The sequence below is a fragment of the Myotis nattereri genome (genome assembly GCF_964212035.1).
Source record: "Myotis nattereri genome assembly, chromosome: 9".
NCBI lineage: Eukaryota > Metazoa > Chordata > Mammalia > Chiroptera > Vespertilionidae > Myotis > Myotis nattereri.
The window spans coordinates 62,587,157-62,659,245 of record NC_138084.1 but is presented as its reverse complement, the minus strand read 5'-3'; the positions used below and the strand labels follow the sequence as shown (position 1 = coordinate 62,659,245).

Below are 72,089 nucleotides of genomic sequence, written 5' to 3'. Positions count from 1 at the left end.
AATAAGAATTTGAATTTGTTGTCTTATGATTGTGGAAACCTTTAGGAAATAATCATAATTACAGCCTCTATTCAATTAGAAGATTTTCTAAACAAAACAAAAGATGCTTCAGATGGTGGTATCTGATTGCCAAAGTAAACATTACATTTTAGAGCTATGGTCTTCATGCATGAGAGCCTGTTCTTAATGTCAAAATGTTTGACTGACTAATAACTGTGGTTTTCTTGGACACCGAATTACACATAATAACTAAGTCATTATTAATATAGTAACCTTTTAAAAGTTTTACGTGGATCAACAATACCTACATATACTTGAAAAAGTGTATGTGCATATGAGTGTATGTGAGAGAAAAGAGTATCTATTCAATCTGTAGTTTACACTTGATCCATCTAGAAATTCTCTGAATATTTCTTCCTGCTTCTTCCCAGGTGTCTGAAGACACACACTGAGCCACTTTTCAGGAGAATGTAGTCCAAGTTGAAAAATCTAATCTTTAGTGTCAATTCCAAAAAAAATCATTAGGACATTAGCTGAAAAGTCATTATATAATAACATACTCTGCTTACTACAGTATTTAAATACTCAAACGTTGCACAACATCTTTTGGTTTGTCTTTATCACACCTCTCCGATAGATACTAGTTACCCTCATTTTCTAAATGTGGATATGAGATTCAGGGAGGTTAAGAGATCTGCTTCAGGCTTTCAGAAAAGAGAGCTGAACATTCCAGATCCCCTGACTGGCAGTTTCTGGTCTGATACACGAGACAGCACTGCCCCTGCCAGGCAGCTGAAGGAACACAGGGAGGAATGTTAGTACGCTGAGAGCTTGCCTTTTGACAGTGGGTTTGTGCTTGTGACTCTATCGGGATGGTAATATTGATCTCTTACTGGGGCTGGGCATTTAAGAGTGTAGATAAAAGAAAAGTAAATTGCATTCAGAAGAAGATGGTATTTGGGAGAGACGGCCTAAAGATCAACATTGTCAGATACTTGTTATAGAGCTATGAAAAAGCACAAGGAACAAAACTGATATTATACAAATAATCCACCTGTTTTGGGCTGAACTGTGTCCCATTAAAATTCATATGTTGAAGTCCTGACCCCCCAAAACTTCAGAATGTGAGGATATTTGCAAACAGGGCCTCTAAAGAGGTGATTAAGTTAAAACAAAGCCTTCAGGGTGAATCTTCATCCAATCTGACTGAGATCCTTATAAAGAAGAGGGCATTTGGACACACTGTGCATACACAGAGGGACAGCCATGTAAAGAGGCAGCAAGAGAATGGCCATCTGCCCACAATGGAGAGAGGCCTCTGAGGGCAGCTAACCTGCCAGCACCTTCATCTTAAACCTCCAGAACTGTGAGAAAATAAGGTTCTATTGTTGAAGCCACCCAGTCTGAGGTATTTTATTACAGCAGCCCTCCCAGACTAAGACACTACCCATTTTATTCATTAACCCAGAAAAGTGAAGGAATGTGCCTAAGGCCACCTACTGGTGCTGTACTTCTGGGGTCATTTCCTGGGCCACCCACTGGTAGCTGCCAGTGCCTCACCCCTAGCCTCCTGGGATTCACCTCTGCACAGTAGAGCTGACACCTAAGGTTCTGTGTCAGGGCTTGCAGGTTCAGTCTCAGCCGGCACGTAGAACACGCACAAAGAGCCAAAGAGTTCATGCTCTGGGAAGGGCTTGCAATAACTAATGGGTAAGGACTTGTTGGGTAAACACTCCAGCTTCTTCACTCCTGGGTTGAGATAAAGAATGAAGCTTCCTTATATACTATCCTCCCTAATTTTCTAGTGGAGTTAAGCTCCAATTGTCCACAGAAATAGCTGGCTTGGTAATGCACACCTCAAGGGAGTTCCTGCCCTTTCTGTTAGACTTTTTCACGTCCCTACCCATTATTTCTAGGATTATCTCCCAAATTATCTACTTGCACTCCAATCCTTGCTTAAGGTCCACTTCTGGAAAAACCCAAACCAAAATACGTTCTCTGGCCTAAATCATCACTCCTATGGATCGACTCAAGATCAGGCAGCAGGGAATTCCAAAGAGCCCTGAACAGCCCCTAATGCCTCTGCTAAGCAAAGTCCTCTACTGATCAGCAGATATTCTTCTCAACGATGTAATGGTTCTGACATTTAAGTTATCTTTCAAGGTATGTTTTTTCTGCAATTTTCTCTGTGTTGACCTTTCCCTTTTATTCAATAAATATGTGCATATTTGTCCTTTCTCTTCAAAAAATTAACCCTTCCTTCCCTCAACAGCCTCCTCTAATTTGCTGAAGTCACTGAAACTTCTCTGGCAAAAAAAAAAAAAAAGACCCAATAAACACACTGCCAAATCTAACAGAGAATTTTAATGTTTACCTTATATGGAAGCTTTAATGAAGTCTAATTATTTTGAGGTGTTTTCTTTTTATTGCTCAGGGTTTTCGACATCCTTTCTCACTTCAATATCAGAAATTATTCTCCTCTATTTCCTTAGAGCATTAAGATTGGGTTTTTACACTTAGATTCTATTTCTAGTTGAAATTTATTTTGTTTATGGCATAAAGGTCTTCATATACAGGAGGAAGTTGCACATTCACTTCTGAAACACTTCCACCCCAGCTTCTTTGAATGTTCTTTCATCTGACTCACCTTCTAATTTTTCGTCACTCAATCATGTCTGCGTTTTGTGCTCTTCTGCCTACCCTGGGAATTCCTCTAAGGCCTGATCCGCAGTCCACTCTACTGTTCACATAAAATTCTCCTTTTTGACAATCTATTCCCAGTTTTATACTTATTCTCTTCTTTTGTATTTCTACACTGTCTGTTGTACAGGTACCTTAAAATCAACAAATTCAAAAGTAAGACATTTTTTCCCAGCCCACCTATGAAGCTTCCTATTTCTTCAATATTCTATTCTAGTCTGATTAATTGACTATTATTTACCCAGTTACACATGTCAAAAATCCAAGGTAGTCTTACACTATTCATTCTTGCTTCAAATCACACCTTAATAATCAAGTTCTGATTACCTTAATTCGCTAATATTTATGATATCACTCTCCTTTACCCCCCTCACCATCTTGACTAGTCTGGTCAATGTATTCACAATATTTTGCCTACATCATTTAGATGCTTTCTGGTTTCAGTTCTGTAGTTCCCAAACCCATGCTCCTGACTGCCTCCAGAGTGATGCAATGGTAGGAGAAATAGCTACTGCTCCCGATATTTCAAGTTCTTATTCCAGGATGCACAAAAATAAAACCCTCCAGCCTTTACAGACCTCTTACAGTTGAGTAGGGCCACATGACTTCTTTGGGCCGTGGTTCTATGCAGAGAAGTGATTATTTCCAGGTGAAGGTGATAAAAAAAGTCCATGTATGAATTTCCAGTCTATAATCACCTGAATTATCAACCAAAAAGTTTGGTAAACACCTGTTAGCCAGGGTTCCTCAGTGAATATTTAGGTGTGAATGCACAGTTCCTCCAGCCACAAAGATTTAGGGATTAATTTGTTAGCTTGGCTTAATAGCCTACCAAGACTGGTAGAATATCTTAAACAAAATTGTGGTCATGTCACTCTCCTACAGAAAATCCTGAAATAGTTTCCTGAGTATTCTTGAAGTATGGTCTAAACACCTTACTTAACAAAAGGACTTTCAAATGTGTCCTCTGCTCAGCCTCTTCACTTATGCTCAGTACCTTCATTCTATATACTAATATACTGAGTGCATTTAAAAAAATTTTTTTTAAAACCTTACTCAAGCACTCAAGGATACATTTTTTTATTGATTTTAGAGAGAGGAAAAGAGAGAGGGACATCAAAACATGAATTGGTTTCCTCCCATATATATCCTGACTAAGGATCAAACCCACAACCTGGGTATATGCCCTGACTGGGAATCAAACATGTCACCTATCTGTGTACAGGATGACACTCCAACCAGCTGAGCCACACCAGCCAGGGCCTGATTGCTTATTTTTTTATATCCATACAATTTATGCTTCCACACTTTTGTCTATACTATTAGCTCTATCTTGAGTTCTCAGTCTTCTATTTAATTGAATAACTTTTATTCAAACTTTAAATTTCCATTCAGGGTCAGTATCTCCAAGGTTTTTCAAACTTCAGGCTGATTACAAACTTCCCCAGAGAATGTTTGATATTTATCTCTTTTTTTTTTAATCTTCAGATTCTCGCACACTGAATAGGCACTCAATTGATGTTTCTGGAACTCATCTCACAAAATCATTTCAAGGCAATTATAAATGTAACTAGAGGCCCGGCGCATGAAATTCGTGCGTGGGTAGGGTCCCTAGGCCTGGCCTGCAATCATGGCCATCTTCCCCAGCTGCCTGCAGCCAGCCTACCCCCCACAACCACCCACCCCTGGTTCCCTGTTCGCCATCAGGTGATCGGTGCCTGACAGCCAGGGGAAGGGACCAAGAGGGCGGCTGATCCCACTGCTCGCCGGCCCTGTCCCCACCGCCACCCCTGCCCCTGACACTGGTGGCCATCAGGCGATTGAAGCCTGCCTGCCAGGGAAAGGGACCAAGAGGTGGTCAGTGTGCCTCATAGTGACTGGTCCAGTGGTCATTCTGCCATTAGGGTCAATTTGCATATTACCCTTTTATTATATAGGATATTTAATCATTTGCCTTAGCCAGTTTGGCTCAATGGATAGAGCGTTGGCCTGCGGACTGAAGGGTCCTGAGTTTGATTCTGGTCAAAGGCACGTGCCTGGGTTGTGGGCTCGATCCCCAGTGTGGGGCATTCAGGAGGCAGCCGATCAATGATTCTCTCTCAGTATTGATGTTTCTATCTCTCCCTTTCTCTCTGAAATCAATATATTTTAAAAAAATATTTAATCATTTAATGAGACCCATTTTCTCCACAAGGACAAAGTACATTATTTTTTATTCATAAATATATTTAATTGATCAGATTTTTAAATAAAATATAGTTAATAACAATAACCTTTCCCAGTATATTTATGCCATTCATTTATTTAACCATCCATTAATTCAATACACATCAGAAAGAAAAAGATAATCTTTAATGAACCTTAAAAACCATTGGGAAAAATTTAGTGTCTTGGTCCAAGCAACCATAGCTATTTCTTGCAGTGATTTCTTTATTTGTTCCCCGTTTCTACCTTTGCCCTCTTATAGGTTATCTTCCAAGCAGCAGCCATGGTTATCCTTTTAAAAAAATGATCATGTCTCTCCTCAGTTAAAAAACTGTTCAATGGTTTTGCATTTTATTGGAAGCAAAATCCAATATCTTTATTATATTGCATCATACTACACATGATTTTAACTTGCTGCCTTTCTGATCTCATCTCTTTCCATCTCTCCCTTGCTCACTCTTATCCAGCAATATCCTTTCTTTGAAATCCCTCAAACATACTATTATGGACTGAATTGTGTCCCCTCCAAAATTCATATGTTGAAGGCTTAACTAATTAAGGCTCAAAGAGGTCATACAAGCAGGCCCTTAATCCAATAAGACTTGTGTCCTTATAATAAATAGATACAATGGGATGTGTACTCAGGAGAAATCAAACCTACCAACACCTTGATCTTAGACTTCTAGCCTCTAGAATTATGAGAACATAAATTTTTGCATTTAAGCCACCCAGTCAATGGTATATTTTTATGGCAGCCGTAACTAACTTACACACATAACAGGGACACTGACACCTTTATAGTTACTCTTCCTTCTGTCTAGAACAATCTTATTCAAAGTATCTGCAGGGCTTTCTATTTTGTTGTTGATCTTTGTTCAAATATGAACTTATCATATGGATGTTCGCTGACAAACATCTATAAAAGTATATCCCTACCATTCTCTATGTCCTTTTGCCTGTTATATTGTTTTATAGATCTCATTTCCACTTTATACATACTTATTTGTTTATTGTTACTCTTCTCCTACTAGAATGTAAGGTCATTTCCCACTAGAATATGATGCTTCTCTATGATAGTAGCATTGTATCTTTTTTCACTACTGTATCTTTAGGCCTTAAAGCAAATTCTTGCATATGATAGGAACTAAATAAACATATGTTAAAAGGAAGAATGATGCATGAATTAATTAGCTAATAAGACTTCTTTGTCAGAGATTTTAACTTAATGAAGGGGATAATTGCATAATGACAGTGAAAATTTCTTTTATGAATATCTTACGTGGATATAAGCCAAGTATTATGATGGTAAAGAATAATAACAGGCCCTAACCAGTTTAGCTCAGTGGATAGAACGTTGGCCTGTGGACTCAAGGGTCCCAGGTTTGATTCCGGCCAAGGGCATGTACCTTGGTTGTGGGCACATACCCAGTAGGGCGTGTACAGGAGGCAGCTGATCAATGCTTGTCTCTCATTGATGTTTCTAACTCTCTATCCCTCTCCCTTTATCTCTGTAAAAAAATCAATAAAATATATATTTTTTAAAAAGAATAATAATAGTATATTCTAACTAGCAGGTCTAGCTACCAACACCATGGGTATAAAATGGGAACAATTTCCTCTCACTTAGTTCTTTTCTTTCTTGCAATCTAACTACAATTGTATCTCATTTTGCATAATTTCCCATTATATTACTGATGTGCTTTTGGATTATGCTATGATAATTTTACTCTGTAAATTTAATCTCCTATGCCCTTAATTATTAGAATGGGAGGAAACATTTCCTCTTTCAAAGTTGTCTATCATGCTCAGTTACAATGTTTAGCTTCTAAATATATGATACATAGAACCATGGCATTTTAGACCTAAAGAGATCTTAGGCACGCTCTCATTTCACTAAGAAATTCTCTTTCTATATCAAGCATCATGATAAGGGCCTTATATACAAACATTTCAATTATTAATCTTCATGACAACTATATAGTACCACTAGAGGCCCAGTGCACAGGAGGGTCCCCTCAGCCCAGTCTGCACCCTCTTCAATCCGGGACCCCTCGGGGGATGTCCGACCGCCGGTTTAGGCCCGATCCCTGAACCAGCAGTCGTAATCCCTCTCACAATCCTGGACCGCTGGCTCCTAATCGCTCACCTGCCTGCCTGCCTGGTCTCATCTAACTGCCTCTGAGTGCCAACCTAATCGCCCCTAACTTCCCCCCCTGCCAACCTGGTCGCCGCACACAGCCTGCTTGTTCAGTTGTTTGGTTGTCCCTCACTAAACCCCCTGTCGGCCTGGTCATAGGCATCCATTTTGTGAGGGTGTGAGGGTTAATTTGCATATTACCTCTTTATTATATAGGATGTGAATCCTTCCAGAATTTCTCCTTTTAGGTTACCAAAACAAGATACAAAGAAACAAGAGGTTTCATGTAATGCGTTTTATTTTAGGTGTATTTTTCTGCACCACCACAGACGTAGTTTTACAGTGGCCCAGAGTCATGGTAACTGTCTTATCAGCTTGGCTGCTATAACAGAATACCATAGATTGAGTGACTTATAAACAACATTTATTTCTCATGGTTCTGGAAGCTGGGAAGTCCAAGATCAGGGCACCAGCAGATCCAGTGTCTAGTGAGAGCTCTCTTCCTGACTAGTAGAAGGCTCCTGCTTGTTGTACCCTCACATGGCAGAGAGCAGAGAGAGGAAAAGCTCTCATGTCTCTTGTTATAAGAGTACTATTTCCTTTCATGAGGGCTCCATCTTCATGACCTAATTACTCCTAAATGCCCCACCTCCAATTGGAGTTAGGATTTGAACATATTAATAAGGAGGGGGGGAGGGAGGCGGGGAGAGCAGGACACAAAAATTTGGTCTATAACAGCAACTCTCGAACTTAATGCCAAAATTTAATTCCCCTGCATTCGCCTACGGAGTTGATTTTTTTTCTCTACTTGTTACCAGAGTTCTTAGAATCGACACATCCCCTCTCTACATATTCCACTATCCCAAGACACTGCTGATACTAGGGGTATGAAACAGGGGGCGCTGGACTAGAGCAGACACCGAACTCCTTACCTGGGGTACAGCACAGCCCACCTGTCTCCCCCACTCCCTTCCTGAGGGACGTGTGCAGTTTCTCTAGCTGTTTACCTTTGGTATCTCCTTCAACCTTCTCATTAGGTATTTTTGGTTTAATATAGCCCCATCCTACTTGGCTACACATTTTTTCTAAATATTATATATTGTTTATTCCACCAGCTTCCAATTCTGTTTTTAAAAAAAAATACCTGAGACTCTGAGGAGTATCCCAAATCACCCAGTTCTTTACTTGGCAGATTTTTTGACTCTGTGCCTGACTCCATACTCATTTCTCTGTCTGAGATTAGAGACAGAAGCTACATTGAAGCTCAGGTTCCTTGGATGCCAAATCAGTGAAAAGAGTTTCATCCACCCTCAAATGATTCACAACAAACTAAACAAAGAATTATGTTCACCCATCCTAGCCAACTGATGTTAATTTCACAAGGTTCTAAGCATTATTGGCCATAACTAAAAATAGAGCAAATGAATAAACCTCTTTTCCTTTCTGACTTCGTGAAAGGACTGTATTTTAAATTGTTGATATGTCCGTTTCTAAATCTGACTTTAGCAATCAATCACAAGTTGGTATATGTTAAAATATGAGAAGATTTTTTTTTTGTAAAAACAAAAACACACAAGATAATGGAAAATTTGACATTGTTATTTTATTCATGTATTTTTCCCGGATCATTTTCTAAAAAATATTGGATTTTTCTATTAAAAAAGATTATGAATGAGACTTTTTAAATTAAAGTGATCTATTTATAATCATCCCGGTATCTAATTTATCATAAAGCTATATTGCTATTTCAAAGTAACATTGAAAACATCATTTTATCTGCTCTGCCATCACCCTGCTTGGAGTTCTCATTATGTTCTATGGAAGCCATCAGGATTGCAGCTATTGCAGAAGCCAGATATATATATATATATATATATATATATATATATATATATATATATAGTTTTATATATATATAGTTTTATATATATATAGTTATAGTTATATATATATGTGTGTATATATATGTGTATATATATGTATGTATGTATATATATATATATATATATATATATATATATATATATAGTTATCACTAATCCTGATACAAGCTTATCCAAACCATTACTTAATTTATAAAGTCTTGACATTATGTATTTGCAATGCATATTGAAAGATCAAGTATAATCACACATGAGGCAGTTTCTCAGAATGAAAAGGTGCACAGCCAAGAGATTTGGAATGACTAATGAATATCATTTATACTTCATTCCAAGGTGAGCTCTTTACCAATTCCCCATTTAAATGCAAAAAGATAGTGACAGTTCAAAAGCTTATCAACTATAGAATGAATAAATTGTGACATATTTGTATAATGAAACAAATATACAAACAAGCTCCATGCACAACAGAGATGAATATCACAAACATGATGCTGAGTGAAGGATGCGTGACAGAAAGTTATTCTGCAAGACTCCAACTCTCTAGGTTTGGATGCTGGTCACCTTGATGGAGGGGGAAGAACTAGGCGATGGAAAGAAGAGGCCTCCTGGGGTGGTATGAAGTTCTAGTTTTTGTTATGGGTACCAGTTACCCAGGTGTGTCCTTTTCAGGAGTTGTATTCTTATCATCTGGGTAGGTGCTTTAAGTTTTAATTGAAAGAGCTTACAAAAGTCACTGGCTGCTCTAAACTTAACAAAGAACCTGTTTGATCACATTATTTTTTAAATTTAGGGAGTCCAATTAATTAATCATCCAAATCAGAATACATTTGAGAGTGAATGAGAATGCTATGAATAATTACAAGAGGACCAGCCTAAGCAAACCAGGACATGTGGTTGTCTTATTAAACAGCCTGAATGGTTCTTTCTTTAATTCTGACGTAATTATTTATGAACATGACTTGCCAACATGTTTCTTACTTATTGTAAGCTTTTTGAGGCCAGAGGTGTGGTCGTAGCTACTCTAAATGCCCCAGAATAGCTAGAAGAGTAAAATTGATGGTATCAATGTAACAATTTGAAACAACAATGTTTGCTCCATTAAGATCAAAGCCTTTGATTCACTTTATATGCTTTTCCAGCTCCATTTCAGTTTTCAAATATCTGTTGTGTGACTTTCTTTAATGACAAAACCTCCAGGAGATTTCAGAGAAGGAAGAGAATGACCAAAAGGCCTCATGAAGGCGGTGAAGCTTGAGTGAGGCCTTGATGGTAGGAAGGAATCTGAATAGAGAGATGGGTGAATTAGGACAGGACAGGGTTCATCTGATGGAAATGCAATGTGAGTCACAAATACAAGCCACATGTATATTTTCAAGTTTTAATAGCCACATCTTTAAAAAAGAAAAAAACAACGGTGAAATTAAAAAAAAAAAAGATCAAAGACTTTGACACCCAAGAATGTTCATAACCAAGAAGCCCACCCCAAATTGATGGCGATATTTAAGAATACTGACAATAATGCAGAGTGAGGTCAAGACAGAAAGCCCATAAAACCCACAGAGAAAAAGGGACCACAGCAGAAGACAAAGGGCAGTCCTATTGAAAAAATATAAAACCATTCCAAAGGAAAAATATGAAACCATTTCTTTGTATGTGATTTTCAAAGAATAAATGAGCCTGTGAAAAGTTATACATATTTTAGAAGACCATTAGTTCTCAAGGAGAAGACCATTAGTTGTGAGGGTACTGTGTTCACTCTTACAGCTTACCTGCTAATCACCCTAAAGGTAGCAGGTTATGCAAAGTCACAGGAGAGAACAATTTTTGTACCAAATTTTCAGTTATTAATTTCTCAAGCATTCTTATACCAGGGGAGAGGTGATAATTGAAAGAAAAATTAAAAGAATTACTTTGTAGTGGTCTAATAGGCTAAGTCTACAAAATGAAAGGCAATAGAAAGATTAAAATGTGTATGGTTTTCTATTATCTGGCTAATGTGCTTTGCTAGAATTAAAGGGGGAGAAGGGATTGGAACTCATCCAGAGCAGATGGCAGCCCTGGCTGGGTGGGTGGCTCAGTTGGTTGGAGTGTCATCCCATACACCAAAACAGTTGCAGTTTCGATCCTCGTTAGGGCACATGCCTAGGTTACGGGTTCAATCCCCAAGTGGGGCACATAAGGGAGGCAACAGATTGATGTTTCTTTTCTTTTCTTTTTTTTCTTTTTTCTTAATATATTTCTATTGATTTCAGAGAGGAAGGGAGAGGGAGAGAAAGATGGAAACATCAATGATGAGAGAGAATCATTGATCAGCTGCCTCCTGGGGATCGAGCCCACAACCCGGGTACGTGCCCTTAACCAGAATCAAACCCAGGACCCTTCAGTCCACAGGCTGACACTCTATCCACTGAGCCAAACCAGCTAGCGCTGATGTTTCTTTATCTCTCTCTCTCTCTCTCTCTCTCTCTCTCTCTCTCTCTCTCTCTCTCTCTCTCGTCTCTTTCTCTCTCAAATCAATAAAAACATATCCTCAGATAAGGCTTAAACAATAATAAATAAATAAGTAAGTAAATAAGTAAGTAAATAAATATAAAAGGGAAGAAGACAGCATTTTCATTTAGGACGGCACACGAACAACTAACTCATTATAGAGAGAAGGCAGCATGAGGACAGGATCTGGCTAGGTAACCTTCCGTCCTCATTCTTCCTCAACATCTCACTGCAGCCTGCAATGCTGCTCCTATCACTGGCTCCCAATCAGATAAGCTTCTGGAGAAAGCTTCCTTCCTTCTGCCTCAGCAGCGTCCGCCCTCGCACCCTCAGCCCTGCGACTCGTGGAGGACAGCCGTGAACAGAGCAATGGTTCAACTGATCGCTTTCTAGCTGGTGAGATTCACAGTAATGCTCAGCTCCTTCCCACTCCCGACCTGTAGAGGCACCGTGTCACATGGATTCCCACCATTGCTGATGTAACCGGAACACACCGGAGTCCAGCAGGAGCCAAAGGCCTTCCTCCAGAGCAGCTTAAAGGCCAGGTTGGAATCTGCTAATGAAGAATCAGGAAAATCCCTTTCCTTTGTAACACTTCCCCAAATAAATAAACCTCCACCGGGCCTCACCTGTTCTCACAAACTCTTATCTCCATCGATCCCGGGCTCAGTTGCAGCGGAATATTTCACTGTGGACACATCACTTACCATTCCTTCCAGCATGAAAATCATGTAGAAAGTGAGCACCTGGGCGGTGCCCCAGGGCAATATTAAACATTCTCTTTCCAGCTAAATGATTTTCTGTCAGCCAGTGTGCGTGGCACCCTTGGGAGAAGCAGAGGTTCATTTACAAAGAATTATGCTGCCCAGTCATAAATTTAATCCACCAAATCAATAGCATTTAGATTTTTAAAGAAGATAACCAAGGTGCTATCAATAAGGGGCGGGGGGGGGGGGCGGCGGAAATCTCTGTTCCTTACGGTCAGATCATTTCCAGAAATCTAATTATTTGGCCATTGAAAAACCACGGTGTGATAATCCCAACTGGGTATGTTAAAAACATTCCAATGTAACAGCCTCAGAAACTGTCAGTCAGAAAACTCCCAAGAACGATTCATCACCACTTTCAGGGTATGATGCCGAAGATAGTTTATCTCCCTCCACCAGACATGAAGAACGCAGATAAGTGGCTCTAAACTGGCTGCAATGATGATCAGATAATACGGTACATTCACTCCTCTCTGTCATGAATCACAGGGTTTTATACCATCCACTTAAGGCCCTCCTGTGTTTTACAGCCTGATGCAGGAATGTCAAACATTTTAATTCACCGAAGGACAAATGAGTTATAGACGTCGCAAGCAGGCACGGGTCTGGCTGTTTATAGATATGCTGAGGTGGCTGGGACACGCCTTCCTTTCAAACGAGAATTGGGCTTCTGACGGATACAGCTTTTGAAGGAGAACTCCTGTCTTTCTGTGCCGCGAATGAAAAATGGTTTCTGTCACAGGTGGTTGGGAAGGACCACTTGCAGAGACCTATCTTTAAAGGCTATTTCTTCATCCCCAAAGATTTCTGTGCCAGTTGGGTTCTCAATCTCAGTGCTATTGATCCGGACACGTTATGGTCCATTTGGGTATCCTGACAAAGAGTGAGAAAAAAATAAATTGTTTTTTAGCTGTCAGCAAAGAAATTCCTTTCCGTGTCTCTGGCCTAACGTTCTACACTGAGATTTGCGGCCTCTGCAGATGCGTTTGGAGTTCGGGTGAGGGAGATGAATGGTGCCATTAGAAGAGTGTAGGCAGGGGCCTAGATTATAGATTAAACTAAGGGAATGTCCGCGCAGCCATCTTTAGGGGAAGGGTGATAGTAGCCTGGGAGATTCGCAATGTATATCCTCTGCTGGAGTCAGATAGCTGTGTCTCCTCCTCAGTAAACTGGAGATAACATTATCATCTATTTCAAAATATGTACGAGAATTAAGGAAGAAAATGTTTAAAAGTGCTTACCTAAAAGGAGAACCCAGCACACTTTGTCACAGGAGAAATGGAAGTTGTGATCGCTGCCATCACCAGAGGCATTAGCCAGCTCAGTTCCCAATTATCCAATCTCTTATTCTCACATCATCTGCTGTTTCTCACAATGTTGTGTTAATAGAACAAGTGCCGGCAGCAGGCACACAGCACTGAGACTCGGGCCAAGAATTCCCATTTCCACTGCAAGTGGAAATCGCAAGCTATGATTGAAGTGCAATGGAGAAAACATCATTTCTTACGAAACGTCCAAAGAGCCTGCCAGATACATGTGAAGAAATTGTTTTAGAGGTGAAGCGAGCTCTAATCACTTTCACTTAATTTGAGAGCAGAGATAGAAGTGGAACTTGAGGCTAGCGCCCAGGGTGCCAAACCCACATTAAACCTAAACTAAGCGATCTTCTTTTAGCCTATCTTCTATGACAAACAGTTTGTGAAGAAAAATAAAACTAAAATAAAGCATCTTAACTACAAATATTCTAATTGGAGTTTAAAAGAGAAAGAGAAGAGGAATTTATATGAAACTTGAAAATAGACCTGGAAACAAAGTGACAAGATGGCACCAATTATTATTATTATTATTATTATTATTATTATTAGTATTAGTATTACTAGAGGCCCGGTGCACAAAAATTTGTGTACTCGGGGGGGAGGGGGAGGGTCCCTCAGCCCTGCCTGTGCCCTCTCGCAGTCTGGGACCCCTCGGGAGATAACGACCTGCTGGCTTAGGCCTGCTCCCGGGTGGCAGAGGGCAGGCCCAATCCCTAGGTGCAGCCCCTGGTTGGGCTCAGAGCAGGGCCGACTGGGGCGTTGGAGTGCCTTCCCCTGTCATGCACAGAGCAGGGCTGATTGGGGGGTTGGGGCACCGCCCCCTGTCACACTCAAGGCAGGGTCGATGGGGAGGTTGCGGCGCCACCCCCTGTCATGCACAGAGCAGGGCCCATCAGGGGGTTGAGGAGCTCCCCTCTGTCACTCACAGAGTAGGGCCAATAGGGGAGTTGGGGCACCGCCCCCTGTCACACACAGAGCAGGACTGATCAGGGGGTTGGGACACTGCCCTCTGTCATCCACAGAGCAGGGCTGATCAGGTGGTGGGGCGCCGCCACTCTCACACTCAGGGCAGGGCCGATGGGGAGGTTATGGCTCTACCCCATCACACACAGAGCAGGGCCCGTGCGGTGGGGGGGTTGGGGTGCCACACCCTGTCACACACAGAGCCGCAGGGCGATCAGGGGGTTGGGGAGATCCCCCCTATCAGGCACAGAGCAGGGCCGATCAGGGGATTGGGGCACCTTCCCCTGTCAGGAACAGAGCAGGGCGGATAGGGAGGTTGCGGCCCCGCCCCCTGTCACACACAGAGCCACAGGGTGATCAGGGGGTTGGGGAGCTCCCCCCTATCAGGCACAGGGCAGGGCTGATCAGGGGGTTGGGGCACCTTCCCCTGTCAGGAACAGAGCAGGGCGGATAGGGAGGTTGCGGTCCCGCCCCCTGTCACACACAGAGCCACAGGGCGATCAGGGGGTTTGGGCGCTGCCCCCTGTCACGCTGATCCCGCTGCTGGGAGGCATATTACCCTTTTACTATATAGAATAGAAGCCTGGTGCACGGGTGGGGGCTGGCTGGTTTGCCGTGAAGGGTGTCCTGGATCAGGGTGGGGGTCCCCATTGGGGTGCCTGGCCTGCCTGGATGTGGCGATGATGGCTGTTTGCAGCTGGTCACACACCCTTCAGGGTGGGGGTCCCCACTGGGGTACCTGGCCAGTCTGGGTTAGGGGCTGAGGGCTGTTTTCAGGCTGTGACTGAAGCTCCCAACTGCTCCTTTTTTTCTTTTTCTTTTCTTTTTATTCTGGGCCAGCTTTAGCCTGGCTCCAGCTCTGAGGCTTCCGCTTCTGAAAGCAGGTATCTGGTTTGTTTCGGTTCTACAATCGAAACTCTGTATCAACTCCAGCTCTGAGATCCCAGTTCCCTGAAAGCTGGTTTCTGGGTTTATTTTTAGCTTCTATTTGTTACTATGTTTCTTAAACTGCAGGCTGAGAGGCCGGCAAGGCAGGCGGGAACGTTGCAGTCCTCCATCACTGAAGCAAGCAAGCCTCATGTTAGTTTCAAGCTGCCTGGCTGCCGGCCGCCATCTTGGCTGACAGTTAATTTGCATATTGCCCCTGATTAGCCAATGGGAAGGGTAGCGGTTGTACGCCAATTACCATGTTTCTCTTTTATTAGATAAGGATTATTATTATTATTATTTATGAATGGGATAGTGAAGGCCCTTTCCCCCTTGGCCCCTCCAGTCTAGCATCAACCACGTAAGTGGTTAGTGCTGAGCACTCTACCCATGGCATCTGGGGGTACCAGCGTGGCACACCATTCCTTTTTTTTAAAATATAGTTTATTGATTTTTTTTTTACAGAGAGGAAGGGAGAGGGACAGAGAGTCAGAAACATCGATGAGAGAGAAACATCGATCAGCTGCCTCCTGCATGCCCCCTGCTGGGAATGTACCCGCAACCAAGGTACATGCCCCTGACCGGAATCGAACCTGGGATCCTTCAGTCCGCAGGCCGGTGCTCTATCCATTGAGCCAAACCAGTTAGGGCGATGGCACCAGTTATTGAGGCCACAATTTGTCGCTCACTGTCTTATATATGGGTGCTGAGTACCTATAAGCTTCATACTCTGTGCTAAGCTTTAGTGAAAAGAAAATGAGAGACACCACTCTTGTGTCTGAGGAGCCCACATTTAGACAGGAATATTTTTTGAAATATATTTTTATTGATTTCAGAGAGGAAGAGAGAAGGAGAAATAGAAACATCAATGATGAGAGAGAATCACTGATCGGCTGCCTCCTGCAAGCCCCTCACTGGGGATCGAGACTGCAGGCATGTGCCCTGACTGGGAATCGAACCATGACCTCCTGGTTCATGGGTTGACGCTCAACCACTTAGCCACACCAGCCAGGCTGGACAGGAATATTTAATCAGAATAAAGTAGTGGGATAGAAGCGTAGTGCTGGGAAAATGCAAGGTGGGAGATACCACTCTGTATTCAGGAGTCAGGGAAAGTTTCCTACATGGAGGAAAGGTTTGAAAGGCAAATGAGGGTTCACTAGGAAAAAACAATGCATGGGAAAGAGGGAGAGATGGATAATTAGACTCTAAGCAGCTGTGAAAGAGCAGTGTGCCAAGCAGAGCAAGGAGTTATTCGGTGCAGTTGTACAGCACTGGGTATGAAAGGAAGGAAGGGCAATGGTGAAAGCAGAAAGAGGTGAAGCTAGGAAGAAAAAAAGGGCTCAGATCACCGCAAACCCCAGTGGAAAATACAAACAAGCGCAAGCCCGAGGAGAGAAGGCTGACAATAGCTAGAAGGGGCTGGAAATTATCCAGCAATATCACTCTCATTATGTGGCTCAGCTTCACTGCAGACACAAAAATCTCTGTGATCAGGCAGCATGGAACAGCAAACTATTATCTGTCCAATATTTACATAAAGAGAGGATGTGTAGTAATGAAAACATCTCAAGGATAATCCAGTTTGAGAGCAAAGATTGCTAAACTAAGTATTATGTAGACTTCTGTCAAACAGAGATGTGGGTCCCGGCACATCTCCTAATCTCCTCATATGCACGCGATCAATCTTTCATAACCAGCTCCATCAGCCAAACCACATCAGCACATTATGAAGAAGCACTGCTTTAAAAAAGAAATAAAGTAAAACTCAAGTTGTCACCGATGGTTACATAAAATGAATAATTCTAGAGAGAAAAATTAAATTTCTCCCCGAGCATACACTTTCAGAGAAAGCTTCTGCTATTACCAATTTAAAATACCACTTCTGCTTTCAGCTTTCAGTTCTGACATGTAAAGAGCTGGAAAGTCATCCTGCCCATCCTTAAAACAAGAAATGGCTGGGCAAAATGGAAATTGATGACTATGTGGATCTATTGGAGAATGAGGTCACAGGATCAAAAAATAAACACCCAAAATTTAGAGAGACGGGTATATCCAGAGAGTATAGCAATAGAAAACTGCTCATCTAGAATAGAAGTCACTGAATAAATTAATTGAAATATAAATTGAAGCCATATATATATAAAAGCCTAAGCGACCGAATGACCAAATGACCAAATGACGGGTTGACCAGTCACTATGATGGCACACTGACCACCAGGGGGCAGACACTCAACACAGGAGCTGCCCCCTGGTGATCATTGCACTCCCACAGCCAACCTCCAGCAGCTGGCCCACCTCCTACGGTCCCTCTCCCCAGCCAGCCAACCTCCCGTGGCCCCTCCCCCTACCAGTCAACCTCTCGTGGCCCCTCCCTCCAGCCAACCTCCCATGACTCCAATTGGCCCTGATCACCAGCCAGACCAAGGGACCCCACCTGTGCACGAATTCATGCACTGGGCCTCTGGTAAATTAATAAATTCTAGGAGGCTGAGTGTGGACCAGCATGAGTGAGGAGATTAATGGGGTCTAGGCTTAGGGGCACCTCCACTAGGTTCTCATGATGAAGACCCAAAAAAGAGTGCCTCTGGGCCATGGCAAGGGAATAGAAAGAATATCCATTGTAAGATATGACAAGCTCTTTCTCCATAACAAAAGCCTAATCTCCATGGAAAAATATTTTGCCAGAACACAATTTTGACATGTTATTCCAGTTAAGGGAAGGGAATTCCTCCCCACAAGAGATCCCTCTAGCCTCCTTGTCCCCTCAAAGGGGAAAAATACAGTCAATAAGAGACTGGGTTTCAAAAAAATAGATTAGGAACACAGAGCCTGAGAAAGAGAATAGGAAGCAAGAAGGTGTGAAGGGAGATATACCAAATAAAGAAAACATTATGAAGGTCTCACTCCCAAGACACAGATCCACTAAACATCTGCAACATAATCACAGAATATAAAAATGCTCCTTTCCCCCCTATATTCTCACATTATCTTAAAAAGTATAACAGTATAGTAACAGTGCTTTAAAGTTGCTATAAAACTTAGACGCCCTCTAAAAAGGATTTAGTTGTTTGTGGTCACTTTATTTTTTATGGTGATAAAATTGGTATGCAAGAATACATATATTTGAGGTGTACAACATTATAATTCAATATTTGTATAAACTATACCTTGCTTACTATTATAAGTCTAGTTACCATCCATCACCATACTAATGATCGCTTTAACTTATTTCATCCTTCCCCCAATGCCATTCCCCTCTGAAGCCACCAATCTGTTCTCTAGAGTTTCTTTGTTTTGTTTTATTTATTTGATTTACATTCCACATAGAATTAAAGTCATATGGAATTTATTTGTCTCTCTCTGACTTTTTTACTTAGCATTATATCCAGCCATGTTGTTACAAATGGCAAGATTTCCTTCTTTTTAGATAGTTGAGTAGTAATTTAATTGTGTATATACATAGCACACCGTTATCCATTCATCTATTGATGTATATTTAAGTTGTTTCCATATTTTGACAACTGTATATAATGCTGCAATAAACATAGGTGTTCATATATTATTTCAAATCAGTGGTTTTGTATTCTTCTGTTAAATACCCAGGAGTGAAATGCTGGATCATATGATAGTTCTACTCTTAATTTTTTTTTTAATATATTTTATTGATTTTCTACGGAGAGGAAGAGAGAGGGATAGAGAGTTAGAAACATTGATGAGAGAGAAACATCGGTCAGCTGCCTCCTGCACACCTCCCACTGGGGATGTGCCCGCAACCAAAGTACATGCCCTTGGCCGGAATCGAACCTGGGACCCTTCAGTCCACAGGCCGACGCTCTATCCACTGAGCCAAACCGGTTAGGGCTACTCTTAATTTTTTGAGGAATCTTCATACTCTTTTGCATAGCAGCTGCACCAGTTTACATTCCCACCAACAATATATGAGGACTCCCTTTTCTTCACATCCTCACCAACACTTATCATTTCTTCTTTTAGAACATAGCCAATCTAACAGGTATGAGGCAATATCTCATTATGGTTTTGATTTATAGTTCCCCGATAACTAGTGATGTTGAACATCTTTTCATGTGCCTGTTGGATATCTATATGTCTTATTTGGGAAAAAAATCTGTTCAGATCCTCTATTTTTTAATCAGGTTGCTTGTTTTTATATTGTTGAGTTGTGTGAGTTCTATATATAATTTGGATATTAACCTCTTCTTGGATACATGATTTGCAAATAACTTCTCCCGTTCAGTAGGTTGACTTTTAACTTTCTTGGTTCCTCTCACTATGCAGAAGCTTTTTAGTTTGTGTAGTCCCACTTATATTTTTTGCTTTGGTTTCCCTTGCCTTTGGAGTCTTGTGCAAAACAAAACATTGCTAATGCTGATGTCAAGGAGCTTACCCTCTATGTTTTCTTCTGGGAATTTTAAGGTTTCAAATATTACATTCAAGTCTTTAATTCATTTTGAGTTATTTTTCTATACATAGTATCATGTCATCTGCAAATAATGACAGTGTAACTTCTTCCTTTCCAATTTCAATACCTTTTATTTCCTTTTATTGCCCAATTTCTATGGTTAGGATTTGCAATACTATGTTGAATAATGGTGGCAAGAATGGGTATCCTTGTCTTGTTTCTAAGCTTAGAGGAAAAGGTTTCAGCATATCACTATTATGCATGATGTTAGCTGTGGATTTTCATATATAGCCTTTATTATGTTGAGATAGGTTCCTTCCATACCAACTTTGTTGAGAGTTTTTATCAGAAATGGATGTTGGATTTTGGCAATGCTTTTTTAGCATCTATTGAGATAATCATAGGATTTTTATCCTTCATTTTGTTAATGTGGTATATCATGTTGATTAATTTGCTGATGTTGAACTATCCTTACATCCCTGAGATAAATTCCACTTGATCATAGTGTATGACTCTTTGAAAGTATGATTGAATTTGATTTATGAATATTTTGTTGAGGGTTTTTGCATTTATGATTGTCAGGAATATCAGACTGTAATTTTCTGGTATTTTTGTTTGTTTTTATGTCTGGTGAGTTTTGGTATCAGGGTAATGCTGACCTTGTAAAGTTAGTTTGGAAGCTTTCTCTATTCTTCAATTTTTTTTTGAAGAGTTTGAGAATGATTGGTATTAAATCTTCTTTATATCTTTGATAGAATTCATTAGTGAAGTCCTGGACTTTTGTTTTATGAGAGTATTTTTTTATTATTATTATTACTGATAAAATCACCTTAGTAGTAATAGGTCTCTTCAGATTTGCTATTTCATCATGGTTCAGTCTTGGAAGATTGCATGTTTCTAGAAATATATCTATTTCTTCTGGGTTGCCCTATTTGTTGGTGCATAATTATTATAGTAGTCTCATGAACTTTTGTATTTCTGTGGTATCAGTTATAACATCTCTTTCATTTCTGATTTTATTTATTTGAGCTATCTTTCTTGGTGAGGCTAAATAAAGTTTTGTCTATTTCATTTATCTTTTCAAAGAAACAGCTCTTGTTTTCATTGAACTTTTCTATTTTTTTCCTTTATTCATTTTTACCCTGATCTTTATTATTTTTATCCTTCTACTATCTTTGGTCTTCTTTCTCTAGTTCCTTTGGTGCAATATTAGATTGTTAATTTGAGGTTTTTTCATGTATACAACACTGTTTCAATATTTTAAGAAATCAATGTGGCCCACCACATCAATAGAATAAAGAAGAAAAACCATATGAACATTTCAATCATTGCAGGAAAAAAATATGACACCCATGTGTGTTTAAAAAAAAAAAAACTCTCAAAAAGTTAGACATAGGGACTTCCTCAACTTGATAAATAACATCCACAAAAATTCTCTAGCTAATGTCAGACTTAGTGGTGAGAAACTACACTTTTCTCTCAAAATAAGGAGCAAGGCAAGGGTCTGCTCTCTAAAGGTTCCTATCCAGTATTGTATTGGAAAGCCTAGGTAGTGCAATAAGACCAAAAAGAAGGAAATTAGAAACATACAGACTGGAAAAATAAACCCGTTTTTGTTTTTGGACAAAATTATTGTTTATATAGAAAATCCCTAAAAATTGGGGGGGAAGGGAATGAAAAAATATGCAATTATAACAAGGTTGCTGTAAGAATACAAGTTAATACATAAAAGTTCATTGCTTTCCAATAAAAATTAGAATTTGAAATAAAAAAACAGAAATTACAACAACATGAAAGAATGAAATATATCAATTTTAAAAATATAGTATCTAATGCTAAAAATTATAAAACTCTGATGAAAAATAAAATAATATTTAAGTAGAGAAATACTCCATGTTCATAGACTGAAATAGCCAAATTGTTAGGATGTCAATTCTTCCCACTTGATATATAGATTTAATACAGCCTCAAACAAAATCCCAGCAAGCTATTTTGTAGGTATCAGCAAACTGCTTTTAAAGTTTATATGGAACAACAAAAAGCCAACATAGGCAATCCAATACTAAAGAAGAACAACAAAATTGAGAGACTCCAATTACACGATTTTTAAGACTCACTATAAAACTAAGTAATGAAGACAGTGTGGTGTTGATGAAAGAAAAGACACATAGTTCATAAAGAAAGCCCAGAAATAGACCCACATGAATATAGCCAACTGATTGTTGAAAAATAGTGCAGGCAATTCAGTAGTTATTTTAACCAATGGGTTGGAACAACTGGATATCTACATGTGTGGCAAATAAAATAATTCCCCCTAGAAAAATGTTATTGTCCTAATCCCCAGGCCCTGTAAATTGATTATATATATAAAAGCCCAGCGACCGTTATGGTGGAACGACCAGAACGACCAGTTGCTATGACGCACACTGACCACCAGGGGAAAGATGCTCAATGCAGAAGCTGCCCCCTGGTGGTCAGTGTGCTACCACAGCAGGAGCGCCGCTCAGCCAGAAGCCGGGCTTATGGCTGGCAAGCCTAGCAGCAGTGGCGGAAGCCTCTCCTGCCTCCACAGCAGCGCTAAGGAACAGTGAGCCAAGAGGTAAGGAGCGAGCAGGCGGGCAGTTAGGAGCAAGGGGTCCTGGATTGCAAGAGGGTGTAGGCTGGGCTGAGAGACCTTCCTCCCACCCCTGTGCATGAATTTCGTGCATTGGGCCTCTAGTCTTATTAATAAAAGCGATTTTGCAAATGTGATTAAGTTAAGGATCTTGACATGGTGAGATTACCCTGGATTATGCAAGTGAGGCCAAATAATCATAAGTATCTTTAGGAAGAAGGAGAGGGTAAGAGAAAGAAACCTGAAAACAGAAGCAGAGATTATATTTGCTGTTGCTTTGAAGCTGGAGGAATTGTCCATGAGGCAAGGAGTCCCGGTGGCCTCCAAAAGATAGAAAGAAAAGGACACGGATTTCTCCTACAGCCTCCAGAAGTAACACAGCCCCCAAAACCTATTTTGGATTTCTGATCTCAAGAAAATAAATTTGTGTTGTTTTAAGCCACTAAGTTTGTGATAATTTGTTACAGCAGCAATAAGGAACTAACAACTATGCAAAATAATTAATATTGATATAAACTTTATACCTTTCACAAATATTATGTCAAAAATGGACTTATATGAAAAATGGAAAATTATAAAGCTTATCCTAATATATAAAAGCCCAGGGTTGTAACGACTGATCACGACCAAAGGCTGACCAATCCAGAAGTCCTTCAGTCAGCGTTGGGTCGCCACAGCAACTGACTGCCCCGCTGCAGCCTGGTGACCCAGCACTGACTGCCCAGGTGGCTAAGACTCAGAGAGAGAGGCAGGGTCTGATCCGCAGCCTCAGTGGCAGCTATTGATCAGTACTTTCTTTTCTCTTTCTCTCCCTCTTTCTTTCCGGACTTTGCAAGCAGCCTGGCCTTTCTTTCTCTCCCAGCCTCTGTGGGGGCTGCTGTTCATCCCTGCCTCTCTGATCAGGCCCGGAGATAGACCCAGAGATGCTTACTGGCATAGGAACCGACCAATCAGAACCAAATGTGGGTGCTGTTGGGAGCCAATGGCTGCCTAGAAGGTGGAGTTTCTGATTCTGACTTACATAGAAACCTACCAATCAGAACCAGACCTGGGTGCTGTGGGGAGCCAATGGCTGCCTAAAAGGTGGAGCTTTTGTCGCTGACTGGCATAGAAACTGACCAATCAGAACCAAATTGGCCAGCAGAGGAAGGCAGTTAGGGGTGATCAAGCTGGCAGGCAGAGGCAGTTAGGGGCGATCAGGCAGGCATGCAGTTGAGCAGGTAGGAGCCTGCGGTCCCAGATTGCGAGAGGGATGTCTGACTGTTGGTTTAGGTCCAATCCCACAAAGATCAGGCTTAAACCAGCAGTCATACATCTCCAAAGGGGTCCCCAATTGGAGAGGGTGCAGGCTGAGCTGAGGGAACCCCCCTTCTGTGCACAAGGCCTCTAGTAGAAAAATAAAACACAGAAAAAAGTGAGGTGACATTTGGTTTAATGATTAACTTTTTTATACCTATACCGAAAGCAAGATTTACCAAAGAAAATTATTTTTTTAAAAAACCTTATTAGCTCTCGGGCCAACATCTTGGCGAGGCAGCAGCGCATCCCTGCTCTCCGAGTCCCGCGATGCCGCCCAAGGACGACAAGAAGAAGAAAGATGCTGGAAAGTCGGCCAAGAAGACAAGGACCCCGTGAACAAGTTGGGGGACAAGGCCAAAAAGAAGAAGTGGTCCAAAGGCAAAGTTAGGGACAAGCTCAATAACCTGGTCTTGTTTGACAAAGCCACATACGACAAGCTCTGTAAGGAGGTTCCCAACTACAAGCTCATAACCCCAGCTGTGGTCTCTGAGAGGCTGAAAATTCGGGGCTCCTTGGCCAGGGCAGCCCTTCAGGAGCTCCTTAGTAAAGGACTTATTAAACTAGTCTCAAAGCACAGAGCTCAAGTGATTTACACCAGAAACACCAAAGGTGGAGATGCCCCGGCTGCTGGAGAAGATGCATGAACAACAGATCTCACCGGGTGTACATTTTGAAAAATAAACCTTTATTAAATCAGAAAAAACAAACAAACAAACAAACAAAAAAAAACCTTATTAAAAAATTAAAAACTTGCTTTGAGAAATATAATAAGAGAATAAAAAGAAAAGTATTGTATGCTGAATTATGCCTCCCTAAAATGTCCACGTCTTAATCTTTTGAATATGTTAGCTTATAGAGCAGAAGGAATTTTGCAGATATATTTAAGGATCTTTAGATGAGCAGATTATTCTGAATTATCTGGTTGGTACCAATGTAAACATAAAGGTTCTCATAAAATAAGGAAGGGTTCATTTCCCAGCCAAGGGCATTCACCTGGGTTGCCGGTGTTCTCCAGCCCAGTTGGGGCACATGTGGGAGGCAACCAGTCATGTGTCTATAGATCTCTCTCTATCTCTCTCTCTCTTCTCCCTCCTCCCTCCATCCTTCCCTAAAAATCATAGGAAAAAATATCCTTGGATGAGGATTTAAAGACACACACACACACACAAAAAAAAAACAACACCAAAAAACCTTTTGAAATTTGTGAAATCTGTAAGATTAAAAGCAAAAGGAGCAATACTTAGGTATTGCAATATAGTTAATACAGTTTTTATTTCCCATTGCTGAGGGTTAAAAATTCTGAGACGCTATAACTTTATATTGGAATTGACGTAATTAAGTAATTAGATGGGAGATGGTCGGAGCCATGTTTCTTACTGTTGGAGTGAGAGTTTACAGATGAGAAAGAGTAAGGAGCACAAGTGATCCATACAGTACTGGATTCAAGTTGGAGACACTCTGAACTAATAATTAGCCTAATGTAGATACAGATGACACTTACAGAAGTAATAATAGATAGATGTATACACTGTTTAGTATACACACATATATTTCCAGGATCTGTCAGCTAGAAGATCTAGAAGTAATGATATCCCATTAGCAAGCAGCAGGGGGAGAACCTGAATCACTGTCTCTAATACCATCTATATATATAAAAAGCCAGAGATCAGAATGCCAGAACGACCAGTCTCTATGATGCCCACTGCTGCCGGCCAACTGCCCGCGGCCCCTCCCCCCGGCCGGCCCAGCCCCAATCAGCCCCCATCGGGAGGGCCAGCCGGGCCCCACCCATACACAAATTCATGCACCAGGCATCTAGTTCTCTAATAAAAGGAACCAGGACTTCCTGAAGAATTGGCTGATTCCAGAGCAGAGGCAGGAAAAACAAGATGTCCCAGAGCATCTGTTAGTAAGAAAGTGCTCAGAAACCAAAATGATGTGGCAAGTGAAAGGGACAAAGGAGTCAGCGGAAAGTGCTCCCCACATGCAGTTGGAACAACTTGAGCAACAGAATAATTAGCATGACATCGGGTTATAGCACAAAGTATACAATAAATACCATGCAACACAGTCTAATCATGAAAAAAACATCAGATTAAACTACATGGTAAAATATTACACAATATCTGAATACGACTCCTCAACACTGTCAGGGTCTTCAAAAACAAGGCAAGTCTGAGAAATTTTCAGAGTCTAGTTAAGCCTAACTAATTACAATGACTAATTACAATGTAGTGTCCTTGATAAAAAGGTATGCACATACACAAATACACATTACAAATGGTTAGCATTACATTTAACAGTAAAATAAAACCACTGTTAAACTCCCAACAAAACAGTAAAATTTTAAAACAAAAAGATTGTAACTATTTACAAAAACTAGATCTAAGCAATGTAAACAAAACCATTCAGGTTATTTTATGAGCCACTGAAGTATCTGGATATAAAAATATAACGAATTTATGTTGTATCAAGGATCAGAAAAGACATGTGGAAGACCTTCCAATCACATAAGAATAGGTAGTATGATCCTAATAAGAAATTGTTTCATCTATGTGAATAAAGTAAAGAGAGAAGAGGTTGCCACACAAATTACATGTGGTGAGCACTATACTGGGAATTTCACCTGTAATATCCTCAAAATGATCCAGTGAGGTAGGCAATATTATCTGTCCTTTCCAGACGCGGAGGTGCGGACCTGAGTAACTAACTTGTAGTATAAGAGTACAATATCTGAAAATGTTTCAACAGGATTCCAACCTTGGATGGACAGACTCCACGGTCCATGTTGTTCCACTGCATTGTGCTTCATAATTAAAGTTTTCCCATAGTCTTCTTATGTTAAACTAACTATTAAAATGAATAACAAATTGTTTAATTTTTACTAAATTGGTGGAAAATAAGGGTGCCGGTGCTTTTGTGAACTTCTTCTTCTCAAATTTTGTGGACTTTTTTTTTTTTTTTGCAGTTAAAATCCTAATATTTTCTTTACCATTTTTCACATAATGAAATTTTAAGAAAATTATTTTAATAATTAAATGTATATTCATTTAATCCATTAATTACCTCATTGTCCAGGTACCCCTGTTTTTGGTGTCTTGCTTCTGGTAGACATTCAAAAAGATCACTACGTTTTGTGGAGTTTTTTACACACAGCAAAATGGGTTTTTAAATAATGTTTAAACAACATGTGTCTCACACATGTGTTTTTAAATATTTCTCTATGCTTTCCAACATGGCCATCACATCCATTCCCTGAAATAGCACTCTCCTCCAAGTAGCATTCACAGAGCACTCATAACCATCTCCATTATGTATGTGGTAAAACACTCCTCTCCATGCATTACTGAATGCATATCACATCCGTAACCTTTAAAAGCCACTGTTCTCAATGTAGAAAGCAGGAATGACTCTTAAAAACATCTTCATTACCTGTGTTTTAAAACAGTACTCTCCAACATTACTGTGTTTCCCTCACATTAAATTTTTTCTTTAGGTCCTATTTCAGTAAGAATATCTTTCTTTTGATTTTTGCACTAACACAAAGTTTAGAAATTTCAAGTTACAATCTTTGTCCTGTGCAGCTTTTTGTGTCTTTTATTCATCTAACATCATTTTATACATGTCCTCAAGTAGTCAGAGGATGAATTGGTTTTGTTTCTTTGTGTTTAACATGGGTTTATGCTTATGAGATTCCTTATCCGCTTGAAGAATTTACTAGATTACACCTGATGGTTGTTTTCTTTTAATTTGCTTTGCCCTTATTTTATTTATTATTTTAAATGATGATTAATTATTTGTGAAATTTAAACTTATTACTGTTTTATTTAATTAATCTACTTAGCCTTCATTTTTACTTAGGAAATTTTTGTTACGTGTTTGGCACACGAACAGCAGAACAAGAAAAATTAAAGCAAAGTGAAAAAAGAGGAAAATGAGAAAAATAAAAGAACAAGGGATTTATTGCAAGTTATGAGTGAAAAGTTCAGATTCCTGCTCAGGTATACAATAAGTCATAGGGTTTAGGACAAATCATATAATCTCTAAAATTTACTTGCCTTGTCTATAAATGATTATTATAATCCCTGCTTTATAATTTATGTGAATTAAGAAGGAAACCAGTTGTAATTGCATCTAGCACATTGCCAGGTCTGAACCATTAGTGAAAAGAAGGAGGAAAGACATTTTGAGCATCAGTCACTATATAAGCAAAGGATTTTATACTGGGAATGTCGTGCTCTTAGAAGATGGCTAAGAAGTCCTTGAGAAACACTATATTAACATATTTCGAAACATCCAAACTTTATCCTGCTGTTTAAGACCATCTCTTACTTTGTTCTCTGAGATTTTGTTTGGTATGTGACCATAATTTACCCTCACATTTCAATTTTATTATATAAGCAATTGTTAAAAGAATGTCTGCCTTTTTTATAAGGGAATATAGCTATTTTCTTTTCTGTGAAATGTAAATTCCAGTGTCCTTCAAGCCTCAAACGTACTGTACTGACTCAGGTCCCATTGCATTCTTACCTGTTTACACCTATAAAAGGCAAATCTCTTTTTATTTTTTAATTGATTTTTTTAGAGAGAGAAAGTGAGAGAGAGAGTTAGGGAGTGAGAGAGAGACAGGCACAGAGAGAGAGGAACATCGATTTGTTGTTCTAGTTATTTATGCATTCATTGGTTGATCCTTGTAAGTGCCCTGACTGGGGACTGAACCAGCTAGCTACCTTGGTGTGTCAAGACAATGCTCTAGACCCGTGGTCAGCAAACTGCGGCTCGCGAGCCACATGCGGCTCTTTGGCCCCTTGAGTGTGGCTCTTCCTAAGCCTTAGGAGTACCCTAATTAAGTTAATAACAATGTACCTACCTATATAGTTTAAGTTTAAAAAATTTGGCTCTCAAAAGAAATTTCAATCGTTGTACTGTTGATATTTGGCTCTGTTGACTAATGAGTTTGCCGACCACTGCTCTAGACAACTGAGCCACCCAGCCACAGCAGCTGCAAAGCTGCTTTCATTCCAACCAACAGGGTAACAAACACACTAGCACTGCTATCTGGTGCTGTCATTTTGCAATGCCGTAGTCTGAATGCATTGTCATTTAATAGCACCAACAAAATTGAACTCCATTTTTATAAGTCAAAAAAAATTATACTAACAGGGCTTGAAGCCATGAAGAATTATAGTTTGTAATGACCAATTTTAACATGTTTTATAATCCATCAAAATGGGAATATTACCTTAGGGTACAATTTATTTTTTCTTATCATAAAATTCTACCATAGTTAGAACAGTCATATAAATAAAAAAAATGAGTCCCTCGCAGAGGTAATGAAAGGAAACCCATTCAATCTTCCTTCTGATGTTTCATTCTGGCTTTCTGACAGCTGAAGACACCAAAGTGCAATCCAACGCCTTTAGCACAGTGATGAAAAATGTAAGCATTAAGCAAATTTGTCCACACGAAATAATCGACAGTGGTATGAAGAGATTCAATTCAGTGGTTTATAAAATACCAGAATCTGATCTGAATGAATTTGAGATTACAACAACTGAGAAGCAGATGCTAGTTGGCAAACTAAGGAAGTGGATTTATGTGTTTTCTATTTGTATTTATATTACCTATATTTATTTTAAAAACAAAATAAAAACACAAAGCATGTTATAATTTTTAAAGACTGTTATTAGTCCTCCTTCTCTGGTATTCTGTGGAAAGGTATAAATAACACAAACACCTTCATTCATAAGCAGCAGGAGGCCAAGGAGAAATGAAAAACAAAAACATAGAATATTGATTTACTGAACCACTGGATTCAAATCAGCTTTGCCTGGATGTCCCTTAATTACAATTCAACACAAAAGCTTATTTGTGCAAAGGCAAAAAGTGGTTTGACTGTAATCACCTTTATGGAAAAAAGATTTCTTTCTCCTTAATAGTAATTTCTAAAATTTACTGATACAATAACACAGAATGCAGATTTTTAAAACAATGTAGATAATGTACTCGATAACTAACAGCATGCAAATGAAAATCACTCTTTTTCAGGTTAGGACTCAATGTGATGAAAACAATAGAAGTTTGCACCATGGGATTTTAGGTACAATGAATATACATAGACTTTGTTTGTGTACCGATGGGATTACGTTCTGTGGATTAAGATAACTAATTCCTCTGTCTGCCTAATATTATACTCTAAACAGTGGTTCTCAACCTTCCTAACGCTCTGACCCTTTAATACAGTTCCTCATGTTGTGGTGACCCCCCAACCATAAAATAATTTCCGTTGCTACTTCATAACTGTAATTTTGCTACTGTTATGAATCGCAATGTAAATATCTGATATGCAGGATATATTTTCATTGTTACAAATTGAACATAATTAAAGCATAGTGATTAATCACAAAAACAATATGTAATTATATATGTGTTTTCCGATGGTCTTAGGCGACCCCTGTTAAAGAGTCATTCGACCCCCAAAGGGATCGCAACCCACAGGTTGAGAACCGCTGCTCTAAAAGAACAAATATTTTTTTAACCAATTGAAGAAACACTGTAAGTGATTCCTGCTCATTTCAACATGATAAAAAAAGATAATTATTGATCATGATGTTTAAAAATCTGTCTTATTTAAATAAAACATAAAAAGCTAAAAATCACACTTCATTTGCAACAGAAAATAAAACACCTAGTTATTTTCATTATTCACTGTTGATATAACAGTAGGTGGCTGATAGAAAACTCCAATAAGATATTGTTCCAGTAACCCATCCATCTATAGTGAAGCTTTTGCATTGCCTTTTTTTTGGCATTATACATCAATGACAAATATGTTTAAGGAGTACTTAAGCTTTCATTATAACAAAGTTTTCCCCAATTTTTGTTATTTGAAATTTTTTGTTTTTATCATTTGTATAATTTCTTAATGTGAGTAGCTCAGGGGTGTAACAGATGCTTCTTGTTGTTTTTGTCTGTTTCCTTTGAGCTCCTTTTGGAATTTATCTAACAAAACAGAATATTGTGAATATTTGCTTAGCATTAAACCCACCAACATTTTTTATCTTTTTACTTTTTAATATGTTTTTACTGATTTCAGAGAGAGGAAGGGAAAGGAAGAAAGAGAAAATATCAATGAGAGAAGCGTCCATTGAGTGCCTCTACACATCCCCTGGGTATTGAGCCTGCATCCCAGGCATATGCTCTGACTGGGAATCAACCAGGGACCTCCTAGTACACAGAACCAAGCTCAACCAACTAAGCCACACCAGCCGGCAAGCCCACCAACATTTTTTATATAGCTTTTTACTTCAGGTCATCAACAAAATATGAGAAAAAGTGAGTTAATTTATTGAATTAGAATTTTTTTAAAAGAGTTAGAGTTTTATGTGCATTGTAATTTATTTGCCACAATAGTCAGCAAAGTTTTTTTTATTTTATCCCTAATTTACAGACGATGAAATTGAGATTAAGAAACTTGCCCCTGAAATTACATACAAGTAGAGATAGGAACCAGGTTCATTGTCCAGATTACCAGCTTTAAAGATTAAAACTTTAATGTAAGTACTGCCTTAACTGATAAAGGGGGGGGGAATAGAACATAATAATTTTGAATTTTAATGGGTATAAAAATATTCAGCAAAAATGACTATCTGTAAATTTTTAAAGGCACTATTAAGAAGACTAGAAATAGAGATTTTCCATAACTTCACAAAGTATATTTACTATAAGCCTACGGCAAACATCAAATAGACTCTCTTTTAGAAACCAAGAATAAGTCAAGAATGTTTATTATCAGCATTTTTATTAAACTTTGCTCAAAAAGTACTAGCTAGAGCATTAAAAAAATAAAAACAAGCTTTTTATTTTGATGTAGTCCCACGTGTTTATTTTTTATTTTAGGTGTCATATTCAAAAAATCATTGCCAAGGCCCAGGCCAAAGAGCTTTTCCTCTATGTTTTCTTCTAATAGTTTTATGGTTTCAGGTCTTATGTTCAAGCCTTTAATCCATTTTAAATTAATTTTTATGAGTTGTGTAAGATAGAGTCTAGTTAAATTTTTGTTGTTGTTGTTGTTGCATGTGCATATCCACTTTTCCAAGCACTTTTTATTAAAGAGTGTGCCTTTTCTCCATTGAGTAGTCTTGGCTCCCTGATCAGGATTGCTTTGGTTTTGTGGAGGAATTTTGTGGTTACATATAAATTTTAGGATATTTTTTCTACCTTTGTAAAAATGCCACTGGAATCTTGATAGGGATTATATTGAATCTATAGATGAATTTAGGTAGACATTTTAACAATAATAATTCTAATCCACAAACTCAAGATATTTTTCCATTTATTAGTGTCTTTTTCAATCTCTTTCATCAGTGCCTTATAGTTTTCTGTGTCGAGATCTTTCATGTCCTCAGCTAAATTTATTTCTAAGTATCTTATTGTTTATGATGCTATCATAAATTGGGTTGTTGTGTTTATTTCTTTTTCAAATAATTTGTTGTGAGTAGTAAATTTACTGATTTTTTTATAAGTAGATTTTTTTTATCATGTAACTTTACTGAATTTGTTGATTAGACCTAATTTTTTTTATGGAGCTCTTCAAGGCTCCATTATAATCTTATGGAATGACCATCATATATGTGGTATGTCACTGACTGAAATGTCAGTATGCAGTGCATGACTGCACAGTAACTTCTGCCCATGTATAGAAGACATTTATGAGAACATAAATAGCAGAGAACATGCATAGCAGAGAAACATCCTAAGCATTTTACGTACAGAAAGTCCTTTTGATCCCATTGTAATTAGCTAGTTATTGATAATAAGAAAGGAGCAAAAGGAAGGCCAGACATGACAAGTATGCCATTTGGGCAGCTTCACCAGGAAGCTGCCACTTTACACTCTCCAGGGAACCGCTGATCCATTCCCTGCGAATCACAGGGGGAGCAGGTGCAACAAAGGGGCGATAGATGCACATGCAGTAAAGGTGGGTTAACACAGGGAAGGTGCCTGCCAGTCAAATCTGGTAACAGAGATCATTGACCAAAGGGGCAGAGCTACTGCAAGCCCATAAAAATGTGAGAATACATAATCCCCCAAACAAAGACCTTCACTCTCTGGGGTCGTGGCTCTCTGGTTCCTCTCGTTTGCCCAATTTCCCTCCATAGTCACATGGTCCATGTTCACTGGGGCCCCACATGCAATGGACGGATGGACCGCAACTGAGAACACAAACTGAGCTAGCCCGACGCTTGGTGGGACTACGCCCTAACACGGAGCAAAACTCAGGGCAACGGCTTTGATCCTCGCTCTGCTGAAAGCAAATGAGACTTCTTCCTGGGCAGGACGAAGGGAAGTGGGACCTTGGGAACTCAGGGGGTTAATTCCACAGAAATAAAGCTTTCTACAACATCTCATCCTCCACGCAAGTCTCAGAAAATTTTTCTCATGACACTGCAAGAAGCCCACATCCCCTGGCAGCAGGTGGAGATAAGGAGCGCTCCCCACCAATAACACTTTCACAAAAAACACACATTCTTTTTTTTTTTTTTTTTTTTAAATATATTTTATTGATTTTTCACAGAGAGGAAGGGAGAGAGACAGAGAGTCAGAAACATCGATGAGAGAGAAACATCGACCAGCCGCCTCCTGCACATCCCCCACCGGGGATGTGCCCGCCACCCAGGTACATGCCCTTGACCGGAATCGAACCTGGGACCTTTCAGTCCGCAGGCCGACGCTCTATCCGCTGAGCCAAACCGGTTTCGGCAAAAAACACACATTCTTGATAGTGCCTCAATTTACATATTCTTCTTTCTCCTCCACCAAATGGAAGTAAATACCATTACAAGAACAACAACTTAGATTTGTTAAGTCACTTCTGCATGACACTGAAAGGAGTTTTTAGGGGTAAAATAGGCAGGTTTAGGCCGTTTTAAGAATTAGGGGGTCCAAGGGGAGAACTACAGGACTGCAAAGCTGGGAGCTGCCCAAAGTAGACATTCTCAGAATAACAGAACTTCAGAAGGTATACATTCACAGAATAAAGGAAAGGAAGCCACTCATCCAGAGAGGGAAGAGGAAGGCCAAAGGGAATAGAAAAACAAAGGGAGAAGAGGGGAACCTCACTTGACCTTTGAGCTCTGAAGCTACTATAGTGACCAATCAGAGGGGATAACAAAACACAAAGAACAGCAGCCTTTATAAACCTTGGAAAAGGGGACTTCATGGGACTCTTTCCCCCTCCCCACGTGGGAGTCTGTGATTGTTTCTCAATAAGTTTCTATCTGTTCCTATATCATGGGGTTTCATTCTTCAACTCCACCTGGACAAGAACTCGGGAAGCCATCGTTGCATCCTGCCCAGGGCAACACCATGTGTTCCAGCTCAATTTTTGTGTTTCAACATTATTTCTCTCTTTTTTAAAAAAAGTATTTTTATTAATTTTACAGAGAGGAAGGGAGAGGGATAGAGAGTTAGAAACATCTATGAGAGAAACATCGATCAGCTGCCTCCTGCATGTCCCCTACTGGGGGTCCAGCCAGCAACCAAGGTATGTGCCCTTGATGGGAATCGAACCTAGGACCCTTCAGTGCACAGGCTGATGCTCTATCAACTGTGCAAAACTGGTCAGGGCAACATTGTTTCTCTAGATCTGCATGACAGTCTGGTAGCATCATTGATGTGAAGGACAGAGTGGTAGATAAGACTTAGCTCAGATTATCAAGGAGCTTATTGATAAAGAGTGAATAATCTAGGGGAAATAATAGAATTCCATTTTACAGATATGAAATGCAATCTCATAAAGATTAATCACATTGTCCAGTAATGGAACCGGTAGATGACATAGTTAGAATTTAAATATACTTTCTCTCACTCTACATCCATACTCTTCTCATTATTACAAATTTTAAGCAGCAAAAAATAAATCTCTCAAAGAAGTTAAAAAATCACAATAATGAAATTATTTCAGAAATGCTGGTGGTTACTATATACAACTAAGGTGAAATCAGAATAAAAACATTGCTTTTTACAGCTTATAAAAAAATCTTAGAGATGTTCACATAAAATAAAATCATAAAAAGCTAAGTTTTCCATTTATGAAACTGAAAACACATATGAAAGAATTTGACACTCTAAAATATTTAACTGGCAATATTTATACAATATAACTTCCTTTTATCTTTAAGTGATCATGTCTGAACAATTACCAATTTTTTTTAAAGTTAAAGTTAAAAAAATTACACTATTAAAGAAAACAGATAAAACCAGTACTTTTATTAAATATATTTGTTTCATCCTAAGTGTGAGAAAAAGACTTATTTGTTGTAAAGGTCATTCAAGAATTAGGGGCTGAAATTCAAGGATTTCTTCCAAGTCAGATTCCAAGCTTTTATGCCTTTGCTACAATAGTTAATCCAAGATATCACAGCTGAAAATGTTGCCTTGCATTTAATACCACATAATGTAGTTGCTTTATTAGTACTCTTCAAGAAGGATCACTTGGCATTTCTAGGAGGTTTGGAATCTGATGGTCCTCTAAATGTAAAGTGCACTAAGTTGAAGCTATATTGGGGTAGATAAGCAAGAGTACAGTCAAGTGTAGGGAGTAGAAAAAAATGAAATCATTCTTTGAGCATCTAAAATCTCTAATTTGGGTCCATAATCTCCCCCTACTAGCTCTGTGGCTTTGAACAAATCTACTTAAATCTGCTGAACTCTCTTTTCTCATGTGTAAATTGAAAGGACAGTACTACTTTATTTACAAAAGAAGTTTGTTACTAATACATGAAGAGCTAATATATATATGTTTTTAATTCATATAAAGCTTTCAGTATGCATTGAAAATGTCATTATAATAATACTAGAGGCCTGATGCATGAAATTCATGCAAGAGTAGGCCTTCCTTCCCCTGGCTGCCAGCACTGGCTTCCCTCTGGCACCTGGGACCCAGGCTTCCCTGTGGCCGCCGGCAGGCAACCAGGACCTGGGCTTCCCTCACAGCCCTGACTTTGTCCGGAAGGTTGCCTGGAAGGATGTCTGGTCTAATTAGCATATTACACTTTTATTATTATAGGTGAAAGGCTTAACTCACAGGACTTCTTGTAAATTGTAAATTACTTAATTGTGTGAAAATTCTGTCATTCATTCATGAACAAATATTCATTCAATCAACAAATGCAACTGAGTACCTGTAGTATATTAGATCTTATGTTAGAACTGGAAATATATAAAAGAGGAAAGTTTGGGTTTTTGAACTCAATGTCTAGCATGGGAAAGAGACAAGAGAGCAAATAATAATAAAAACAGTTTGCTAGATGCACTGGTGGCTTTAAAACCACTTACAACTGGGAGACTTCACATAAAAGGTAATATTTGAGCTGGATATTAAAAAAGGAAGAGGTTTAGGCATAGAAATGGAGAAAGACCAATTCCATTTCAGAAAACAATATATATAAAAAGGCATGTGGCAAGAGAGATGTATCTTCTAAAGAAACCACATAGCCTGGCCGGTATGGTTCAGTGGTTGAATACTGACCAATAAACCAAGAGGTCACTGGTTTGAACCAGGTCAGGACACATGCTGGAGTTGCTGGCTGGATCCCAAGTAGGGGGCGTAAAGGAGGCTGCCAGTTGATGTTTCTCTCTCGTCGATGTTTCTATCTCTCTATTCCTCTCCCTTCCTCTCTCTCTAAAATAAATAAAAACATATGAAATAAATAGATAAACCACATAAAGTTTAGCAGAGCAAAAGGGAAAAAAAAATAAGCAGAAACTAATTTGTGAGTCATCATGCATGTCACACAAAGAATTTGGAAATTTAACCCTGACATGATCGATTGTTACTGAACAATCCTAAAAGAAGAAATGAAAATTCAAATTGTATTTTTTAGTAATGGCACTCTATGTGAACTACAAAGGATTGACTGCATAGGTAAACACCAGGAGTTGTAAAACCAGTTGAAAAGCTACTGCAATAAACAAAATGAGACACAATGAAGATCTAAGCCAAGGCATTAGCATTGAGAGAAAAGAGAAGGGGTAAGATTATGGAAAAATCTGGATGGAGAATCAATGGAGACTAATTGGATTGGGGAAAGGAAGAATCAAGGATGATATAAACCACCAATAAAGAGGATAAATGAGTATGCTTGAACCTACTTCAGTAGAATAAACCATGTTTAATTTACTGACTGCCTGAAACCTAAACCTAACACTTCTATATGTAATACTCTGCATTTTGTTCCCAACAATACCTTTTACTTCCTTTTTACTACAGATTAGTTATCCAGATTTATGAAAATGTCCCTGCCCCAATCCCTATTAGATTCAGTGTACTGGTTGCTTTTGTAGTCCTCCTTTTTTTTTACTTCATTCTTGATCTTTTTATCTTGCCTTGTGATTTCTAATAATTTCCATAATAGAATTTTTAAACATTTCCATTACACATGCTCAAATAAAGTTATAAAATATAGATGTTCTTTTCTGCAAGAAAACATTTCTGAAAAATATCAACTCTGCCACAGTAATCCAGAACGGGCTCCTCTGCTACCCCAGGAAACCAGTTTCTTCTGTGCTGCTTTCACACACAGACTTTGGAAAGTGTTTTATTTCACACCCTGAGTCTTGGCAGAAAAAGAATAATTTCCAGTTTGAGGATGACCTTTAAAAATCTCTGCCACATCACAAAGCATCACAACTTAGCCAGCGATGTGCTTTCAAATGTTCTTCCCAGAGGCAGCCTCTAGGACTTTTGAAACTCAACAGGTTCACACAATGTCAATGTGGCGATATTATTCATATTCTTTTACTAGGGGCCCAGAGCATGAATCCATGCACCTTAAAAGGAACTGTGGGTGCGAGGCTGTGGTAGGTACAGGGGCGGGTCTCGACCCATCCTCTGTGCCCCTGCCCAGCCCCTGGTCCCCTGTCTGCCAGCAGCCACCGCTGGCACCCATTGACAGCTCAGAGGGATTGGGACTAGCTCTGGGCACCAGCAGTGGATGTGAGCAGCAGCTCTAGCACTGGCTGCAGGTGTGAGTGGGGCTGGCGCTGGCAGTACATTCGAGTGGTGGCTCTAGAACTGGCAGCAGGTGAGAGCGGGACCATCATCGGCAGCGGGTGCAAAGAGCAGCAGGTGTGAGTGGAGCCAGCACTAGCAGCAGGTGTGACCAAGGTGGGACCACGGTGCATGCGAGCAAAGAATTTTCAGTAACCACCAGAGGCTTGCCCCAATGACAGCAACTGGCGCCCCACTTTGGTCTGGTGCCCCCGCTCATCTGTTCCACCAGACTGCCGTGGCTGATGCCCACCATGTTCTGCACTCTGTCACCAGCTGCCACTGACTCCCATCATGTTCTGTGCACACACCTTCTGGTGGTCAGCGCACATCATAGCGACTGGTTGTTTGGTTGTTCTGCCATTCGGTCTATTTGCATATTAGGGTTTTATATGTATCCTAGAGGCCTGATGCATGAAATTCGGGCAAGGGGCTCGGCCCTCCCAGCCCCGGCTTTGTCCGAAGGTCATCCGGAAGGACGTCTGGAAGGCTGTTTGGCTGTCCAGTCTAATTAGCATATTACACTTTTATTATTATAGCTCGATAATGATTAGTTTTTGACACAAAAGCACTTTATACAATCAACACTGCTAAATATACTTAATGCCACATTTTGTTAACTTTTTCAATAGAGTTTATAGCTTGACAAAATAACTCACATAAATGCATGATAAATAAATAATTAATGTCAATATTGTAAAACCATTGGTCATTTTTATTCAGGCAATTTAATGTGTCCACATGACACCATACATCATTTTAAATTTTGAGGCTAATTTATCAAGTCAGTCCTTGCTGATGAGTAATGGACAGCCACTCTGGTTATCTTGTTCAGTGTTCACACCATCCAAGGCAGGCTTGGCAAAGGAGAAGGAACTAAGACAACTTTGAGGTGAGCCAGCAGGAAGCGTATCCTATCAGTCTACAATAATTCCTGTGGTCTTTACCATCGTCACTGCTTGACACAGCCACTGCCTCTGGACACCACTGGAGGGAGTATCCAAAGCTTCTATTGCAGGCTATCCCGAAATGTTGCTTATTTCTTCCTCTTTGTATCACTCACTCACATTATAAGCTTAGGTGGAGGAGAAAGGGAGAATTATCTGGAAAGAATATGACTGGTCATGAGCCCAAACCTTGGCTTACGGAATTTCTGCCCTCAGGTTCTCTGGTGGGAGGTGGTCATGGCATCCCACTAGCACACACAGTAGAGATTCTCCATAAATGGGAAGGAGATAATGGTGTAGAGCAGGGGTCCTCAAACTACGGCCCGCGGGCCACATCTAAACACAAATATTGTATTTGTTCCCGTTTTGGTTTTTTTTTACTTCAAAATAAGATATGTGCAGTGTGCATAGAAATTTGTTCATAGTTTTTTTTTTAAACTATAGTCCGGCCCTCCAATGGTCTGAGGGACAGTGAACTGGCCCCCTGTTTAAAAAGTTTGAGGACCCCTGGTTTAGAGTATCAGGAGATAGTACTTTAGGGAGATAGTAATTATAGGGTGCCCTGTACATGTCAAGTTCCTACAAGTTGAGTTGTAGGAAACTCATAGGATGGTAAACCATTACTAAAGCTTGTTTTATCACCCCAATTTTCACAGTGAGTCATATTAAGGAATGTCTTTGTTTCTTCAAGTGAGTTCCTTTTGGTCAGAAAAGATATATGGATTCTTTCAAGAGTGATATTAATTATATTAATTAGTATTAATTAATAGTAAAATGGCATATTACTCTTATATTTGATGCATAATGTATATCTAATTTTATATAAGAATTCACATAGCCCTAGCTGGTTTGGCTCAGTGGATAGAGCATCGGCCTATGGACTGAAGGGTCCCAGGTTCGATTCTGGTCAAGGGCACATGCCTGGGTTGTGGGCTCGATCCCCAGTGTGGGGCATGCAGGAGGCAGCCGATCAATGATTCTCTCTCATCATTGATGTTTCTATCTCTCCCACTCCCTTCCTCTCTGAAATTCATAAAAATACTTTTTTTAAAAAAAGAATTCACATATATGTGATTTAAAGATACCCCTTTGGCATCTCCTAATTATTTTTAAGAGCCAAGAATGGTAATTCCTAATCAAAAGAGACTTTAAAAGAAAATTAAACAATGATTTTATTTTATTTGTTTTAAATAATCTGCATTCCCAAATGTCTTTGGGTCATAAATTTCCACAAATCTCAACATGCCAACCTCATGTTTAAATTTTATACAAGAATCCTTTCTACCTTAACACCAAAAACGAATATTTCAGTCCCCCAGGCCTAATAATTCTCAGGCTAGGGCCTTTCATTGTCTGTTTTGTTGCTGTTGTTTTTAATAGAAATGCATCATCTTTATCTCTCTACCAATCTTTTTTTAATTGTTGTTTTGTATTTATGATCTGTATAAAAATGAACCTTAGGACTCAAATCATATTTGAGATCTCAAAGTTCAGCCGAAAATTCAATTATGTAAATTAGAAAACAAATGCCAGTGAAAAGAAAGAAAGGTAACCACTCAATGTACCTTATCTCAGGTAGGGGCGGGGGGCTGCTGTAGATAAGGGGAGGAGAAGAGTTTTGCTGTAGGAGGAGGATAAATATTTTGTACATTCCATCCCATAGTCATATAAGGATTATCACCTGCAGGACATGCCACTTTAAATATATCTGTAGCCATCATTTGAACCATTGATCTGAGAGTGTGCTTTATGCTGTCAAGGTGGCTATGTTTCACAAAATGCCCTATCCTCTCGCCTGTGTGGGGATAGATTTGTACTGCTGAACAAACAAAACAAGGCAGAAAGCAAGCAATCAATGAACCTTGTGGGGAGGGTTTACAAGACAGACACTTGGATGATTCCTGGGCACTGGCACAGAGACTGGAGGGTTTATTTCTCTGAATGCACATTCGGGAAATAAAAACAAACAAGCAAGCAAAAAACACCTTTGGAAAACTGGTTTTGGAAGGAGCCTACTTTGTGGTGTTATTTTGGTTTAACCGGCTTCTATGGGTTTTATGAGATTCTATAGATGTGTATAAGCAGCTACTTCAGGGGCTGAAAGCAAACTAGGTTAGACTAAGGCAGGGGTCCTCATCGCCTTACCTTAACCATCACAACATCTCTTGTATCTGTTGAACACCTTAGTTTTTTACTTAACTGAAGAATAGCTTCCTCTGATAAGAAACTATTTTTAAAATCACCGGCCTCATTCAAGTGAATACTTCATTTTACAGTTGAACAAAGAGAGGCCAGAAAGTTGAAGTTAGTAGACCAATGACCACAGCTGGTATTCATAGAGCTGGGAGGACAATCTTATTCTCCTTTCCCATTCTGTGTGTTTACCACCAGGTCAAGTAGCCTTTTTTTTTTTTTAAAGGGCAATTCCTGCCTCGACTCTTTAGACATTTTGAGGTTTGCAACCAACTGTAGTGTGGCTTGCGCTTGAGTGATATTTAGTCATTTTGCCAGTTATTCTTTACTCTATGCTATTTCTTTTTTGTGTGTTTTTTTCACTAATGCATTTTATTTTATTTTTTATTGGTTTGCATTTTATTTTTTAATTTAAATTATTTATTGTTTAAAGCATTACAAAAGTCTCCTATTGCCCTCTCCCTGGCTGTTCCCAGCCCCCAACACATGCCCTCACCCCTCTACTGTCTGTGTCCATTGGTTATGCTTATATGCATGCATACAAGTCCTTTGGTTGATCTCTTATCCCCCACTCTCCCCACCCCTGTCTTCCCTCTGATGCTTCTATGTCTCTGAATCTATTTTTGTTCATCAGTTTATGTTATTCATTATATTCCACCAATGAAGGAGATCATGTGATATTTATCTTTCTCCCACTGGCTTATTTCACTTAGCATAATGCTCTCCAGGTCCATGCATGCTGTTGCAAATGGTAAGTGTTCTTTCTTTTTTACAGCAGCATAGTATTCCATTGTGTAGGTGTACCACAGTTGTTTTTGTTTCGTTTTGTTTTGTTTTTACTTGCTTTTGTGTGATCAATAGTTTGTTTCAAAGGTTAGCTAAGGTAGGATGGGCACTAATGTCTGTTGAGTGTCTATAATATACCAAACATTATATTAGGTATAAATGTAAATTTTTAGTAATGTTCTTTTTTTAATTGTTTAAAGTATTACAAATAGTAATACATATGTCTCCTTTTCCCCCCATTGACCTCTCCCTGGCTGTTCCCACCCCCTAGTACATGCCCTCATCCCTCTACTGTCTGTGTCTATTGGTTATGCTTATATGCACGCATAAAGTCTTTTGGTTGATCTCTTAACTCCTACACACTTTTTCACTGAAGTTTGACAGTCTGTTGGATGCTTTTCTGTCTCTGTATCTATTTTTGTTCATCAGTTTATGTTGTTCATTATATTCTACAAATGAGTGAGATCATATGATATTTATTTTTCTCTGATTGGCTTATTTTGCTTGGCATAATGCTCTCCAGTTCCATCCATGTTGTTGCAAATGGTAAGAATTCCTTCTTTTCTACAGCAGCATAGTATTCCGTTGTGTATATGTACCACAGTTCTCTAATCCACTCGTCTGCTGATGGGCACTTAGGCTGTTTCCAAATCTTAGCTACTATAAATTGTGCTGCTATCAACACAGGGGTGCATATATCCTTTCTAATTGGTGTGTCTGATTTCTTGGGATATATTCCTAGAAGTAGGATTAATGGGTCAAATGGGAGTTCCATTTTAAATTTTTTGAGGAAACGTTATACTGTTTTCCACAGTGGCTGCACCAGTCTGCATTCCCACAGTGCAAAAGGGTTTCTTTTTCTCCACATCCTCCCCAGCAGTTGTCATTTGTTGATTTATTGATGATAGCCATTCTGACATGTGTGAAATGATACCTCATTGTTGTTTAGATTTGTATCTCTCGGATGATTAATGACTTTGAGCATGTTTTCATATGTCTCTTGGCTTTCTGTATGACCTAAATAAAAGTGTCTATTTAGGTCCTTCACCCATTTTTGACTGGATTGTTTATCTTCCTTTTGTTAAGTTGTATGAGTTCCCTGTACATTTTGGAAATTAAACCCTTATGGGAGATAACATTGGAAAATATGTTCTCCCATGCAGTGGGCTTTCTTGTTGTTTTTCTCATGGTTTCTTTTTCTGTACAGAAACTTGTATTTTGATGTAGTTTCATTTGTTTACTTTCTCCTTAGTTTCCAATGCCCTAGGAGCTGTATCGGTAAAGTTATTGCTATGACATATGTCTGCTATTTTGCTGCCTATAGATTCTTCTAAGATTTTTATGGTTTCCCATCTTACATTTAAGTCCTTTATCCATTTTGAGTTTACTTTTGTGTATAGTGTAAGTTGATGGTCTAGTTTCATTTTTTTTGTATGTATCTGTCCAATTGTCCCAATACCATTTATTGAAGAGACTGTCTTGACTCCATTGTATTATCTTGCCTCCTATGTCAAATATTAATGGAGCATAATGTCTTGGGTTGATTTCTGGGTTCTCTGTGCTGTTTCACTGGTCTATATATTTTTGTGTCAATACCAGGCAGTTTTGAGAACAGTGGCTTTGTAATATAACTTGGTATCTGCTATTGTGATTCCTCCAACTTTATTCTTCTTTCTCAGGATTGCTGCAGCTATTTGGGGGTCTTTTTTTGTTCCATATGAATTTTTGAAGAGTTTGTTCTAAGTCTATGAAATATGCCATTGGTATTTTAATGTGGATTGCATTGAATCTATAGATTGCTTTAGGTAGTATGGACATTTTAATGATGTTCATTGTACCAATCCATGAACACAGTATATTATTCCATTTGTTTATGTCTTCCTCTATCTCTTTTTTCAATGTCTGTAGTTTTTCAAGTAAGGTCTTTTACCTCCTTAGTTAAGTTTATTCCTAGGTATCTTAATTTTTGTGTTGCAATGGTAAATGGGGTTGTATTTTTTAGTTTCTCTTTCTGTAAGTTCATTATTAGTGCATAAAAAGCCATAGATTTCTGGATGTTAATTTTGTATCCTGCTACATTGCCAAATTCATTTTACATCTAGTAGTTTTTTTTTATGGAGTCTTTAGCGTTTTCTATGTACAATATCATGTCATCTGCAAATAATGAGTTTTACCTCTTCTTTTCCAATTTGGATGCCTTTTATTTCTTCTTCTTATCTCATTGGTATGGCTAGCACTTCCAGTACTATACTGAACAGGATTGGTAAAAGTGGACATCCCTGTCTTGTTCCTGTTCTTAGGGGAAATGGTTTTAGTTTTTGCCCATTGAGTATGATGCTGGCTATAGATTTGACATATAAGGCTTTTATCATGTTGAGGTAGGATCCCTCTATTTCCATTTTGCTGAGAGTTTTTATCAAGAAAGGGCGTTGGATTTTGTCAAATGTTTTTTCTGCATTAATTGATATATTATGTGATTTTTGCCTCTCAATTTGTTTATGTGATGTATAACATTTATTGTTTGTGGGTATTATACCAGCTTTGCATCCCCAGAATAAATCCTTTAATTCAATTCCCTAAATTCTAGTCATCCCATCCTTGAGAGTCAACCAAAACACTCCCAGTGCACATATTTTAGAAAGGATTTTGCACTCCGAGATATTTAAAATAATCTAAAGAAAATAATCGATAACTGTAGAATTAATAATTTGTGAGATATATAGATATGTATGAAACTCTTCCATTAAAATATGCAACCATCGACTCTCAAATTTGCCTCAGTTACACTTTAGGGAGAGCTCTATAAGGGAAGGAATATTTCTAAGTATAAAGAATGATGACAGTTAAGTAGAAGGAAAATGTTGCAGACAAAAGAAAGAGCATATAAAGGTAGGAACGTATGTTAAGTGCATCCGTGTGTTTATCAGTGAGGAAAGAAATTACAGTCAGTAATGGATTAAAGTAATTGTGTCCAGATGATATTGATACGCACGTTGAAATACAAGACATGATTCATCTTGTCATTGTAAGACTATTAACATAGGAGGAAACGGTAAACTCCCAGAATGCTTTTTTTTGTTCACAGGTTAATACCTGAGGTCTTGCTGTATAAGGGCAAGTTCAAGTGAGCTTTTGTAGGCAGCTATTTCCTTACTGTAACTATGAGGACCCTAAGCCATTTACCAGCGGAGCAGACAGTTTACACCTCTGCCCTCCCTAAATGGCATGCATATTTCACGGCGAGAACTTGCCAGTCTGTCTGGTTTGGCTCAGTAACTGATGTACCTCTGAGCCCAAGCAACCCTGCCAGTCAATTTTAGTCAATCGGGTTCCATTCTTCATCCTGTTTCCAGGTCACATTTGGTTTATTTAAAGCAGCTGTGTTGAATCAGCTGCAACTCAAAGCACTCAGTGAAAGCCGTGAGCATGTGACTGCAGCTCCACATAAACACCTCTGACCTGAAGTTCTCATATAAAGTGCCGCACGTTCAATTGAACCCACGTTCAATCAGCACACAGTTCAGAAGCACTGCTCAAGTAGATAATGGTTGTTTGTGCTGCAAATTAACACTGCAGGTCATTCCGAATAAGGTCAAGCCAGAGAAGCCGTAGTGTTTTATCACAGGCCTTTGTTCTTTAAAGTAAATGACTACAGACTAAAAATTAATCCTAGTAATATTTTTAAGACACAGAACCTATTTTCTAAATGTTGTCTAAATATGATCTTAAAGTGAGAGGAAGGGAAGGGGAGAGAGAGAGAAAAACCGATTTGGGGGATTAAACACCAACCTGGATATGTGCCCTGATGGGAAATCGAACCGGCGACATTGCAGTGCACGGATAATGTCCAACTGAGCCACACCAACCAGAGCAAGAACCTATCCTTGGATTCTTCCATTTTTCCTTCACTATAATGACACAAATCTAACTAAACATCTAAAAAATGACTAGGGAGTGAACAAAACAAAGCTACTGGCCTATAAGGGTATTCTAGTAACTTAATATATTGCAATTGTTTAAATGATTAACATCTTACCCTGAGAACATATATTGAAATTAAAAAGCATTGTCATGACACAAGTAGTTGCAAAAACAACATAGCATTGAAGATCTACATGATACTGATTTTTTTTAAACAAGGTGGTTGGCATTATCAGCGTTTTACTATCACACAGGGCATCACCATCAGCAACATGACTGTGACACAGACATAAAGCAAAATCTAACAGAGTGGAAGGCAGACCCGGAGCCCAGGACTAACAGGGAATTAATTTAGTAACAGCCCAGAAGAAGAACTGCATCCAGGGACAGTGATAAATTTGATATATGTGTAAAAGACAGAGATAAGAGGGAACTTTGTGGTCTCGGCACCTTGTTATTGATCTGCTTGCTGAGCTATTTAATGTGTCTGGTAATAATACATTATTTCCCCAGCTTTACAGTTAAAATGTGATCATAAAAATTAATAGAATAAAGACTATTTTTTCTCCTTTCTTGTGTGCATTTTTACTGTACTGCATTTGTCATGGGAATAGTAGGAAGTTAATGCATTAAATAGCCTACTTATGAACTATGATGATTAGTAGTTTGAGCAACAGTAAAAAGGGTGTGGATGATCCTAACAATTTAACAGAGAACCTTAGCCCACTCTCTTGAATTCTAAGTATCCTGGACTACATAAATTTATGGAGTGAATATAGGCTCTAGAGTCACACAGACCAAGCGTAGGCAAGTTATTTAACCTCATTGAGTGCATCATAAAATGGGAATAATAAGATGTAACTCATGGGGTTACTGGGAGGATTATAACAATGAAATGTTGGAGAGAAAGTGCTTAACAAGTACCTGACACTCAGAGATGGTAGCCATCATTATTCCTTAAAGAAGCAGACTATAAAGAATAAATACAGGCATACCTCAGGAGGTATTGCAGGTTCGATTCTAGACCGCCATAATACAGCGAGTATCACAATAAAGCAAGTTGTAGTCATTTTGCTGGTGGAGGGTCTTGCCTTCAATTTGTAGGGGGGAAAAAATCTGTGAAGTAAAATAAGGGGAAGGGCAAGAGAAGGAAATAGCCTGTCTGTATAAGTCAATGTTCTAAATCCTGGCTATGCATCAGAACCACCTGTGGAACTATTTTTAACTACAGAAGCCAAACCCCATCCCAATAGATATTTATTCAGTTGGCACAGTGTAGTCATGTCTATTATTTTAAGAACTCCATGGATGATCCCTCTGTTCAGCCAGGACAGATGGCCACTGGTATAAATGTATTTCCCATAGTGAAAGAACTTAAAACTTTAAAAGTGAAAAAGGTTTTCATAAAGAGTGCACTATTTCTTCATTCCTGCCTATTGCCTTCCACTATTATATATATACTAAAGGCCTAATGCACAAGATTCATGCACCAGGAGGGTCCCTAGGCCTGGCTGGCCATCAGAACCCATAGGAGTCTTCCAGCCATTGCTGGGGCCTTCCTTGCCTAACTGCCAGCTCCTGGCAGGGGACTTGCTTCCTTCTGTGCCGCCTCCTGGTGGTCAGTGCATGTCATAGCGAGCGAGAGAACTCCTGGTCTCCCAGTCAAATTCCTGAGGGGACACTTTGCATATTAGACATTTATGTATATAGATTATATAGAAACGGGTGTGTATGTACAGGGAAATATTGACTGTGATTCTACAATTGATATATAGTTGCATTAAGTAAAGGAGACTTTTCTAAAGTGGAATATAAGTGAACTAACTACCAGCCAACAAAGCAGGTTCCTCTCTGTATCACTGAGCATCGCTAGGTCTGTTTGGACTGCAGTCCAAGAAACAAAAACAGGAGCCGGAACTCACACCATCTGGTCTGTACTTCTGCCTTGGATTCAAGAATTGCAAAATACGATAGGTGCACATTACTCATGCTCTCCCTACACAACACTGCCTGTCTCCATCAGCCCCACCTTCCCATTATGTTTCAGAACAGTACCTGCAGCCTGACCAACTTCATAACCATGAGCACAGTAAAGAGAAGCCAAAAGGGAAAGGAGTCCAACTGTGAATCAATGTTAAGCTGAATGCCACCGTGTCTCAGACTACAACGGTGTAACACTCAGAACTGAGTGCAGGATGGGGCATCCTGCCCAGGGCAGCGCAGAGCAGCTGAGATCAACCGGAATCCAGAGGTATGCACACAGATTAGAGCAACATTTTGGCTTTCCTACTTTTCTTTTTCCCCATGAAATGAAGGAAACATTTCAATTACATATGACTCTCTTTGGATGCTGTTAGAAACATTTGATTAAGCCACTACCATAAACATGTCAAAACAAATCTGTCTGAGCCTTATGCATGGTCTCCATTCAGTCATTAATAAGAAGGAAAAATGGCAGCAATCACTTGCGTAATGCTTACTGTGTGCCGGGCACTGTTCTAAGTGATATTCACAGATTAAGTCATTTCATCTTAACAACTGCCCTGTGAAGTAAGCGATTCTGTATACCCCCATGTGGTGTGCCACTAGATTCTCCTTCAGAAAGGAAGGCCATATGCCCTCCGCTGCTGGGATTGCTGCCGGAAGAAGGCCCTCAGCTGTGAGCTGCCTTCGTAGGTCTCCTTGACTGAAGAATACTCCCTCACCCAAGGTAACACTTCCTTCCAAGGAAGGCCTGATCCAATGACTCCTTTGCTGTGGATGTCAAGTCCTGATCCTCTTGCCCCCGGGTAGGAGAGATGCAAAGCTGTCCCAGTTCCAGCTCTCCATGGGGTTGGCTGAAAACTTCCTTGGAATTGCCTCACTGCTCTATTCTTCCTCTTGCCCAGTCCTGCTTCCCAGCTTTCCCATCCTTATCCCCCAAAGCACTCCCTCATAAAGGTCCTACACACTCACCTCTGTCTCAGTCGGCTTCCCATGGAATGCAATCAGCAAGAAGGGGTTTAGAAAATTTGGTCATCTTGGCAACCTCTCAGAAATAGATGGGCATCCACTGGACATACGCTAATGATGCTGCTACCCATCGCTCAGCATTTCTCATTGCCTCCTTCCTTCTCTACTTCTCACTCTACTCGAAGCATTTTCCAACTGTCGTCACTTATTAATTTCTAGTATAATTTCATCACTGACTACTTTTCCTCCATAGGTAATGGTTACCATCACCATCACCACCCCAGCGTCTCTCAAGATTAGGTTTTCTACAGTTGGAATATGATATGCCTACTTTTGACTTTCTTTAATATTTATACTTTTGGGTGTTCCTTAAGCTTCCAGGATCTTTAGTTTGGTTTCTGTCATTATTTTGGAAACTTCTCAGCCATTAACAGTTCAAAGATTTATTGGGCTCCATCCTCTGTTTATTCTCCTGTGGTATTTCAATAAGATTATGTTACATCTTTTGATATTTTCTCACAGTTCTTCATCACCTGTTTTTTTTTCTTTGCTTACAGTTTGGGATATTTCCATTAACCCATCTTCAAGGTCAGTAAATCCTTTTCTTAACCATTGTCCACCCGACTGATGAGCCAATTAAAGGTATTCTTCTTCTCTGTTATAGTAATTTTTATATGTAGCATTTCCTTTTGATACTTTTTAGAGTTTCTGTCACTCTGCTTAAGAAAGAGGACAGAAATAAAATGTTGGGGAACCAGCTGGTATTGTAAGGAATAGTAGTCATGCTCCGTTAACCGTGGCTGTTCATTCTGATTAAAGAAGGCACATTCTACCCTGGCTGCTGCTGACCTGGAGATGCAACCCTTCCTCCTCATTTGGAGGAAAGATTAACAAAGATTTGTTGCAGAAACCAGAATCCCCAGCCCTTTGAATATGCCCAGCCCTTTTTGTACACCTGCAGGCTTTTGCAGACCTCCAGCCTGCTCGCCTGTTAATGCTGGCACTCTCTTCGGCCATTTCCCCATGTAACCCCAGCCCTTGCATATCACTAAGCCCTCTGAAGACCCCTAGTCCTTTTGCATATCTGTAAACTGCCCTTTTGCTATATAAGCAGCCTGCTTATGGTGGGGTGCGGAGCAGATTTTTGTGGATAACCTGCTGCTCTCTCATACTGTGGGCAGTATTGGAATAAATGCTCATATAGGATTCAACTCTGTCTCTGCTTAATTGGCTCGAGTAGTGACAGGCAGCACAGACCCATTGTTTGTCCAGTTACACTTACATTAGCAATCTCTTTTTATTTTTTTTTTTCATTATATCCCTTTGCGGGGAGGCCTGGGACAGGAGTTGGCCAAAGGCAGCAGCCCCTGCCTTGACTTTTCCAAACAAGTGTGACCCCCCCGGGTGTTTTACTAGAATCTTTATGTTTAGATTTCAAAACGTCCTTGTTTGAAAGACACTACAGATACAGATGCTTTCTCAAGGACGCTTACCTTGCTGATAGTATCTAATAGCTAATTTAGTTCAAGCTGTTGTAACAATAAAAGCCTAAGGAGGCAGGCGAACAGGGCTTTTTTTTGGCTCCTTATGCCAACTAGCCCCTTAGCTTCTGTTTTCACAGAAACATGTGTTAGAGCAATCTATTAATCCATTGCTCAGGGCCTCCCGGTCAGTCTCGGCACCCCTTCACATATTAAGCATAATTATTTTATATTACCTGTCTCTCAACATCTGTGTCATATCTGTGTCTGGTTCCAATGCTTGTTTTGTCCCCTTAGACAAGTGGTTCTCAACCTTCCTAATGCTGCGACCCTTTAATACAGTTTCTCATGTTGTGGTGACCCCCAATTTCATTGGTACACATTGAACATAATTAAAGCATAGTGATTAATCACAAAAACAATATGTAATTATATATGTGTTTTCCGATGGTCTTAGGCAACCCCTGTGAAAGGGTCGTTCGACCCCCAAAGGGGTCGCAACCCACAGGTTGAGAACTGCTGCCTTAGACTATATTTTAAGTTGTCTTTTGGCATGTCTTGTAATTTGTTATTGTTGCTGCTGAAAAATTATACCTGTTGCATTGAATAATAGGAACTGAGTTAAATAGGACTCCAGTGTGAGGGTTTATGGTAATCTGGCTAGGAGCTGTGCTGTGTTTAATGTTTACTATGCCTGCAGGTGCTACAGGCTTCAGACTCCTCTAATATCCTTGTTTTTGTCTCCTCTCTTGACTTTGGTAAGTCCTCCTCCTTGGGGAGAAGAAGTCTGTGTCTTTCAGCTCTTTCGGTGATTATCGCTGTTGTTGTTATGCTGGAACACTGCTGGTGCGGAGACTCTCTGCTAATTTGCTGATTAAATAGCAGTCTTGTTGTGAGTGTGTCCTAGGGCTCTGGCCAGCCCAGCGTTTCTCCAGGGGTGTAGCTATATTCCCGCCTAAACTCTCTTCTCCAGCTACCATGTTCCCGGGCTATTTCCTGAATCCCTAACTAACTCCTGGTGATTGTGTGTGTGTGTGTGTGTGTGTGTGTGTTCTTTTTTCCTCTCCTCGGTGAAGAAGGAAGGCTAAAAGTAGCTAAAATGAGAAGAATCCCCTTCCCTGAATTAGGATAAACCTCTGACAGTCATTTTCCCTGAAGAGTGGATGTTTGTCACATAGAAGGCTCCGAGTACGTTTCACAAAAAGTATTCTTTCTTAACCCCTGCCAAAGCTAGAGGGGCTCTTTTTCTACCAATCATGAACCTGGTGTGGTTCCAAAAGAAGAATCAGAGGATTTTGAAATAAATTTGCCATTTGAAAGGCCGTGGAAATGTGACGCAGGGAAAGTTAGGTGTGGTAAGGTAGTGGCTATGGTTCAGTTTTCTTTAACTACCCATTGCATCCTAATTCACATAACTTAATGCCACATTATTCTGTGATCAATATTGGTGCTTATTATTTAATATAAACTTAAGTTCCATTATATTTATATAATATTTATATTATATTTATATATAATGTAAAGGAATTTTGGGTTTTACTTTTTTTAGAAAACTTGGGGAGTATATCTTAGTTATTTATAATAAAACATTACCACCTGGTGGTATTAATTTCAAACTGCAGGCAAAAGTTCCTTTGGGTCTTACATTAAACAACCATTTCCTCTACAACTTCTGCATTCTCTCCTACAGATCCTGTGCAAAGAGCCATTAGACTGCTGTAAAAATAAAAGTCTCTTATGCCGAGTAATTTACACTCTAAAAATGAGACCTATGAAAGCATTACAGCAGGATAAATCACTCCAATGTATTTAATAAAGAGAAAAAAGGAGATAAATGCTATCGTAGAAGTTGGAAATATAACCTACTCATTCATGGTTCCATTGATATTTGTTAACAGATGCTATGTACTCGTCATTGTTGTAGAATCTGGGAACACATCATTCAATTAGACCAGCAAAAGCCCTGCCTTCAGGAAATGTATGTTCTGGTGTCGAAGAAGGTACAAAATGAATCAATGATAGCACGGTGTGTCATGTGGTAATAAGTGCGCTAGAGAAAAATGAATCAGGAAGAAAGGATAGAGAGTGCTGGAAATAAAAGTGGAAAGATTAACTAGAGTACTCAGGAAGGATGTGTTGCTATCTTGGCTGACATCTGAGCAAGGGCCTGAAGGACATGGGAAAGTGAACCCTGCAGCTCCCTGGGAGAAGGCTTAGGGGAGAGCAAGCGCAAAGGCCTTGGAGGAGGAGCTTCTCTTGCATGTTTGAGGAATGTTATAGAGGCCCACCTCGCTATAATGGAGTGAGCAAGGGGGACGAGAAAGAAGTTAATACAGATGACAGAAAACACAGAATCTCTAAAGCCACACAGGCCATTTAAAGCCTAGACTTGATGTGAGAGGTAAAGCCCTTGTGAGCATTTGATATGACCTGTCTTGAGTTTTTTAAATGGCTGCTTTGCCCATGTGATAAGAATAAAAGACAAGATGTAAAAGGCCATAAACAGAAAGACCTTTAGGAGAGTGATACTCAAAATGTCAGTTCACAACTAGATATGAAATTTGAGCCAACATATAAGTAAATGCACTTACTGCACTAGAAAGGTCTTACCAAGAAAAAATGCCAGCTGAATTGTACATCAAGTGATATAGTTCATTTATATTATGACATAAGCCCTTTATTGTCTTGTGGACCAACAGGCCATACAATGGACCATACTTTAGGAAACCCAGCTTTAGGAGAGTATTGCAATAAGCCAAGTAAGAGATAATGGCGTTTTAGACCATGGTAGCGGTATGGGTGAAGAGAAATGGCCCATTCACATATAGATAGAGATATATATCAATATGTCAACACCCTCATAGGATTTGCTGATAGATTAACTAAGAAAAAAAGTCAAAGAGAAGATCAATTACTGAGAGTGAGAAGCTGGAACTCTGCATTCACAGAAATGGGGCGTACAGAAGATGGGGCTTATTAAGTGTGACTATCCAAATGGAGATAACAAGCAGGAAGTTAGATACGTGATTCTGGGGTTTGGGGGCAAGGTCTAGCTAAGGATATACCTATTTTATACCATCAGCATTTATATGGTATTTAAAACCTTAAGATTAGATGAGATCTCCAAGTGAATGAGTGATCTCTATCCTATTTATATAGACATGAGACTTGATCCAAAGACTGAGCTCTACGACTTCAAAATAGAGAGGTCCAGAACAAGGGTGGAAAATCATGGCCAGTGGGCCAAATCTGCCTGCAGCTTATTTTAACACAGCCCATAAGCTAAGAATGGTTTTTAAATACTTCAATGGTTAAAAAAAGAAAAGAAACAGAATATGCGACAGAGAACAGATATGGCCCACAAAGCCTAATCTATTTACAATGTGACCCCCTTTAGAAGCAAAGTTGTCTGACCACTTGTCTAGAAGATATGAGAAGGTGTGATCTTGAGAGAAAACCAGGGAAGTGTGGAAGTCGAGTGGAGACAGAATTATATAGACACGTGAAAACTACCTGTGCCAAATACTGATGATAGATCAAGAAAGAGGGAAACCTAGAATTGATGATTGGGTTTTGCAACATCTATATTGGATATTGGAGACCTTAACAAGAGTAGTAGTGTTGAAGGAATCATATGAATCGCATCCTGACTAGGATGTGAGGGGTTGGAACAGCAAATAGAGACCAGCTTTCTGAAGAGATTTTCTATAAAGAAACATGGCAAATAAGGCAGTGACTAGAGGGGTAAGTGGGTTTAATATATATTATTATCTGTTATGTTATATATTATATATAAAAATAACATATCTATTTTTAAGGTGGGAGCAATGACAACTTTTTTATGCCTATAAGAACACAAAATCGATGGAAATCTTGACACTGCAGTGTGGAGAAGGGACATTTTTGTAGAGATTCTCTCTAGGTGAGAGATAATGTGAAATAGTGATAGAGACTTTAGATAAGAGCACGGGCAGTGCCACCACAGTAACAGGAAGAAAAGGGGAGTACAATCTATGGGCAAGCATGCTGCCAAGTGAGAAAATGTTGTGGCAGAAATTTGAAAAAATTATATTCTGATGGATTCTATTATTTTCTTAGCAAATGGAAGAAGGGTGAGCAGCAGGAAATGAGGATGAGAGAAGAGTTGTTATAAATTTTAAAAACAGATGAAAATATTTGTTCCCAAGTTTGGGAAAGTGAATGACTAGGAAATATATTTGCCTTCCAGAACTAAGCGTCAATTTAAAGTAGCTGGTCAGCCCGGCCAGTATGGCTCAGTGGTGGATCATCGACCCATGAACCAAGAGGTCATGGGTTCAATTCTCAGTCAGGGCACATGCCTGGACTGTAGGCTTGATCCCTGGTAAGGGGTATGCAGGAGGCAGCAGATCCATGATGTTTCTCTCTCATTGATGTTTCTATCTCTCAATCCTTCTCTCTTCCTCTCTCTCTCTAAAAAATAAAAAATAAAAAAAATCAATAAACCATATTTAAACAAAACAAAGTAGCTGGTCATAAATGGGGACGTATATAATAGTGTCAACAATAATAAAATTAATGCAATAATTAATAAATGAATCTCTAATCTGATGAATTGTAGAGAAAATTAAAAAAATAAAATAGCTGGTCACAGAGACAGTCATGATGGTTTACTGCACAGGAGGAAGAACTGAGTTGCAGAGAGCTTAATTTAACCAGGGTTTGAGTTCTGTGAATTGCATACAATAAATCAAGAGGGCACACATTAGTTAAATGGGTTGAAGGAGAGTGATTGCAATAATGGGCCATGGAATCTAAGCTGAGTATAAAAGAACCATAGGCATGGATGGAATATATAAAAATTCATTGAGTTGTACAAATGATTTATGCATTTTCTCTATATATGTTATACTTCAGTAGAAAGGTTACCTAAATCTTAAAAAGAAAAAAAAAGGAAGAGGACTTCAATAGAATAAAATATTACTACAAATGAGAAAACATGGAATGTAGCATGCCAGCTGGGAGATTATTAAAACAGACCAAGTGAGCACATGGGGCATTGAGGATGAGGAATAGGTTCTAAGGAAGAACCTAAAAACATAAGCCTAGAAGACAATTTTCAGAAAGAGATTTAATAGAGAATGACCCAGTTGATTATAGAAATTTTATATATAATATGGTCAGCAAAGGTATTCATATTACCATTCACATTAATGGCTGAACTAATGGAATGGAAACCAATCATACTTTTTGTGTTCGCAGAAAATAATGCAAAGAATAGAGTTCAAAATAATCATAGTAAGATAGAGACAAATTTAAAAACAAACAATAAATTCAATTAAGCTAATTACCATTGGAAAGAAAATCCAAATATATTCTCAAAACAGTCCTTAGGCCTAAAACATCGTGTAGATGTACCAAGTTTTCTAATCCATTCATCTACTGATGGTCACTTAGGCTGTTTCCAGATCTTCTTAGGCCTAAAACAGATGAAAATTGCATCTTACCTCATATGTGAGATGTCCCTGCAGCAAGTAGCATATAAATTGAAGAATACTCATATAAAATCCAAAGAAAATCTATATCAACTAATTTGGTGCTGTCTCATGATCAATATGTGGCAGTAAATGGGAAGGGATGGGTAAGCCATATTTGCCATGCACACAAGAGTGTACAGGTCATGAGAAGGATGCAGGCCTTCTTCTTGTACCACATCAAACAATGTGGAGGGAACATTTATAATCAAAGTCGGCCTCATGACTATAAGATAGGGGTCATGAGCAAAAACTAAAGAAGCTGATCCGTTCTTCCAGGAGATAAAAAAGTACGACTGAATATTGATTATTAAATACAGGGCAGGATCTTCTCAGCCTGCCTATGTGTAATTTATGTTTGCCACTTCTAAAGACAGGAAAAGAAGTGAATTTGAGCTTCAGTTTGCAGAATTAATTATAAATGTTAGAATAGGAAAGGAGGCAGAGAGCAGCAACATCCTGGTGGAACAAGAGCTGCCTCGCCCTTCTTTCTCTCTACTCCAACTCCTAACAGGATCGTTTCCTGTGCCTAGAAATGGAAATGGAGAGCACATTGTGCCACCAGCAAGCCGGAAAGCAATTCCACCCACACGAAGCTGGCGCACAATCTGTTCCAGAGGCAATGGCGGCAGCTGCTATCCGCAGGGAGTTTTAGTGTGTGTGGGGCCTCACTTCCTCGCCTTCTAGCAATGCTGAGCTTCTCCTGCCAGGGTAGACCTTGTCCTGCTGCTGTTTCTCTGCTGTGGGTACTATTACAGTTTTACACCCTGCTTCCTCATGGATTTGGAGCTTTTCTTCTTCCTGTTCCCTGTGGCTTGCTGGGTCTTCACACATATCATTGGACACTCAGGACACAAAAACACCGCAGATCAGAGCGTGATGAACCTGTCTAGAGAAGATCTACAGTCTGGCACCTGCTGTGTGTAAAACTTCACCCTGCAGAGACCTGTGAAGTGAACCATGAGTTCATAAATCTTTGCTAGGATTAATCAAATACAATTTGAAGAAGATACAGTAACTCATCTTGAAAACCAGGAAAACAACAATCTGAATTTCATGAAGTTAAAGATGTCGCCTGGACTCTCGCAAGACTGCAGTTGGAAATCACATTAAACAGGCAATTGTCTCACTTCCACTTGCTTTTCTCCTAGTTTGAGTCATTCTGCACAATAGGTTCATTGAATTGCTCAGAGCAGGTCAATATCCCTTCTCATATAAGAATATATCTGTGACCGAGGCTAAAGGGAAACCCATGGGACATTATGATCTTTGTATTCCTGTATGTTATTCCTAAAGGTCAAAGATTCTCCTTTGCAATACACCCTGATGAAGCATCAATCTATATAAAATCTAACTCCCAAATAGTTCTAGAAGGGAGTATCTATTCTAACTCACATAAAGTTTCCTAAGTTTTCATCACTCTCCATCCCTATAACCATCTCCCTAGTCAATTCCCCTGGCTTTTTACATTATATACATCCAGATTTAAAAATATATATATTTGTTGAGTGCATCTGGTTTGTCAGATTCCATGAGAGCAATTCCCTGTGCATTATTTCATTTTATCCTTAAAATAAGCCTACAAAAAAAGAACACATTGTTCTAATAACCCCATTTTCAGATGAAAAAATATGAGCCCTTCAGAATGAATAATTGATTTTTCAAAGGACCCACAAGTGCCAAAACCTGAGTCATTCCATCAAGACACTCCTCTCAGCTGTACATTTATCTGAAATACTTTATCAATATATTTAAATATACTGCGTGTATGCTGTGTTTTTTCCCCCTTTTTATAGAAAATAAAAAATTCCCTTTGTAGCTTGCCACATTTAAGGATCTATTGGGTTTTTGTGTGTTTTTGTTTTTGATTTTTAGATTTTTTAATTGATTTTTAGAGAGAAAGGAAATGCAGGGGAGAGAGAGAGAAACGTCCACCTGAGAGCAACACATCCATTGGCTGCCTCCTGCACACCCACACCAGGGAATCAGCCTGGGAACCTGTCCTGATGGGAACCGAACCAGCAATCCTCCATGCCCAGGGACAAAGTCTGACCAACTGAGCCACAGCAACCAGGGCAAGAATCTACTGTTTTAGCAAAATTTTCATTTAAACTATGCCATTGTTATAATGTTATCAATGTTATAATGTGAAGTGGTCACAAGTGCCACTTCAGTTGCTAAGAGACACTAACCTTCTGGCCTCCTATGGTCAGAGTCAAATAAGCAAAATAATTCTTTCATAGAATGCAGTATAGAGAACTGGGCACACTACCCAGTAAGAGGAAAATATTTTACTAGTCATATTAAAAACAAGGGCGAGTCAATTCAGAGAGGACTATATAGTAATTTTAATTTGAAATTTAATTATTATTTACACTATGGCCTGTATCATTTCTAAAAATTTAAAGGGATACTTTTAGAATTAAAGGCTCAATAGGATAATGTATTATCTCCATATTATAAATAAGGAAACTAATTTAAAGGTATAAAAGTAATAAACAAAATAATATGGTTTTTTTAAAAAAAGAATGTGTCATTTATTGAACTTCTACAATTAGAAATGGATAAACTATTTCTTAGCAATATGTAGTGGACTATAACTATTACTAAAATAGTTCCCTTTGTTTCTTAAAATATTCTATATACAGCCAAAACTAAAAAATGGGCTATTCAATCTAAAGTAGAATCATGTTTAACAAATGAAAACTGTTCTCTGAAGCAAATATCTTTATTATAGTTAAAAATTACTTTCCAATGGGAAAACCATTATGAAATGTAACCTTTTACATGTGGAAAACATTCATTGCTCTAGACAGTGTTGCAAAGTGATTAGAGCCTTGGCTCATGCACTGAAGGGTTGCTGGTTCAATTCCCAGTCAAGGGCACATACCTGGGTTGCAGATTCAGTGCCCAGGCTCAGTTAGGGTGCATGTAGGAGGAAAGCAGTCCCTGTGTCTCTCTCACATTGATATTTCTCTCTCTCCCTTTCTCTCTCTCTCTCTCTCTCTCTCTCTCTCTCTCTCTCTCTCTCTCTCTCTCCCCTCCCTACCTTCTACTCTTTCTAAAAGTCAATGGAAAAAATATCCTCAGGGGTGAGGATTAACAAAAAAACATTTCACTGAACTGTGTAGATACATAAATTGAACTCAAAGTCATAGAATTATATACAACTTCACTGATTTAGGTATATTCTTCTTTTAACAAGGTATTCTTTTAAATGAGGACCTAAACCATTCAAGGTCAATAGCTGGCTAGTAGTTGAGTATGGATTAGAATACGTTACCTAGTGCAAAGTCTAATGGTAGCTCAGTCCCAGACTATCTTTTATTGATTTATTTATGAATTCACTCAACAAATATTCATTGAGCAACCAATATCTGCTAGAGTCGGCTTTGGCATTGGAGTTGCTACAATAATAAATAAACAGGCACAGCTCTGATTTCAAGTAATTTTTAATTTAGTGGGAAGGCAGGTACTGAACAGGTTCTTTTAGTACTTGGCTTCCTTAGTTAAGGCTGTGTTTATAAGTTTCATCCACATTTTAAATAGCAGTAGTTGATTATTAGTCTTAATATGTAGCACTATTTAATTGTTCAATCTAATGTTGATAGAAATTGGATTGTTCCCAGTTTCAACTATTATGAATAATGTCTCTGTGAGCATTCTTGTACATGTCCTGTGGTGGACATATGCATGGATTCCCATTGAGTATAAAGATGGTAGTCAGAATATTGGGCCATTGATCATGCACTTATTTAGTAGAAATTGCAAAAAAAAAAAATGCAATAATTACATTGATTCACTCACCAAGAACAGAATTCTAGTATGTTTACCTCTTTGCCAACAATTGGTATTATTGATACTTTTAATTTCAGCCATGTTGGAAAGTATATAGAGGTATCTCATTGTGGTTTTAATTTCATTTGGCAGGTGACTAAAGAGATTGAGCAACTTTTTAGATATTTATTGAAATTTAAACTAACCCTCACAAAAAAGATCAATTGAATTAAAAACAGTCCATGAAAATAAACTAAAGATTGAAAATAATATTCATAAAGCATGACAGAAAACTAAGAAAATGGTAAAAATAAATACAAGCTCTTCATTAGCTACGTTTCAAAAGAAAAAAACACATTTCATTCTATGACAAGAACTTTGAAAAAAAATCAAATCATCAAGAAGATTACCTGAAATAGTGATTTACTCTTACTATTTTAATGATGACCCTGCTTTAGTGTATGGTGTGTCATTAGATATTAACTAATTCTTGTAAATCATATAGATATTGCATAAATAAAAGTATATGGGATTCAGGTGGGGTTTCTTTGCCTTTACTGTTAGAGGTAACATTAAAAAAATGTTTAGAGCCAAAACCGGTTTGGCTCAGTGGATAGAGCGTCAGCCTGCGGACTGAAAGGTCCCAGGTTCGATTCCGGTCAAGGGCATGTACCTGGGTTGCGGGCACATCCCCGGCGGGGGATGTGCAGGAGGCGACTGATCGATGGTTCTCTTTCATCGATGTTTCTGACTCTCTATCTCTCTCCTTTCCTCTCTGTAAAAAATCAATAAAAAAAAATGTTTAGAGATCTTTGCATTCTGGTCCTGTTGGGCACCATTGGAAACAGATGGGACTACCTCTGCTATCACACTTCTTTGATGCTGATCAGAATGCTGTATGGTACCACCTTTGACTATTTCTTGCTTCTAGGCTCCTTGGTGTAATGCTCATCCCTTGACAACCTTCCCTTCTTGTTAGGCTCTGCCACCAATCCTCTGTTAAGGCTACCGATCACTTCTAGACCTCTAGTGTCCACACTGCACTGGTATCACTGAAAGTCATCCCCAGACTTGCCACTGACTTTGCCCCCACCATCAGCATCGCTCACATGGACATGACAAATTTCCCAGGTTGCTGTTCTCTAGGCTAGCCTATCTAACTAAATTCCTCAAGCTCCTGTTCCAAAGGCCTATACTTTAGTTGGCATGTACAAAATATAGTGAAAATAGTTTATTGACTGGCAGATGATAAAGAACATGCCCATTTAAAATGTCTAGCTTTTTAATTTAACTTCAACTAAAATACTTATAAAACATGCTTCGAGGTTAATATTGATTTTTTCAGACAACTGAATTTGAAATTAGCATTGGGTCAGCAGTGGGGATATCCTTCGCATTTTCATGGGAAAGCACAGCAATAAAATAGAGTATAAATACACTCATCTAGATCTGTGAATAATATAGTAATTTCCCTGTTTAATGTGATACTCCAAGTAGATGCATTTAATTTGCAACTTTGATTCACAATCATCGAAAACTTTCCTCCAAGAGTATTCTTTTCCTCAAGTAGTTCTGGTTGTATTGGGGAAAACTATGATGAATGTTAAATAACTCACTCCTAAAATTTTAAGGAATATACACTCCGATCTTTCTGAAAGGTGTCTTTAGAAAGTCTTGCTGAAGTCTTCTTTTCTTTATAAATAAGAGATGAATGAGAGATTTTTTTTTCTTTTATAAATGTCAGAAATATGCTGCAATTCACTAAATACATTTATAATCTCTTCTTACACGCACCAAAAAGCTGAGTTGTGCAGAGCTTAACTCCCTCCCTAGTCCATTATCCACAAACGACAGGATTGTTGAATTATGCTCCTTTTTTTGCCATAAACTCTTAGTTTTCAATTTGGGCACAATTAGGAGTGTTATAAAAGATTTTTATGATCTCTCCCTCCAGCCTCAGAGCCAATTACTGTGCTCTTTGTATATGCAGCAAATTATTCAAGTATTAGTCACTTTCCTTGTTTTTTGCTTCTTGCTCAAATTGTATTACAATAAATTGTGGTTGCATTTGCAGTTAGAGTATTAAAATTCATTTTCCATAATGCAGTTCTAAGTAATCAAGCTAAATTGCCTAATTGGTGGCAGTATAAGGGTGGAGTCTTATTCCTGAGAGAGGAGGGGTTCTTTTGACATCGTCTTTTTGATGTCAGAAGTGTTCATGGCCAGGTCTGAATGTGGCAAAACATTGCTTTGGGGCAAGAACAGAAGACACAAAGAGAAAGTTGTAAAATTAGACTTTTGATCATCTTAAATTCCAAAGACATAAATACCAAAGGGCTTGCGGTTATTAAAGTTGTCCCATAGTTGCAGAGTAGGTGGTAGGGGAGCTTGTGCCATGTAGGGAGGCAGAGTCCAATTCTGAGTCTCTTTCAATTATCCAGGTTTAAAATGTAAGTACCTAGCCTTGAGTACCAGGAGTTCAAATAGAAAGGAATAGATGTGAGAAATGTAGTTAAAAAATTTGTCACTTAAATTTATTAGAAACAGTGGTTACATTTGGCTCCCAATTTTGGGGGTAGGGCCTAAAAAGTTATGACATTGTAAGCTAAATGTCAGAGGCAGAGGGATTTCGTAGGGGTGGGGAATGGTAAATTTGCTTTAACAGTATTATTTACAGTATCAATGAGATATGCAAGTAGGGATATCAAACAGGCACTATGGGAGGTGGAGAGGACAAAGAAATATCAATCGCTGAGACAATTTCCTTTTCCATCTTAATATTCAGTATACAAGGAACAAAACTATAAAGTAGGAATATGTGTTTTGCACACAGCTAAATTCCTTCTTCAATGCCTGAAATAGAGGCACAACATTCTCTAATTCATTCGCTCTTTGATTCAAGAAGCTTTTATTCATCACATGTTATGTACCAGGAATAAGAATAGTAAAGAAGAAACATATTTAAGAAATATTTCAGAGGTAAAATCAATAGAATTTTGTTCTAAAATAAGATTTTAGGAAAAGCTTTTCAGATTAAAATTTTTCTGAGGTTAAAAACCTCGGGCTTCCTAATGTATAGACAAAAATAACTCTAGCCCTGGCCCGTGTCGCTCAGTGGATACAGCATTGGCCAAGGCACCAAAGGGTAGAGTGTTTGATTCCAGTCAAGGAAACGTAACTGGGTTGCAGATTCAATCCCCAGCCCTAGTCAGGATTTGTGTGGGAGGCAACTAATGTGTCTCTCCCCTTTCCTCCTCCCTCTCTCCCTTCCACTCTCTCTAAAAATCAATGGAAAAATATCCTAGGGTAAGGATTAACAAACAAGCACCTAAAACAATAATTTTAGTAGGTGACAGGCAAAATACATAGAGAAGTTAGCATTCAAGTTCTTGGGGACAAACTGCCCAGAGCTATGACGCCAACACTATGATACCCCGAGTGAAGCTGTTATCTATGGCAGCCCCATGCTTACTCTGGAGACTAGGGAATTTCATCAGGTCCAAATAAAAGGACTCCACTCCAGGTCATTCACTCATTTATCCATTCAGCAAATAGTTATTTCATGACCATTTGTGCCAGGTACTGTGCTAGGTTCTAGATGTGGATTTTGTATATACACCTGTAACAAAGCAAACCCTCCCTCAAGAGTATTTCCAAACCCAGCTAGTCACTGGACACTGCCTGTTACTCTTTCTGACTCCCTATTTTCATCCCCATTACCCCAACAATTATTGTTATATTTATAGATATATCAACATCCTATTAGTTTATAATTGTTTAAGTTCTTCTGGGGCTGGGAATTCGAAATACCCACTTAAAGCACTTGAGATGGATTATTATACTCTGCTTCAGTTTCTTAGAAATAGAAAAACACTGTAAGTTTTATATTGCTTATTTTTTCTCACTAGTCCGTTAGACACAGGTGCTATGACCTGAAATTTTTTTGATTAAAGCAGATACAATCTCTAACTTTTCAAGGTATTAAGAAGGTAAAGACTTTGCAAAACATGCAATTTCATAGAAGGGAGCTTTGTTACCTAACAAAATTGCTGGAGAAGTATATCCAGACTTCAAAATAAAACTTAGAAGGGAGCTTTTTTCCTTCCAGAAAAATTATGTGTCAGTACAAATTGAAGGCACATGCCCACTGACATTTTGAACAATAACTCTTCTGTTTTGAGACTTGACTTAAAAATAACCAAACACCCCTAGCTGGTTTTGCTCAGTGGATAGCGTATTGGCCTACAGACTGAAGGGTCCCGGATTTGATTCCAGCCAAGGGCACATGCCATGGTTGTGGGCTCCATCCCCAGTGGGGGGCCTGCAAGAGGCAGCCAATCAATGATTCTCTCTCATCATTGATGTTTCCATTTCTCTCTCCCTCTCCCTTCCTCCCTGAAATCAATAAAAAATATATTAAAAAATAAATAACTAAAGAAACATAATACAATAATTTTTGCATGCCTGTAGGCAAAAGATCCTCCTATTCAGGGAAAAGGGACACTGAGAAAAAGACTTTATCTTTTAATTGATTAAACTCCCAGCTGTTTTGATATGGTGCCGCCTTTATAAGGCTGGAACCTCCATCTGCCTATCCTTCCATTTGAGACTTAAGGAAGTCTCAGCTGCAGATGTGGCAGTCCCAGGGCAAAAGGAAGGCAAGCTAAAGCTACTTCCTTTCCAGTCAAAGAAGGTAGAATTTTCTTTACAAAAGCATTTTTTTCAGCCAGTCCCTCACAAGTAGCTCACTGGTCCCATAAATAAAGACCAGAACCCTCTCTGGACTAGTCTTTCCCGGAGGTGACCTTATAAGAAGCCCTCACAACAACCTACTCTCTGATTTGTGTACCTCCTGGGACCAATGAAGATCCCTTCTCTTTCCCTTCAGTGTCTGTTTTAACAAAATTTAAAAATGAAGCAAGAATTCTCAGATGACATCTGGATCATATCCCTGAAATATTTCTCTATTGCTTCATTCTCAAACTTTAGAAATTGAGAAAGTTAATCCCAAGTCTGAAATTACAGACAGTATAACTTCTAAATTCCAACAGGATAGAAATGCTACTTGGTCGAGGTGTGACATGACTAAGCCAGACCATGTGGCTCACAAATCTAGTTTAGACTTCCTCTTTGCCAAGGAGGAAAAGGATGAGGTAGGGTTGATCCTGAGCAAAAGTAATCATCCTTTTAAATTTAGGAAGAAAACATATGAATGATTTATATTGAAAACGTATAAGAATGATAGTAATAGGAACTGCAGTAGCTGTGGCATAATAAGCATTAGTGAAATAGCAAAAGAAAGGGGGAGGGGAAAGAATTATAATTTATCTTGTAATCTGGTGGAAATAAAAGACACCACCAGCTAAAGGACCATAGGTAACCATGTAACAATCTCACCATTGATGTTTCTATCTCTCTCTTACTCTCCTTTCCTCTCTGAAATCAATTAAAATTTTTTTTTTTTAAAAAAGAGAAGCTATCCTTGGTAAGACCCAAGCTTGCCAGCAGCTAGTATTCTAACAATATGGATACATGTGATACTCCTGTTAGAGTGAATGGAGTTTCAATAAAAAATAAGAAATTTTCTGTTTTTTAGACCAGAAGTTGCAATTCTTTCCTTTGTTTTCAGAAATGTTTAATAGGACAAATGACCCCATAGAGCCTGGGAAGATCTAAACCTAGTATCTTAGTAATCAGGTAGAAGTGAGAATAGGAGAGAGGTGCATTTAAATAAAAGCCACAGAGAAGTAAATGGTATCTTCATCCAATAGTCATGATCATCTCATTAAACTGATAACGATGGTTTGAGAAAAATAGAAAATGTAGAGGAATTATATCAGATTCAATTTATTTGGAATCTAAATGGATAAAATATTTCTGGACATCAGTGGACCAGATGAAGTTAAATAGCATGAATATGTAGACATTCATTAAGAAAAATGTGACTTTTTTCAAAGGTAGATAAGCTAAGAAATATAGGCTAAAAGAATGATGAGAGTAGGGATTGAGGAATTTCTAGGCACAGAGGAGTGCAAGGGAGTCAGTGTCGATTGTGAGCAAGCACATTATGAGGATGGCTTACAAAAGAGAGTGGGACAGTTGAATCCAGAAGGGGTAATAAAACAATCATGAAAAAAGTGTTGCAAATGTAGAATATGGCTATTTATTTATAGTGAATAAGTGGGAGTCAAGAAAGGCATAGAAGTGGTCATAAAAAGAATAACACATCTTAAAGGTTAAGTGATTCTAAGATCTGGAGTGTGTGTACACACATTGTTAGTGTCAAAATTTACTAAGCAATTACACAACATGCCAAGCTTTATGCTATGCTTTTAGCAGATGATTGCTTACTTGGTTCTAGAAACAACTATACTCTAAAGATACTCTAAATAAATATTACATATAAGTAAGGTTTATAGAGGACAGCTTTCCTAAGACCACTTTCTAACTTAAGTCGATCTAACTTCAATGTCAATATTGTCACTAAGCTTTGTTCCACTCTCTGTGGCAATGATAATGAGTTGCCAGATGTGAAGGAGTGAAGGATACTATTATCACTTTTAGGAATTTTGTATAACTCTGAGTCTACAGAGGTTTAAGGGTCATCCACATGAATGCAGGGGAAGGAAAAGCAAAAAAACGTGAAAAGGGAAAGAGGGAAGAGAGAAGTACTGATTTCTCCCCACCTTAAAAAAAAAATAGATGCCATGGGCAAAGGAATGACATTCAAAGGGTAACAGTTAAGCAGTCTGGTACAAGAGTGACCAAAAATAGAGATAAAGCAAAGATTATCAGATGGGCTCCAGAAGGCATGGGACAAGTGATCTTCACTGGAGAAGGAAATGAGTTAAAAGAAAGAGAGAGAGAACTTAGGGATTTCAAAGATTCTGTTCACCAATAAAGGGGGCATCCACAGATCCAAGTAAGAAGCAATGGTATGCTGAGAAAGCTAAGGTTGAGTGGGTTGATGGTGAAATTGTGAGCTCAGAACTCAGAGAGACCTGTGGAGTCTCACCCTTCTACTTACCAGCTCACATTAAAATGATCATCAACACTAGTTACAATCCAACTGACTATGATCTCAGAACTCTCCTTATTCTATAACCACCACATTCTAAGAAAGACGGAACAATGTAATATCAGAATCCAAACCCTCAGCCTTTGGATTGCTTCATGTCCCTCCATTCAAATGATAGTCCTCTTGCATCCTGTTTCAGCAGGATGCTGAAAGTTTATTATACTATCGTCTCTATTGTAGTATATACATATGAACATTCTCAAAACAAAAGGTTTAAAAATAGATAATTCCCTAGCATCCCATAAATCAGCAACATCCTCTAGAAAAAGCTGCTGGCACAGATTTCTTCCCTCTCAGAGAGACAAAACCTAGTTTTGTTTTGTTTTGTTTTTTTCTTATGGTTTTCCAGGAAAGATGGTTTTATAGATGCCCTAGTTAATGCATTTGCTCTCAGTAGATCCCCCTGTATGAATTATAATGAAAGAAAAATGCTAGGCGTGCCAAAAACCTGAAACCAACTGTCCACTGCTGAGATGCTAAGTAGGCAGGATTGCTATTCATTGTGCTGCCTTTGTCTTTCTAGAGGTCACCATTATAGGACACTCGGAAAGAGGTGATACCCACCAGTGAGTAGTGATTATTCAGCGTCATAGCGTGAAGGATCACATACACCATGTGAACATGAGCCAAAGGTGCTGATTATAGTGTGGTGTAAAAATAAAATAGGCCACAGCCAGAAATATCTCAGCAACCTAAAGAATAAGACAGTGCTTCACTTTGATGGTCTGTTCTCTTAGTTCTTTCAAAATAAAAAGGTTCTTTTATTCATTCATTCACTGAGTCAGCTCAGTAATCACTACGGGAGTGCCTTGACATTGTTCTGAGTGCTGGAAATAGTCTACTGAATTGCACTGACATGGTGACCGATATTGAAGGAAAATTTAGTTTTTAGACATTAATTCAGATATTAAACCATGTGGTACTGTGATTTGAAGGGGCTTAATCTATAATAATAAAAGCATAATATGCTAATTAGACCGGACAGCTGAATGACCTTCTGGACATCATTCAGGAAGCCGCTGTGGCAGGGGCCAAGGCACAGGCAGTTAGGGGCGATCAGGCAGGCAGGCAAGTGGTTAGGAGCCAGTGGTCCTGGATTATGAGAGGGATATCCGACTGCCAGTTTAGGCCCAATCCCGAAACCAGCGGTTAGATTGGGAGAGGGTACGAGCCAGGCTGAGGGACACTCCCCCACTCCACCCCACCTCCCACCATGCACAAATTTTATGCACCGGTTCTCCAGTTAGTAAAAATGCTTTTCGCAGCCCTTGTTCAGAAATAGTAGAGAAGTAGATAATGAATAAGGCAGATAAAGGTCAAAACATCAACTCTATTTCTGATATCCCTGATGCAGGGAAACAGATGATTTTTTAAATACGGTTTCCCAGAGGTAGGCATGCACCGACCCAGGCCTAGAGATAACAGGGAACAATCACAGGCTTCCCTGGCTATCCTCCCTAGTCGCCTGCCCCTGAAAAATGTGTGGCATGGAGCCGCAGAACAGAGTCCCGGAGTTTACTATGTAATGCAAAATTAATTGCCAAGGTTAATTGCCAAGGTCCCACTTACATTACTGCCATCGGGGCAGGAGAGCTCCCACTACAGTTCATTCTCCTGAACAGTCCGTGTGCACACGGGTTGCAGTCAGCACCTCTCCCAGTGCTCATTTCTTTGCAATGTGATTTGGAAGCTCCACTTACCCGGAGTCTGTGTCTCTATTTCGTGAATCTAGGCTGGACATGAGATTTACTTTAGCCGAAGAAATGCGGGAGAAGTGACGGGGTGACATTTCCAAGGCTAGACTTTAAGAGGTCATGTTTCTGCTTTTTCTTTTAGAAACCCAGATATGAGAAGGAGCCCAAGCCAGCCTGCTCAGGATGAGAGATGATGCAGAGCAGAGCTGAATTTGACCAGGTGACACCATCCCCTCCATCCAGCCTCGGCCCACTGACAAACCTAAGAGAAACTGCTCAGCTTGGAGCAGGTAAGCAGAACAGCTAAGCCAATCTAACAAAACCAGCATTTAGTTGCTAACATTTTAAGTGTTCATTATACAGAAATAGTTCATTGATACCTTGCTATTATACTTATTTTCTTTGATTAATTAAGTGCAGTAGCTCAGGAATGGCACACATATGTGTTTTCCGGGAGATATAAATAGGAATGTTTATACTATAACTGTTTTAAAATATCAAAAAATAAATAAATTAAAATAATCTAAATGTTAACAAAATTAAAAAGTTGTATATTGACACGTTTGGGAAGTATTTATCATTAGAAATGAATAATTGCAGGTACAGTTATGAATAAATTTTCAAATAAATATTGAGTAAGGATGAAAGTCACAAAAAATTAAAAAGTTGGGCGGCTTTTAAAAACAGATAAAACATAAAGATTATTTTTTTAAAGATCATATATGTGTGGCAAAACTATTTTAAAAAAAAAAGAAAGAAAGAAAGGGGATGATTAACATCAAATTCAGGATAGTAGTTACTTGTGGTGGGGAAAGGGAAAATATATAGGGCGGAATATGCCAAGGTCTTCAAAGATCCTGAACATTTTCTATGGTGTTATGGGGCTTATTGTATGGTTTTCATTAATACTCTATCCTGGAGATAGATTATTTGTATGTATGTTTTATAAGTAACTAGAGGCCCAGAACGCGATTGAAATTGCGCGAGGAGGCACCCCACGGGGGGCCGGGACTGGCGCCTGACTCACAGCGTCCCCTGGCCCCCTGCCTGTGTCCGCTCCAGGGCCGCCCTGTCTCTGTCTCCATCTCCGCTCCAGGCCTCACCTGTGCCTGCAACCTCCTCCTATCCAGTTGTGACCTGTTATGGCGTCCCGGCCTAATTTGCATATTCCCTCTTTATATATGTATATATAGATAGTGTTTGAAGGCTTGGGGTGGGTGAAGGGGGTTAATGGAGGAAAAAAGGGGATATCTGTAATACTTTCAATAATAAAGATAATTTTAAAGGGGCAAAAATGAAAATGAGGGAACCAGGATATCATGAGATGCCAGCATTGTATATTCATGGTAGAAATGGGAAAATGTAGATAAAGATATGCAGCTCCACTACTTACCTACTAGCTGTGTGACTTTGGACAAGCTACTTCACCTTTTTCCTCTTCACTTTGTTAAAAATCTTTTAGGGAATTTTAATAATGACTTAAAAGATGTAGAGCTCTTAGAACAGTGCTTAGTACATTCGAGGCCTTCAATAAAGCTAGCTATTCCTATTAAATAATGAATCATTTGGCATAGGCTCAAGCACCACATTTTAAGAATATTGAGAAGCTGGAACATGGACAAATACTGACCAGTGTCTCTCCAGACCATGTCATCTGAGACAGAGTTGAGCAATTGGACTTATCTGTTTTAAATGTCTCCAAGTTCAGAAATAAATGACAATTTTCGTGTGATCCTAAGGGGTAGAACCATGAGCCATAATTTGATTCCAAGTGCAGAACTTTCAAACAAGAGTTGCTACAGATAGTTAACAGTGACTTAGAAAATAATGAGCTTCTTGATACTGGAAGGATTCACAATAAAAATGAATAAAAATTCAATAGTGATACTATAGAAGGAAGAAAGGATATCTGTCCTCATCCAGTAGAGTCCAACGCAGTGTCCCAGAGGTAGAAGATGAAACTCAGGCTTAGAGAGATTCATAAGGAAACGAGCCAGGAGTCCGGGCCTCCATCAGTGACCTAGAGCATAGAACTAGTCAGTTAGGGAACTAGTCAGTTACTGTAGTAAGAGGAAATGCAATGGATCAAAACTAAGGGCTGGGAACCAAAAGAGAAGCCCCAACCAAATAAAGGAAATAACATTTGAAAAAGGGAACGAAGATACCAAGGAATATGTTTCTACAGACTGTAGTGGTACTCCACGGTTTTGAAGACAGGGTCTTTAATCTGGTTTTTGGAGAAGGAAATCTCTGTAGTCATCACAGCGTCCAGGAAATCTATTTAATCCCAAATGCCACACCTGGGATAAATCAAAGTGGAACATAAATACTGGCTTTTAACTATGAACTATATCTACTCCAATTTACATCATAGATCAAAGAGGGGGAAATGCCCAATTCCATGGCAAAGAAATACATGCTTCAGTTATCAGTAGCCACTGACGAGAAGTCTATTTTTGCCTTAAGCCTCTCCGTAATCAATTACATAATTTTATACCAAAGCCCATGAGTTTGGGCTTTGAGTTTACCCTATGAGTAAAAAGTGTATTTTGCTAAGATTATATAATGTTTTCTAATATTTTCAATATATGTTTGTAAATCTATTGTTTGTATCAGGTATAAATTAATTTTCTAGGATTTTACAGTGTGAATTTTTCAATTTTTATTTTTATCCAATTATATTAAATAAATATGTATTGATTGCCAATTTTGTGTCAAGCACTGTATTAGGCATTAGGGATTCAGCAATAAACAACAGAGATGTAATCCCTGCCCTAAAGCTTATAGTATCATGAATAATACAAATAAAACTAATAATCTAAAAGTGTGCTGAATATAATGAAGTCATGCTATTGAAATATATTACAAAGGATTCTAATTAGGGCTGCTTTGAGGAGTTATACAACATGCAATAACTAAGTGGTGAAGCAGGCATTATGTATCCAGTCCCATATTATAAACACAAGCTAAGCTATTTAACTAATCAATATTCATGTTAATTATATACAATTTGGAAAATGCAAAGGTATAAAAATCTCATGTTAGCCTTTTAACTTCATAATTTTAAAACTATATTTTGTTTATTTTTTAACTAGTTAATAAAGACTCAGGATACAACAACCATTCTTCTTCATGGTTTGAAATAGTGTACACTATTTCCCTCTCTTCCAGTCACCTGTCCCTGCCCAGAGGCACTTGCTGTTCACATTTTCTTAAATACCCTTCCAGAAATATCCCATGCATTCCAAAATATCACTCCACACATATTTATTTTTATAAACACCAATCATAAAAATACTCTACCCAGTATTCCACACTATGCCTTTTCATTTAATAATATATTGTATATATGAAATGGCATCATATCAGTAAATATATAGATGATAGATTCATTGAGAGAAATGAGAGAGCTAGAAATAGAGACAGAGACAGAGATAGAGATAGAGATATAATTGTTATACATTGAATGTTTGTGCCTTCTACCCACCAATTCACATGTTGGAATCCTAATCCCCAGTGTGATGGTATTAGGAGGTGGGCCCTTTGGGAGGTGATGAGGTCAAGATAGTGGAACCTTCATGAGTAGGATTAGTGCCCTTATAAAAAAGGCCCTAGGCAGCTCCCTCACCCCTTCCAAACATGCAAGGTTGCTATGCAAAGGCTCCTGTCAATTAACCAGGAAGCAGGCCTTTTGCTGACAGCTTGATGTTGGATTTCCTAACCTCTAGAACAGTAATAAATAAATTTCTATGGTTTATAAGCCTCCCAGTCTATAGTATTTTGTTATAGCAGTCCAAACAGACTATGAAAATAATTATTTTTGATAGCCTAGAATTGAATCTTCTTTCTTTTCTTTTCTTTCTTTCTTTCTTTCTTTCTTTCTTTCTTTCTTGCTTTCTTTCTTCTTTCTTTCCTTTTTTTTTTTTAATTCTCACCTGAGGATATTTTCCCATTGATTTTTAGAGAGTGT

General features: G+C 38.9%; 1 pseudogene across 1 annotated transcript; it reads left to right on the top strand.

Moving 5' to 3' along the window:
- Nucleotides 1–23,991: 23,991 nt before the first annotated feature.
- Nucleotides 23,992–24,410, top strand: LOC308524502 (small ribosomal subunit protein eS25-like; annotated as a pseudogene). The gene has a single exon. The product of its transcript is annotated as a small ribosomal subunit protein eS25-like (transcript).
- Nucleotides 24,411–72,089: the final 47,679 nt, after the last annotated feature.